At 42.1% G+C, this 72,089-nt stretch overlaps 4 protein-coding genes and 2 long non-coding RNA genes across 6 annotated transcripts in view; 3 read left to right on the top strand and 3 right to left on the bottom strand.

The window, feature by feature from the left end:
* Positions 1 to 3,196, bottom strand: part of LOC138974174 (zinc finger protein 436-like) — a 6,530-nt gene extending 3,334 nt beyond the window's left edge. The window contains exons 1-2 of the mRNA XM_070346880.1: positions 3,128 to 3,196; positions 1 to 424 (exon numbers count right to left, since the gene is read on the bottom strand). The exon at positions 1 to 424 is cut by the window's left edge and continues 29 nt beyond it. Coding sequence (XP_070202981.1) covers positions 1 to 68 — 68 coding nt within the window. The 5' untranslated portion in view covers positions 69 to 424; positions 3,128 to 3,196. The remainder of the gene's footprint in view (positions 425 to 3,127) is intronic.
* A 9,898-nt stretch (positions 3,197 to 13,094) lies between these two features.
* Positions 13,095 to 26,866, top strand: LOC138974173 (zinc finger protein 135-like). The gene is made up of 3 exons (XM_070346879.1): positions 13,095 to 13,172; positions 17,973 to 18,348; positions 21,066 to 26,866. The coding sequence occupies exons 2-3, from the start codon at positions 18,246 to 18,248 to the stop codon at positions 23,777 to 23,779; spliced, it is 2,817 nt and encodes a 938-aa protein (XP_070202980.1). The 5' UTR covers positions 13,095 to 13,172; positions 17,973 to 18,245; the 3' UTR covers positions 23,780 to 26,866.
* Positions 26,867 to 36,899: 10,033 nt separating this feature from the next.
* LOC138974175 (uncharacterized) lies at positions 36,900 to 41,227 on the bottom strand. The gene is made up of 2 exons (XR_011458335.1): positions 38,526 to 41,227; positions 36,900 to 37,200 (listed from the first exon to the last, which is right to left on the bottom strand). It is a non-coding gene; the product is annotated as an uncharacterized lncRNA (long non-coding RNA).
* Positions 41,228 to 41,889: 662 nt separating this feature from the next.
* LOC138974176 (uncharacterized) lies at positions 41,890 to 53,565 on the bottom strand. Its single transcript, XR_011458336.1, has 3 exons — positions 53,519 to 53,565; positions 47,156 to 47,532; positions 41,890 to 44,691 (listed from the first exon to the last, which is right to left on the bottom strand). It is a non-coding gene; the product is annotated as an uncharacterized lncRNA (long non-coding RNA).
* Positions 53,566 to 54,845: 1,280 nt separating this feature from the next.
* On the top strand, positions 54,846 to 64,719 carry LOC138974417 (zinc finger and SCAN domain-containing protein 2-like). Its single transcript, XM_070347132.1, has 3 exons — positions 54,846 to 55,944; positions 60,835 to 61,070; positions 62,696 to 64,719. Exons 2-3 carry the CDS (start codon positions 60,968 to 60,970, stop codon positions 64,717 to 64,719), a joined length of 2,127 nt encoding a protein of 708 aa, XP_070203233.1. The 5' UTR covers positions 54,846 to 55,944; positions 60,835 to 60,967.
* Positions 64,720 to 69,656: 4,937 nt separating this feature from the next.
* The window catches only part of LOC138974179 (uncharacterized), a 14,880-nt gene continuing 12,447 nt past the window's right edge, over positions 69,657 to 72,089 (top strand). The window contains exon 1 of the mRNA XM_070346883.1: positions 69,657 to 69,774. The gene's annotated coding sequence lies outside the window, so the exon portion shown is untranslated. The remainder of the gene's footprint in view (positions 69,775 to 72,089) is intronic.

Genomic DNA, 72,089 nt, shown 5'->3' with positions numbered 1-72,089 from the left:
CACTGCGGTGTCTCTTCAGCGACATCAATCTCTATCTTGACGTCTGACAGAGCTGTTTCTTCCTCCATACTGTAGTGAGAAGCCACGATCCCGAACTGTTCAGTGCCTTGCCGGTCACTGTTCAAAGTGTCCGTAGTACCTGAGTGTTCATTGTTCAAGGTGTTGATGGTCCCTGAGTGTTCACTGTTCAAGGTGTTGATGATCCCTGAGTGTTCACTGTTCAAGGTGTTGATGGTCCCTGAGTGTTCACTGTTCAAGGTGTTGATGGTCCCTGAGTGTTCACTGTTCAAGGTGTTGATGGTCCCTGAGTGTTCACTGTTCAAGGTGTTGATGGTCCCTGAGTGTTCACTGTTCAAGGTTTTGATGGACTCTGACTGTTCACTGTTCCAGTTTGTGATGGTCCTTGACTGCTAATGGTGTTGCTCTGGGAAAAATTTAAAAAAACATTCAGCACACATTGAAAAATAATGTGGGTAAAATGCATAGTGTAACTCACTAACTGTAAGCAGGGGCTCACATCCACGTCGGACATCGGACATACACGGATATTTTTTCCAAATGTCCCATACATTTTTCATGCAAGAGGACATATGTCCTATTGTTTCTGTCACAAAGTGGTCATTGTCCGATTATGCTTTCATTTGATCTGGACATTGTCAGTACTTTCCTATTTACAGTAGTTTGATTTGCTACGATGTGTTTCTCCAAGCAGACAAAACCATACTGTAGTGTACGTTTTGTTGCAAAAAGAAAGGTTCTATTTAATTTTTGGGGGGGACAAATGTCCTATCACTTTTGCATTGTCCAGGACATTTGTCCTATGCAATCTCTCATGGATGTGAGCCCCTGCTGTAAAATGTAAATTTGTAATTCTGATGACCAAAGATAACATTGCCATGGCAGCTAGCTAAGAGAATTTTGCTAAATGAGGGGAATTAAGTGATTTACATTCCCTTTAACAACACAGAACACAACACAAGCATCTTATTAGGCTTTGGTAACCCTCAAAATAGACGCAAAAACCTCTGTTTTCTACTGCTCATGCACACCACACCTGCATCAGTAGAAATGACACAACACAAGAGATATGCAAGATAGCATGACATAATAAATGACATAACCAGGGATGGACAAATCGGCCGCCCGATCTTGAAATGCTACTTCTCAATTATCTGTTGACAACCTGTATCGACCCCCCCCCCACCACCACCACCCCCACCCCCTGTGTGTTGTAATTGTCCCATTGTGTATGTGATGTAATGTAATGCCTATACATGTAAAAAAAATAAAAAATAAAAAAATAAAAACTCCAAAAAAGAGAATAAAAAAAGTTAAAATTAAAAAAAAAAAACTGTATCGATCCGGTACACACTCTGATTGAATAGCTTTTACCATAGAAATTTGAGAATTACTGGTGTCTCATACCTTCCAAGACCACATTGCTCTCCAAAATGACCTGAAGAAGCTGGAGGACTGGGCATCAGGATGGGGCATGCGCTTTAACAAGTGCTACATCCTCTCCACCAGTGACAAGTCTCAGTTTTTCTACACACTAAACAACACTATACTCAAACAAGTCCCCCAAAGCCCCTACTTAGGCATCCTACTGTCCTCAGACTTAAAGTGGAGCAACCACATTGCGAACATTGCCAAATGAGCAAGCTCAACTCTTGAGTTCCTACGTCGCAACCTGCAGAACTGCCCACAGGAAAGTCGCCGCCTTGCCTTGTCATATTCACTATGGAGTACGGAGCAGTGGTGTGGGACCCCTACCTCAAACTTCTTCTTCGTTCATGGGCTTAGACTCCCACGTTCACTCATGTTTTTAGCACGAGTGGATTTTTACGTATATATGACTGTTTTTATCCCGCCATTCAAGCAGCATAATTATATGCCTATGTCGGGGGAGGCATGCTGGGTATTTTTGTGTTTCTATAACCCATGAATTACAGCATCTTTTCCGTGCGCACTTGGTCTTGTGCTTGCGTGTACACACGAAGGGGGTTAAGTCACTAGCAGGTCTGCACATAAGTTGACCTGGGAGATGGGAAAAATCTCCACTCATAACCCACCAGGCAGCAGCGACCGGGATTCAACCAACCAAGTGGTCGACGTCTTACCACCACGCCACTGCGCCCGTCAAGAGTTTTCTGAACTTCCTCCCTACTATCCGTTTTTAAAACCCTGTTTTTAAAGTAGATAGTTAGGTTTTTATTGATAGGGAGCGCCTGGCGAAGGCTGTGGATGCGTCTAGTGTGATTGCAAAGCAATGTGTGCTTGTCACCTCCCGCTTTCAGCTCTCACCGCTGGCTAGCCACGCTGCCTGCAGCACCGGTGAACGGGTGAGCAGAGTGCATCAGCCTCTCCCTGCCAGTACAAAGCCTCTCCACAGTATGTCCGATGCAGTACTCCTCCCCGTGGTGCCAGGTGGGAACTGGGTACCGTAAGGCCCCAGGCTGAACTGCAAGGGCTCGGAGGAGGTTTGGCCCCAAGACGTGCGGCATGCAGGCCCCACCTGCGTGTGGATACGCCCTGGTGCCCACGAACCAAACCCCCAGACTATGGGTCAAATAGCACCCCGGGTAATGCCACATCGAGTCCAGGCTTCCCAGGGGTTTTTCCGGCAGAAGTGGCGGCAGGGCAGATATGTCCACCCCCCGGCACCGAAGGCGGACTCACCAGCTGCCTGGACAGCTCAGGGCGTCTGTATGGATGCGACAGATGCGATGGCCATCCAGGACAAGGCCAGGGGCGAGCCACATCATATTTCCGTGGACTTCGGCTGCTGGTCACTCAACGAAAGCGGAGTGAAGCTGACTATGCTCTCAGAGTATAGTGTGGGGAACCCAAATGGGCAAACGAGCTCACACGTAACCAAAATGAAAAAAAAAATGAAAAAAATGAACTAGGAACGCTGAAGAAGAAGAAGAATTGATGCGCACTCCCACAGTTGCGATGATGTCCCAGACTCACTCAGACTCAGTCAGTCAGTGACTGTCGGTTCCAGAGCCACTACGTACACTTTGTGATTGTCTCACCGCAGGCCAAAAGTGCACGTGCTTTCGTCTTTCATCTGAACGCCTGATACCTTAATCACTCACACTTTACGTACTCTCCATCCACTTACCCATTAATCAGCGAATAACTGTCATTCTGGTGTACAGGTCTATCCTTCTGCTTCTGAAAGTAACATGGCAACCAACCAGTGGCAGTGATTTCCCTTTATGTCTTTTTGACTAAAACTACCGGACACGATCGATACCAGACAAATTAACTTTTTTTTACCAGATAATGTGTACATTCCGCAATGCATAGCTAGTCTTGCTGCACAGTTTATAGTAAATACAGTCGATTCTTTAGCCATTTAGGATTAGTCCCTCCAACTGGCCCCCACAGTGCAGTGGTTAGCGCATCAGATGGTGCTGGAACAGTGCGGAATACGGCGGGGACGGGGTGGTATAGACGGGTAACAAACAGCAAGTAAAAAGATTGTTTGCGTGCAACACATAGGAGCACCAGGAGGCCTTGCATTTCAGACTTGAACTATGTTACGTCACGTCATTTTCACTTTTCTGGATTATGTAAAATCTCATCCAAGACGTTTTGTAAGCCACAATCTAATCAAATACATATCAGAGAAAAGTGCATGAATTGAGCTTTTAGTTGAAAGTACCTCTGATGAGTTAGCTTATAAACACTAAGCCTGTGAGAGTTAATTTTCGAAGTAGGCTACACCCCCTAAGGCCAAAAAAAATAATAGGTGTGGTTACGGTAACATAGCCAAAAAAAATAGGGTAGGTAGGTAGGCAATCACTTTTTTTTTGTTTAACTTTTTTTTCTAATGTGTACAAATTAAACCTACTTGACAGGGAAATAAGTGTGCGACACGGGCGCTTTCGCTTTCATTGCGTTTTTTGCACTCGTTTTTTTTTTTTTTTTTTTTTTGACACATGTAATAAAAAGTTATAGGATCGGCCCCTAAAAATAGGGTAGGTCGGATTACCGTAACCACACCTATTTTTTTTTTTTAGGCCTAATCAGTTTTGTAAGTCAAAGTTATGTTATGAAAGCGCCTTTTAAGAGGCACTAGCTATTACAGCTAAGGGTGGAGGGTAGTGGACTTAACATGCACAATAACACGTAAACAAATGCCTGCTCTAAGCGTAGGTGCGGCAAAATATATAAAGATACCTGCCAGTCAGTGAAGAAATGTATGCACCCACACGGGCCATTCATATAACTTATGTAGAGGTTCGGAAACTCTTGTTTTGCTTTACTGATTGATGTGTTACGGACTCACTTTGGACTAATCTCTCACGGACACAACAGATGACATTGTGACAAACAGCAGTAGGCTATACTGGCATGGCAAACTTTATTTCTGTGTCTCTCGATCTTCCCTCCTCCTCTTCGCCAACCCGACCGAAGCCGGTGGCTACAAGCCACAATACAAAGTTGAACTATATCTTCTCAGTTACCCAGCCAGCAAGACATTAGCGGCCGATAATCGGCCGAACACCCTTCAAAAAGTCGGGCCGGTGACGTCAAAACATACGACGCGGGTGTTGGCCCGACTAACTTTTGCAAAGAGGCAACGAGGCGGCCGACAGGCGGCCGAACACCTGTACTATGGCGGCACGCATCCGGTCCGATGTTAATCGGCCCGATGACTTGTTGGACCTGCGGCCCGACACCTTATGCCGACATCGGGAAGATATCGATTTCAGCGGGAAGACATCGGGACGATGTCGGCCCGCAGGTCCAACAAGTCATCGGGCCGATTAACATCGGACCGGATGCGTGCCGCCATAGTACAGGTGTTCGGCCGCCTGTCGGCCGCCTCGTTGCCTCTTTGCAAAAGTTAGTCGGGCCAACACCCGCGTCGTATCTTTTGACATCACCGGCCCGACTTTTTGAAGGGTGTTCGGCCGATTATCGGCCGCTAATGTCTTGCTGGCTGGGTGCAGCTACAGCAGTATGTACCCCCCCCCCCCCCCGCCCCCCAAGTTTAACAGTGCAAAATTCACTTAAAGCTGCAGCTACAGCAGTACAACCCCCCTCCCCCCAGTGTTACAGTGGAAAACAAACCTACAGATACAGATACAGCAGTATGTACAACCCCTCCCCCCCCCCCCCCAGTGTAACAGTGCAAAACACAACACCAGCTACAGATACAGCAGTATGTAGACCCCCCCCCCCCCCCGCCCTCACTGTAACAGTACAAAACACACCTACAGCTACAGATACAGCCGTATGTACAACCCCCCCCCCCCCTCAGTATTACAGTATAAAACACACCTACAGCAACAGATTCAGCATAGTGCAAAAATTACTTACAGCTACAGCCGTATGTACACCCCCCTCCCCCTTAGTAACAGTACAAAACACACCTACAGCTACAATTACAGCAGTATGTATACCCCCCCCCCCCCCCCAATGTAACAGTGCAAAACACACTTACAGCTACAGATTCAGCAGTATGTACAACCCCCCCTCCCCCAACCCAAGTGTAACAGTGCAAAAAACACCTACAGCTACAGCAGTATGTACCCCCCCCCCCCCCCCAACTGTAACAGCACAAATCGCACCTACTGCTACAGATACAGCAGTGTGTACACCCCCCCCCCCAGTGTAACAGTGCAAAACACACCTACAGCTACAGCATTAATATGTACAACCCCCAACCCCCCCCCCCCCCCGCCCCCACTGTAACAGTACAAAACTCATTTACAGCTACAGATTCAAAATTATGCACAACCCCCTCCCCCCGCTGCCACCACTGTAACAGTACAAAACATACAACACTCCACCCCCTTCCCTCGTGTAGAGTGCAAAACACACCTAGAGCTACAGATACAGCAGTATACAACCCCAATCCCCCCCCCCCCCCCCCCCCCCTGTGTGCAAAACACACCTACAGCAACAAAAACAGCAGTATGTTCAACCCCCCCCCTACTACTGTAACAGTACATAACACACCTACAGCTACAGCTACAGTTACATCTATGCTTGGCGCTGGTGGACAATATTCACTTTTTTGGCAAAAACCGCCAGTTTTGGCCAAAAAAGACAAAGATTTGGCCAAAACAACCCACACATTTGGCCAAATAAAATAGATTTGGCTATAACTTTTTTTTGGCCAAAACTTTCTATGTAAAAGTTTTGGCCAAAACTGTTTATGTTAGCTAAAACGGGAGATTTGGCCAAACTTCTGCCACAAAAAGATTTGGCAAAAAAACATTTGGCCAAACAAAAAAGATTTGGCAAAATCTTCACTTTTTTGGCCAAATCTTTTTTGTTTGGCCAAATCTTTTTTGGGCCAAATCTTTTGTATTTGCTGGCGCTGGTGGACAATATTCACTTTTTTGGCCAAATCTCTTTTTGGCCAAAACTTTGCTTTTTTGGCCAAAACTTTGCTTTTTTGGCCAATACCGCCAGTTTTGGCCAAAAAAGTGTGTTTTTGGCAAAATAAGTGAATATTGTCCACCAGCGCCAAGCAGCTTGGCGCTGGTGAACAATATTCACTTTTTTGGCCAAAAACGCACTTTTTTGGCCAAAACTGGCGGTTTTGGCCAAAACTGGCGTTTTTGGCAAAAACTATACTTTTTTGGCCAAAACTTTGCTTTTTTGGCCAAAACCACCAGTTTTTGGCCAAAAAAGTGTGTTTTTGGCCAAAAAAGTGAATATTGTCCACCAGCGCCAAGCAGCTTGGCGCTGGTGGACAATATTCACTATTTTGGCCAAAAACACACTTTTTTGGCCAAAACTGGTGGTTTTGGCCAAAAAAGCAAAGTTTTGGCCAAAACTGGCGGTTTTGGCCAAAACTGGCGTTTTTGGCCAAAACTGGCGTTTTTGGCCAAAACTATACTTTTTTGGCCAAAACTTTGCTTTTTTGGCCAAAACTGGCGTTTTTGGCCAAAAAAATGAATATTGTCCATCAGCGCCAAGGGGTACTCAAAGATTTGGCCAAAAAATGAAGTTTTGGCCAAAACTATTTTTTGGCCAAAACTTTCAATGCAAAAGTTTTGGCCAAAAAAATATTTGGCCAAATCTAAAACATTTGGCCAAAAAAGTGAAGATTTGGCCAAATGTTTTAGATTTGGCCAAATATTTTTTTGGCCAAAACTTTGCACTTAAAAGTTTTGGCCAAAACATGTTTTTGGCCAAAAACACACTTTTTGGCCAATAATGTACGTTTTTGGCCAAAAAAGTGTGTTTTTGGACAAAAAAGTGAATATTGTCCACCAGCGCCAAGCATATACATCAGTATGCACCCCCCCCCCCCCCCCAAGTGTAACAGTACAAAACACACCTACAGCTACAGATTCAGCAGTATGTACAACCCCCTCCCCCCCCCCCCCCCCAGTGTCACTGTGCAGAACACACATACAGCTACAGATTCAGCAGTTAGTATGTACACCCCCCCCCCCCCAAGTGTGTAACAGTGCAAAACACACTACCAGCTACAGATAGATCAGTATGTACACCCCCCCCCCCAAGTGTTACAATGCAATACACGTCACACCTACAGCTACAGATACATCAGTATGTACACCCCCCCCCAGGTGTAACAGTGCAAACCACACTTACAGCTACAGATTCAGCAGTATGTACACCACCCCCCCCCCCCCCCCAGTGTAACAGTGCAAAAATCACCAACAACTACAGCAGTATGTACCCCCCCTCCCCCTACAGCTACAGAAGTATGTTACCCCCCCCCCCCCCCCTGTAACAGGACAATACACACCTACATCTACAGCAGTATGTACACCCCCCCCCCCCCCACTGTAACAAGACAAAACAGGACAATACACACCTACATCTACAGCAGTATGTACACCCCCCCCCCCCCCCCCCACTGTAACAAGACAAAACACACCTACATCTCTATTTACAGCAGTATGTACAACACCCCCCTCCCCCACTGTAACAGGACAAAACACATCTACATATACAGAATAAGATACAGCAGTATGTACTCCCCCCCCCCCCCCCCCCTCACTGTAACAGCAAAACTAACATTGAGAGCCAAAAAAAACCGAAATCACTTACTCGCTCCATCCGTCGGTTTTCCTCGAGTTGACGTCTGAATCTGATTGTCATTGCCAAGAGCCTGACTCACTGGCTACACAACTATTCTCACCGCCACCACGTGGCACTGGGACCAGCACTCAGATTGAGATCCCGAGGCGACATTCGTCTCGGATAACATATCATCAATGTGCTGTCCAACATTCCCAAGAATGTCTCTTCTTTCGATATTAACTTGAACTAAGAAAACAAATAAAATTCGCTCACGCGGGAAAGCAGCAGCCATTTTCACACTCAATCTTGTTTACCGTAAGGAAAGCTATTTGAATATTTCAAGTAAATGATGGCGTATTTTTAAAATGTAAAACTCATGATTTGAGCTCATGCTGTATTTGATTGCAAATATGCAAATAAAACTTACAATTAATGATCCTACTCCTATGTGAAAAAGTCAACAAATATGAATAATTTAGTTTCGCATTTGCAGGGTCATGTCACGCCGTTCCCGACGCTTGAACAGGGGACGTAACAAATGTTAAAATAATGATAATAAATTCAAGTTGTTATCTCCCGTAACTCTGCATATTTTTATCGACAGCAACATTGCGTCGGGCCGATGTCGGGGTTTATTACGTACATTTGCCGAGTTTTACACACAGTCAAAACGATATCGGCGCGACAACGGACGTCGACACACGACATTTGACGACGTCACCCGACTGAAATCGTCAGTCGGCCGACGAAAGCTTGCTAGCTGGGTAGTGGATCACACAACAAAATACGTCCACACTCTTCCCAAGTTCTCTCCGTTCTCCCCGTCACACCCTAGCATGTACTGTACATACTCAAACTTTAGCTAGAGTCACAAACATCCTATCAAAATCCTACTAACTATTAGTAACACAACATTCTAAGATAATAAGCCATTCCATTGGTCAGTAAAGACACTGAAGAAGAAAAGGGGTAAGGGATTAAGATCTTCCAACCCGGCGGAGCTGACAGGCTTCTTTGATCTCTCACTACTCAGTATCAAAGGAAATCACACCCACTTCACACTTCCCCAAACCTCAGGGGTGTAGAGGCAGTCGGGTGTCAGATTGCATAATACTACCCCTGCAGACAGGGTTGCCTGCCTCAGACACAGGTGGTCTGTCCACTTCAACTAAGTTATAAGGGATTAAGGAAATTGCTTCACCCAAAGCGAGACTGTCTGCAGCTGGACACGGCTGGTGCACACCAGTACTTTTATAGTAATAATATTAATAATAAATAACTTTTTTATAGCGCGAGTCCCATCAACTGGCTTCAGGCGCTTTACAAATTCATTATAGAATAAACTAGCACAAATCAACAAACATACAAAGCATACATTTAACTGAGACATAACACCAAGATCCCAAGCACAAAGCAAAACTTAGCGTAGTTCAAAGAATAATGAAATGAAACAAAACACAAATCGGTTGGCAAGATGAACTACGGTACAAACACTAGACTGGACAATGACAACAGCCGTTTACTCTATAATTGGTGACTGGTCACCCTGTCACACATAGTGGGCATCAAATTTAAACTTTTTTTATGTGTATCAAAAGAAGATCTCATTTCATTTGCATTAGCATCCATCATCTAACCCCACTAGTTAATCATTTCTTGCATTAACATTAAAAAAAAATCTTTTTTAGTGACCAGTTTTACCAACTCTATATAGCAGCAGTTCTCAGCGGAATTCCACAGGGCAGCGTTTTGGGGCCGGTTCTATTTACAGTGTTTATAAATGACTTACCAGATGTGGTTAGTGGTATAGTGAAGATCATGATTTGCGGATGATACAAAGCTGTACAATAAAGCAACACTGAACAGTTCAGTCATGCAAAAAGACATACACTTACTTCAGGATTGGACAAATAAATGGAAATTATTTTTTAATGTTTCAAAGTGCAATGTTCTGCATTCTGGTAAAAAGAATCCCAAATATGACTACGTGATGACTGTCAATGATGCTATTGAAAAAATAAATGAATGTGATGAGGAAAAGGACATCGGTGTTGTGTTTGTAACCGAGTGCCAATTTACTTTACTCTTTCTTACCGAGCTCAAACACTCAAGCAAACGACACAAGTTATATTAACCAGGTTCTTTTATTCCATACGATGAAATGGGGAATGTGTGGGATAACGGGGGTTTACTTTCAAATACAAAACTTTCAATGTATTACTATGGGACTAAACAACTCAAAAAAAACCACAACGCTCTCAACTCTTCACTCTAAAACTACATTCTAAATTCTCCCTCTAAAGCTACCCTTTAAAAACACACCAAATCCCTTCCCCAAACTACACCCTACTCTGAATTCACACTCTCAACTTTAATCCAAAAAACCACAATGAGACTCTAATCTAAAACAAACGAAATCTAAAAAAACAACCTAAAAACAATTCTTCAAAAAAACCAAATCTACAAAAACTCTAACAAAACCTGACCAAAATCCCTCCACTAAAACTAACTGCTCTTCACTAACAAAACCTAGTCTACGAAAACAAATCTACGCCCCACTAAAAAAGAAAAGACCTGAATCCAACCACACCTCTCCAGAAAGAAAAGACCCTCCAGAAAGAAAAGACCCCTCTAGAAAGAAAAGACCTGTCTAAAAAGAAAAGACCTGTCTAAAAAGAACCCCGTCGCACGCTCCACCATCCTGCAAACCACAGAATGCACGCCGTAAGCATACGTAAACAAATCAACAATTTCAACTACCACAAGCTAACTCGTTGAACAACAAAACACATCATTCCTACCAAATAACATACCTACAATACCGTTCTCTCAAACAACGGTTTTCTAAAGCATTCAACAAAAAAAAGTCTTCCCAAACATTCCAACTCACAAAACAATCTACTTGAACATTCAAATAAATCCTTTCCCCAAGCAGCATACTATTCTTCTCACTGCTTACCCATTTACAGAAAGAAAATTGTATTAACCTACCAGCAAAAGAATTCTCACATCCCGAAAAGATTGCAGCCCGTGACAGACATGTCACACAACGGCATCAAAAACACGCCGCACAAAACACACGCTCTCTTCACTCCAAGACCCCAAGCAAAAAGACAGTTTTAGCGGTCACATCCTGCGCGCCGGTGTCACAAGGTTAATACATCTTCGACTCGAGGGGTGTCAGGCAGCCCCACTTTCTTTAGTTAGTGTCTAACGTCACCTTCAACTATTCAAATTTACATCGCGGCGGAGGGAAAAGGGAGATGGAATAAAACCACCTGTCAATTGTTTCCCGTTCACAAAAACATTAATCACAAAATTTACTCCAGAGGCGTGTACCAAAAAAGCGATCGTTTTACCTATGCAAATTTTAGAATCGGCTATTCCGCGAGACCAATTCAATAGAAATGAAACTCAGTCTCGGAAACCTTAATGGATCCCCGATAGTACAGGTTTGAATCCTTAATAGCACAGAGGTACCACGAGTTCACACGGATGCACAAAAGTGCATGTGTACCGTAACTGTCGTTCCCAAGCTCACATCTTCGACAGCAATTTGTCATTCGACCCGCATATTCGAGGAGTTGTGTCAAAAGCTAATCAGAGGATTGGCATTATCAAACGAACGTTCTTATTTCTTGACAAGGACACCTTCTTAAAGCTATACAAAGCCTTTGTGAGACCACTGGTGGAATATGCAAATGTGGTGTGGAGCCCATTCCTCAAGAGACAGTCTCAGACAGCGTCGAGCAACTAAAATTCTAAAGGAGTGCCGGGATAAGTCTTACGCGGACAGACTCAAATACTTAGACCTCCACTCTCTGAAGGGAAGGAGGACAAGGGGTGACCTAATACAAACATATAGAATTATAAATGGGGTGGATGATATTGACATGCACAAAATATTCACATTCAAGCAGACAGACAACACCAGAAACAGCCACGGAAAAATCTTTGTTCAACACTGTAAGACTAACAAGCGCAAGTTTTCGTTTTCTCATAGAGTTGCTAACAATTGGAATGCACTACCCGCTAACATAAAATTCGCACCCACAGTAGACGCCTTCAAAAACTTCTTGGACAATTCTCCAAAATTTCTTAACCTTTTTTACGACTTTGATTGAAAGCATTGAAAGAATAGGGATTTAGGCATGCAAAGTATCTGACAAAGAAGGGGCACCAATAAGGCCTCGCGGCCTTCGGCTAACAAATATAGCCGCCCCTATATACTACTACTACTACTACTACTACTACTACTGATAGCATGCTAACTGGGTATCAATCAATCAATGAGTCTTATATCGCGCATATTCCGTGGGTACAGTTCTAGGCGCTCTGCAGTGATGCCGTGTGAGATGAAATTTTATACGGCCAGTAGATTGCAGCCATTTCGGCGCATATTTACCTTTCACGGCCTATTATTCCAAGTCACACGGGTATAGGTATACAATTATTAACTGTGCCTAAGCAATTTTGCCAGGAAAGACCCTTTTGTCAATCGTGGGATCTTTAACGTGCACACCCAATGTAGTGTACACGGGGGGAGGTTCGGACACCGAAGAGAGTCTGCACACAAAGTTGACTCTGTGAAATAAATTTCCGCCGAACCTGGGATCGAACTCACGCTGACAGCGGCCAACTGAATACAAATCCAGCGCGCTACCAACTGAGCTATATCCCCGCCCCAGCGGCGGTAGGCTGAAATGTGCAGCAAGATAGTTGCTTTCAAGTTAACCCACACAATTGCACCTCTACAATGATTAAGAAAGAGATAATATTTCAAAATTCACAATCTGTGCATTTATATTTGCTTTGAAACACGGTGTGTACGCTTGTTGAGTTTGTGTAAGTGTCACTGAGTTTTCTTACGTTTTTACATGTCACGTCACGTCAGTCATATGAATCAACCGTAACCATACCTTGCTTATCATGTATATTTTCCTTTTATACACCAGTCGTATGTATCAAAAGTTACATTGCAGTGTGTATTTAACATGAATCATCCTTACAATACGTCGTTTTCTCTCTTTTGATAGTTTGAGGCAAAAAGGCGTTGCAGTGAAGGGCGAGCACTCCAAGATTGTGCTTCGACGCCATGTTGGGTCGAATACGTTGAATTGGTCTATGGTTGAAAGCAGACACGAAGGGTATGTAACTTTGTAAGCCAGAATGACTCTTAATGGCTGATCAGAGCAAGTCGTAGCTGAGCGCATGACATAACCGTGCGGTAATCTTGAACTTTAGTGTGTTGAAATTTTATACGGCCAGTAGATTGCAGCCATTTCGGCGCATATTTACCTTTCACGGCCTATTATTCCAAGTCACACGGGTATAGGTAGACAATTATTAACTGTGCCTAAGCAATTTTGCCAGGAAAGACCCTTTAGTGTGTTAAATTCATAGCTCAGAATTTAGTGGCATTCTTAGGCGGGGATGTAGCTCAGTCGGTAGCGCGCTGGATTTGTATCCAGTTGGCCGCTGTCAGCGTGAGTTCGTCCCCACGTTCGGCGAGAGATTTATTTCTCAGAGTCAACTTTGTGGGTAATCTTGAACTTTAGCGTGTTAAATTCATAGCTCATAAAGCTAATCAGTGTCAAAAGCTAATCAGAGGATTGGCATTATCAAACGAACGTTCTCATTTCTTGACAAGGACACCTTCTTAAAGCTATACAAAGCCTTTGTGAGACCACTGGTGGAATATGCTAATGTGGTGTGGAGCCCATTCCTCAAGAGACAGTCTCAGACAATTGAGAATGAGAGGGTGCAGCGTCGAGCAACTAAAATTCTAAAGGACAGACTCAAATACTTAGACCTCCACTCTCTGAAGGGAAGGAGGACAAGGGGTGACCTAATACAAACATATAGAATTATAAATGGGGTGGATGATATTGACATGCACAAAATATTCACATTCAAGCAGACAGACAACACCAGAAACAGCCAGGGAAAAATCTTTGTTCAACACTGTAAAACTAACAAGCGCAAGTTTTCGTTTTCTCATAGAGTTGCTAACAATTGGAATGCACTATACCCGCTAACATAAAATTTGCACCCACAACCTTTTTTACGACTTTGATTGAAAGCATTGAAAGAATAGGGATTTAGGCATGCAAAGTATCTGACAAAGAAGGGGCACCATGAGCTCAATCTGTCAATTAATTTCACAACAAATGTTCTTTGGTTTGCTTAGTTACATGGACTTGTATCAAAAATAAGTCAAGAATGTCACTGGATTCTGAGCTATGAATTTAACACGCTAAAGTTCAAGATTACCACTTTGTGTGCAGACTCTCCTCGGTGTCCGAACACCCCCGTGTGTACACGCAAGCACAAGACCAAGTGCGCACGAAAAAGATCCTGTAATCCATGTCAGAGTTCGGTGGGTTATAGAAACACGAAAATACCCAGCATGCTTCCTCCGAAAGCGGTGGCTGTGGGAGTTTCAGCCCATGAACAAACAAAGTGGCATTCTTTACTTATTTTGGATACAATTGCAAGTCCCTTTACTCAACGAGCCAAAGAACTCTCGTGAAATTAATTGACGGATTGAGCTCCAAACTTAAGCATTATTAATTAATTTGGTTGTTTGATCGACGTCCCCAGTCGCAATTCACGGATAGTTTCGTCTTCGAGTTCGACGCATGTAAACGAAATGCAATCGTACACAATGGTACAGTTCATTCCGTAACTTCAAAGCGGTCCTGCTAATTACCGTCAACTGCCGTTACGGAACTACCGTCAACTTTTTGTGTCTTGAACTTCTTTTTTTCCCCTAAATGCAGGTGGCTGAGTTCGAAACTTGCGAAGGTAGCGGAATCGCCATTTGGGGCGATTAGCACGGGATTTTTGTGATTCACGAAGTAGAAGTGGATGACTAGGCGGGAGCGAGCACGTGATTTTTTCAGGCGAGCCGTGCGATTGGGTCCTGCTAATTACTAATTTAAAAATCCCAGCGTCGCTCACAGTCTTCTTCTTCTTCTTGTCGCTCACACTAGTTGTCAGCCCGGACAGCAAGACAAATGATGCCGCTCCAGTATAAAATCCCAGCGTCGCTCACATTCGTGAGATCAAAATCAGCCTAGTCATCTACTTTTACTTCGTGAATCACAAAAATCCCGTGCTTATCGCCCCAAATGGCGATTCCGCTACCTTCGCAAGTTTCGAACTCAGCCACCTGCATTTAGGGGAAAAAAAGAAGTTCAAGACACACAAAAAGTTGACGGTAGTTGACGGTAATCAGCAGGACCCCTTCAAAGGGATCTAAAATGACTTGTTTCACTTACAAGTGCAGGTCCTGCAAATTTGGAGGCTTACATGCCTCTGAATTCTAAGCTATGAATTTATTACCTTCCTCCTTCTTCTTCGTTCATGGGCTTAGACTCCCACGTACACTCATGGTTTTTAGCACGAGTGGATCTTTACTTGTATTACCGTTTTTACCTTGCCATTCAGGCAGCCATACGCCGATTTCGGGGGAGGCATGCTAGGTATTTTTGTGTTTCTATAACCCACTGAACTCTGACATGGATTACAGGATCTTTTCCATGCGCACTTGGTCTTGTGCTTGCGTGTACACACGAAAGGGGTTAAGACACCAGCAGGTCTGCACATAAGTTGACCTGGGAAATGGGAAAAATCTCCACTCTTAACCCACAAGGCGGCAGCGACCGGGATTCGAACTCACGACCTCCCGATTAGGAGGCCGACGTCTTACCACCACGCCACTGCGCTCGTCTTACACATTAAAGTTCAAGATTACCCACCGCCATAATACTTTTAATATCGTAAACAGCTCAGTTTACTTTATGTTCCGTCATGGTGTCTCCTACTTCAAGCGTCATGGTTTTGGTGCCAAATCTGTAGGATTCGATGGGTCTCAGACTCTGTATACACTCCAACAATCAGAAGCTCTGTTACAAATCTGTAGCCAGTGAAATTCCGCTTAACCAAGTCATTAGGAAGTAGCCAATGAAAAATCAGTCTGACATGGGGACTTTCGCTTTCTCTTTTTTGGAGTGTTGAGGGTTGGCAAAAAAAATGTACATTCACATAGTACACAACCGTTTCTAGATTGATACACACTCCAAGTGTGTCCCAAACACCAACAATAAACTGCCGTGAAGCATCAGTTTCTTGTGTGTGTGTGTGTTTGTTTTTGTCTGTGTTTGTTCCCAGCGTATGAATTAAAAGTGAAGTGTTCCTTCTCAAAATGGTGTCGAATGACGCTCCGAGTGTTGATGCGGTTCAGTGTCTGGTCTTTTAAGTACACCCCGGGAATGTTATCTACGTTACAGCAAAGGCCGTGCAGCATCAGATTGTTTTTGTTTCTTTGTACTCTTATAGTTATAATCAACTGCTCTGATGGCAAATTCGCTTCACAACCGGAAGTTAATGCCGGAGTGTATACAAGATTCTGACCCCTATATACATTCTGAGTGCATATAGCCAGTGAGCATGGTTTATTGTGTCCAATACACGTAAAATATCATCTCTGTAATAATATTGGATACAAATATTGTTTCTTGTACTTGCAGCTGTAGGGATGACGTCAGCGGGCTTTGTTTATCTCACACAAACTTAATACTATTCACCTCCCCCTTAAGTGCTCCTTATCAAACTTTGGCCTTTGACTCTAATTTGTGATGAATAAATTGAATTTAGGGTAAACTCGACTGAATTACATGACAAATCTGCTTCAGTTGCAAGATCTTGACATGCTTTTCTCCCTCGAGATAATTGTACTGTTCGAAATTGGTGGAGATAAATTCAGACTGAAGTTAATTTTGGCTGACGCCCGGGTGACGTCCTCCCGATAGCTGCATGTGTTTGTTCTTTATGATGATATTGATGATCAGAGCTAGGCTATAGCAAAAGTTCACACTCAGCCGCATCAGTAGAACATCAGACAAATATCTATTCTACAGGTTTATTCACAAGAGTGGAGCATAAAGTAAAGCAACATACAGTATCACTCAATAATAGTATCTATCAGAGCTTAGCATAGTCTGGCCAAGGGGCAGATGGAGGACGTTTGTAATTATTTACACACAAAAACTAGGCAACATTTATATAACGCACAATAAGAAAAGTTGTTTAGGACGATTACAGTAGTTAATATCTTCTGTTAAACTGGCTTGTTTCCAGCTGAGTACATCAAGAGTAAAAATCTTAACATTCATACCTGAAAGCCCAACGCTCAGTGTCACATTTTGATATATTGGATGGAATTCTCTTGCATTTTCAAACTGTCAATGTCAGAGGACAGAACCTGACGGAGAAATCCAGTGAACCAGCTTATGACAGATGTGAAATAAACGTGCACCCTGCACAGGTCAGTTTGGTTGTTCATTCAACTTCGTTCAAGGTTAAAATGTACCCTTTTTTGTTCATATCACTCAAAAATGTACTAGGGTAGAGAAAAAATGATAGCACTTAAAGGCATACTAACGCACTCCCGTGTTTACAAAGTGTAGTTTGCCAACAATCGATGTCAAACGCACCATAAGACCATATAATGACGATATGTCACCATGCGCGGACCATAATACATGCATTACAGCTTGTTCTAGCTTCTGAAAAAGTGAGGATGTCAACAAAGCCGCGGTGTTAGCTCCCTTGCATCAACGTTACATGTGTTGCCAAATCTATAAATAGGACCATCTAGATCAAAATAAAAATTCAAATATCTCAACATTTAAGGGCTCCTAGACCACAATATTTTGCAGGGAACTTAATTTAGTCCAGCTCTGGGTAAAGCAATTAGCGTGTATATTCATCAGCTTTCTATGCCTTTAACCCTTTTAACACATTCACAAGATAGTGCTAAAACGAAAAAGAACTCATTTAGAGCCACTCGTTGGTTTTTTTATGGTTCTTTAAGATATGGAGCCCTTATTTTATGCTTCAACCCTATTTTTATACAAATGCTGAATTTCTTGTTTTTCTAGGCCTTGAACTGTCACGGACCATCAACACGTTGAATAGTGAACAGTCCCCCTGTCAGCGCTTTGCACAGGGATCAAATGAGATCGTCAGTGCCATGAACAGTCACGGACCGTCAACACCTTAAACAGCGAACAGTTCCCCTGTCAGCGCTTTGCAGAGTGATCTGATGGGATCGTCAGTGCTATAATCAGTCATGGACTGTCAACGCCTTGACAATTAAACAATCAGGGACCACAAGTAGTGAACGGCCACAGACTGTGCCTGTTAACTTCAACATGGAGGACAGGAACGCAGCAGTTCCATCAGCCGTCAAGGTAGAGATTGATGTGGCAGGAGAGGCACTGCAGTGTTGGCACGTGGCTGAACCGCAGCCAGCAGGTAAGGCTAACAAACACTCAGACACAATAAGGAACAAATGCAACAGCCATGCAACTCATTTACTCTGCTATAATCATGTGCGTTACATGCATATTGCTTGCTATAATCATGTGCATTACATGCATATTGCTTGCTATGATTCTTGTTCAATTATTATCCCAGTGACTTCTTTCTACACCGGCAGGGTTGGCCTAGTGGTAAGGCGTCCGCCCCGTGATCGGGAGGTCGTGGGTTCGAACCCCGGCCGGGTCATACCTAAGACTTTAAAATTGGCAATCTAGTGGCTGCTCCGCCTGGCGTCTGGCATTATGGGGTTAGTGCTGGGACTGGTTGGTCCGGTGTCAGAATAATGTGACTGGGTGAGACATGAAGCCTGTGCTGCGACTTCTGTCTTGTGTGTGGCGCACGTTATATGTCAAAGCAGCACCGCCCTGATATGGCCCTTTGTGGTCGGCTGGGCGTTAAGCAAACAAACAAACAAACAAACTTCTTTCTACAGACCTGTGTGACACTTTCACACTCCGTTTCAAACCAACAAACGTTGAGGGGTTCGAATCCCGGTCGCTGCCGCCTGGTGGGTTAAGAGTGGAGATTTTTCCGATCTCCCAGGTCAACTTATGTGCAGACCTGCTGGTGACTTAACCCCGTTCGTGTGTACACGCAAGCACAAGACCAAGTACGCACGGAAAAGATCCTGTAATCCATGTCAGAGTTCGGTGGGTTATAGAAACACGAAAATACCCAGCATACCTCCCCCGAAATCGGCGTATGCTGCCTGAATGGCGGGGTAAAAACGGTCAAACACGTAAAAATCCACTCGTGCTAAAAACACGAGTGAACGTGGGAGTCTAATCCCATGAACGAAGAAGAAGAAGAAGAATAACCAAACAAACATGCTCCTTGCCTATCAGCATTGTTGGCTCTAAGTCGATAATATGACATAGGTTTAGTCACGGAGACAAGCTTAACACAGGCATGGGAATGGTCCGCGGATCCGCTAATTTCAGCGGTTTTCGTGAGGAGTATCAGCGGGGGACAAAAAATTCAGCGGGAAAAAAAAATCCCTCAAAAATCGTAAATGAGGTTTTTATTCTCAAACAGTCGGGTGTCTTCAAATGGCACAAGCCACTATCCGGAACTGATGGTTGACTTCAGCTTTTGTAGTCTTGGCTGTCCCACGTGATATGAAACAGATGTTCGCGCAACATCCGCTGCATGTGGTTTACTTGTCCGAGACAAAGACGCGTCTCTTGTGTTCGATTTGAAAGAAAACTTCATGTCTTCGGTATCGAATATTGTTCGACGCGGCCAGGATTATGACGAAAAAGGTGTGGTTAACCAGACACGCCCGGTCAAGCAAGATGCACCCTTTGTGACAGAGAAATTGTGTAGAGCAATCGTGGTTTCATTGCCCTCAGCGAGCATCTACTAAGGAAAAGACACAAGGAGAAGAGAGTGAGAGCAGTCAGTGAATGTTTGCAAGAAAGTCATAAAGTATGCACAATCCTTTGTTCACAATTTTTAAAACTTAAAGTTGCAGTTAAAACACCTGCATATTTATGTTAAATTAAATGCTAAACTTTGTCCCAAATACCCCTCAGATTGCGTAGATTTTGATCTTTAAAATTCTTTTTTTCCGGGGGAGGACACTTGGACCCCCCTGTTTTTTGGTCCCTCTCCTGTTTTCAGCTGACTTTTTATTCAGCCATTCCCATGCCTGTTAACAGTCGGGGCCTACAAACATAGACGTTGGGATGTTTGCTATTCTTCCTGTCAGCTGAGGCATTTCATCGAGGGACAATACAAATATGACATTTGCCTATCGAGTCGTTCAGCCCACGGAATAACTGTTACAGAGACCTAAAGCTTTTTATCACCCCTTCTCGTGCCAAGCTCTTCATTCAAGGCATTATTGAACATGGGGCATTGTAAATGCTTGAAATGTTATCCTCCTTTAAGCGGCAAAGAGCTGTGTAACACTAACACCTGCTAACCCATACGATTTCGCCGTATTTTGTACGCATGATTATCTGGAATACGAGCAGTACGGTCAGTGGGAAAAAAAATACGGCAAAAATTCCCAGACTAATAATCTTCGCAAGCCCATCCCAAAGCCAATCCAGTCTTTTGACACACGATTACGGTTTTTGTCAGTAAACATTGAAAGAAACGTTTTTTGTAATTTAAATGCATCTTTGTAGGATCATATTTTCCATGTGAAATTTGGTATAAGGCTGTCATAAAAAAAGGCTTATCAGAAGACATACATTACGTAGTCTAATTTCTAAAATCATTACATTTAGTGATATAATTATAAAGTCTTCTTCCACAACAGTGGCTAGTGCTGAAAGCTATGTTTAACCATTAGGCAAAACTTTTATCAAAAACATAAGAAAAGGAGTTGTATTTAGATTAATATTGGATAGATATGAATGATAAGGCCAAACAAAAATATATGTTGGTTTAGAGTAACGTCACTAAAAACAATAGGGCCGGTAGGTCGGCTTTTTATTTTTTTTATTTGATTTTAAAGGAGGTTAATTACTTCCCTTAGTCTCAGTGTGGTTTGCAAAATGTGCCAAAAATTGTGTTTTTTTGAGAAATGAAAAAAAAGTTTAAGGTTCAGGGGGAAAATATAGGGTTACCTTAACCAACATATATTTCTGATTGGCCTATTCAAGTTTGCTTTTATGGATGTCTCTTGCTTTCTTTTGCAGTGCAGGTCAGGGTGGATGTGGCCACAGAGAACACAGCTAGTATGCCTCTGGTGCTGGCATTGGAGGGACAAGCTGCAGTGAGCACTCAAAGTGATACCTGGCTGAAACAAGAGATGCAGACACCCGAAACACAGACTGCAGTCAGCACTCACACTGATACCTGGCTGAAACAAGAGATGCAGACACCAGAAACACAGACTGCAGTCAGCACTCACAGTGATACCTGGCTGAAACAAGATATGCAGACACCAGAAACACAGACTGCTGTTAGTTTGCGCAGTGAAATGTTGCTAAAACAAGAGATACAGACACCAGAGAAACAGGCTGCACTATATACTTACCATGATACCTGTCTTGTTCAAGATATGCAAACACCAGAAACACAGAGCGAAGAAAACACTGAAAGTGATACATGTATCTGTATATTACAAGGGATACAGGCACCAGAAACACAGCCTGAAGTCAACACTCTCAGTGATACATGTATCTGTATATTACAAGAGATTCAGGCACCAGAAACACAGCCTGAAGTCAAGGCTGACAGTGATACCTGGCTTGTACAAGATATGCAAACACCAGAAACACAGCCTGAAGTCAACACTGACAGTGATACCTGGCTTGTACAAGATATGCAAACACCAGAAACACAGACTGAAGTCAACACTGACAGTGATACCTGGCTTGTACAAGATATGCAAACACCAGAAACACAGACTGAAGTCAGCACTGACAGTGATACCTGGCTTGTACAAGATATGCAAGCACCAGAAACACAGACTGAACTCAACACTGACAGTGATACCTGTCTTGTACAAGATATGCTAACACCAGAAACACAGACTGAACTCAACACTGACAGTGATACCTGTCTTGTACAAGATATGCTAACACCAGAAACACAGACTGAACTTAACACTGACAGTGATACCTGTCTTGTACAAGATATGCAAGCACCAGAAACACAGACTGAACTCAACACTGACAGTGATACCTGTCTTGTACAAGATATGCTAACACCAGAAACACAGACTGAACTTAACACTGACAGTGATACCTGTCTTGTACAAGATATGCAAGCACCAGAAACACAGACTGAACTCAACACTGACAGTGATACCTGTCTTGTACAAGATATGCAAACACCAGAAACACGGACTGAAGTCAACACTCACAGTGATACCTGTCTTGTACAAGATATGCAGACACCAGGAACACGGATTGAAGTCAACACTCAGACTACAGTTGAGACTCACAGTGATACCTGCCTGGAAAAAGAGATGCTGACACCAAATACACAGACAACAGTTAGTGTGCACGATAGTGTAGATATCGATTCAAGTTTCAGAAAGTCTGGTCATATGAACCAACACATGTTAACATATCGTGAACATCCATGCATAGAGTGTGGTGCCAGTTTCACCAGGGCTTGTGCTTTGAAGCAGCACATGTTGACACATGCAGGTGCTGTAGCATGCACAGAGTGTGATGCTAAGTTCATAAGTTCTGGTAAATTGAAGCAACACATGTTTACACATACAGGAGAGGTGGGCAAAAAACTTGCAGACACACATACTGGGAAGAAAAAGCATGCATGCACAATGTGTGGTGCTATGTTTACACTGTATTGTAACTTGCAGCAACACAAGTCAGTACATATAGGGGAGAAAAAGCATGCATGCGCAATGTGTGGTGCTAAGTTCAGACTGAAGGCACAATTGAAGGCACACATGTTAACACATACAGGGGAGAGAATGCATATGTGTGAGGAGTGTGGTGCTATGTTATCATGGTCATCTTCTTTAAAGGATCACATGTTAACACATACAGGGAAGAAAGATCACGCATGTACAGTATGTGGTGCTAGGTTTGCAAGGTGTAGTGATCTAAAGCGACACATGGTTACACATACAGAGGAGAAAAAACATGTTTGTACAGAGTGTAGCGCTAGATTCAAAAGGACGAATGATTTAAAACGTCACATGTTCAAACATTCAGGTGAGAGAAAGTATGTGTGCACAGTGTGTGGTACGAGGTTCATACAAAGTGGTAACTTGAAATACCACATGTTGAATCATTTTGGGAAGAAAGACCATGCATGTGGAGTGTGTGATGCAAGGTTCACAAGGAGCAGTGATATGAAGCGACACATGTTGATCCATACAGGAGAGAAAAAATATGCATGTACATTGTGTGGTGCTAGGTTCGGCTGGTTGAGTTCTCTGGAGAAACACATGTTAACACATACAGAAGAGAAAAGTTATGCATGCACAGAGTGTGGTACAAATTTTGCACTGTCTGCTACATTGAAAAAGCACATGTTGACGCATACAAGAGAGAAAAAATATGCTTGTACAGAGTGTGGCGCTAGATTTAAAAGCACGGATGATTTAAAATGTCACATGTTCAAACATACAGGTGAGAGAAAGTATGTGTGCACAGTGTGTGGTACAAATTTTGCACTGTCTGCTAGATTGAAAAAGCACATGTTGACGCATACAAGAGAGAAAAAACATGCATGCACAAAGTGTGAAGCTAAATTTACACTGTCATCTGCTTTGAAAAGACACATGTTTGAACATACAGGGAAGAAAAGATGTACATGTACGGAGTGTGGTACTTGGTACACATCACCCAGGTCTTTGAGGCGCCACAGGTTAACACATACAGGAGAGAGAGAAAGCATGCTTGTCAAGTGTGTGGTTCCAAGTTTCTAGAGTTTGAAGAAGCATGCATTGACACATTCGAGAAAGAAAAAAAGTGTATATGTATATGTCTGCACAGAGTGTGATGCAGTGTTCACTCATTCGTTTCGATTAAAGCAGCACATGTTAATACATGCAGAGAAGAAATAATATGCATGCACAGAATGTGCTGCCAGGTTCCCGGTGCTGGCCTGGTAATTTAACCTTCGCCGGTCGTCGTGGGTCTGTGTTGACCGAGAAGGCTGTTTAATTGCAAATATCTCTTAAACCAGTTGGAATGTTTTAATGAGCTTTTAAAAATGCCTCAGACAACCCTTATGTCCTAAAAGATCATTAAATTTCAGCGAGAAGTAATTAAAAAAACAAAGGTCAAATTTAGACTACACTCGGAAGACATGGTGGGGCTGTGCAGACCCATGTTTCTTAAACTGAAGGAACTTACATAAAAACTATGGAGAAAAGTCACAAACCTTCAGGTATTGGCTCTAAACATCATTTTCTACAATCTGTTAAATTTTGGAGTTAATAAGCAAGTTGTATGGAGCGAAATGAATACATAATTAATACATAACAGTGTGGGTCCACACGGCCCCACAACGTCTACAGAAGTGTATTCACGTTTTTCTTTTTTTGAGAAACTTTAGTCCGCACACTTATGATTAAATTAATAATATGATTTAATTACTTCTCGTGGAAATTTAACCACGGCGTCTACGGAAGAAGATGCACGTTTTTGCTTCTTTGGAAAGCATGGGTCTATGGAAGGATATGCATATGTTTCCTTCTTTGAGAAGCAATATTGGGGAGATTTAAGTCGGGAAGTCCCCCCCGCGGGTTAGGGGGAAGAATTTACCCGATGCTCCCCAGAATGTCGTAAGAGGCGACTAACGGATTCTGTTTCTCCTTTTACCCTTGTTAAGTGTTTCTTGTATAGAATATAGTCAATTTTTGTAAAGATTTTAGTCAAGCAGTATGTAAGAAATGTTAAGTCCTTTGTACTGGAAACTTGCATTCTCCCAGTAAGGTAATATATTGTACTATGTTGCAAGTCCCTGGAGCAAATTTTTGATTAGTGCTTTTGTGAACAAGAAACAATTGACAAGTGGCTCTATCCCCTCTACCCCCTTTCTTCGTCACGATATAACCTTCGTGGGTGAAAACGACGTTAAACACCAAATAAAGAAAGAAAGTCGGGAAGTGGGTAGACAGGGGGGGGGGTCTGAAATATTGTTGAGGAATTAACAGGGACATTGCTTGATGGCAGACTCAAAAAGTTAGGGGAGAGCAAACTTCACGGTAGTCTGTGTGTAGTCGAAAACCGGGTCGGGCGAAGGTTAAGGTGACACATTTTAACACGCTTGGAATAGGTAAAACCCCATTATTTTAACAGAAAGATACCCTGTATGTTAGTTAGTTAGCTATTGCTTTTCGGGTCTAGCGGACCATAATAGGCCAAATGCTACATGTATGATAATTATGACATGATGTGCAGAAATCGACACTTTTCTAACAGAATCTTGTCATTTGAAATGAACATTAAACTATTAAGTATTTTTTTTAATGGTACATTTGATTGGTTAACCTTCACCTTTCTTTGTGGGTCGTGGACGACCCAGAGCCTCACAAAACATGGTCTCTATCTCTGAAACTATTTTGATGTTTTAATTGAGACTTCATTTAATCTCTAATCACCGTATGACCTTACCACTCCCCAACTTTTGACAGATTATATTTGTAATCAAACAAGTAAACGATGACATAATTTGAACTACACAGTCCGGATGACGTGGGTCATGGACAACCCATATGGAATTACGTAAGGAATTTTACGTTGTTTATCCTTATTCGGATGGTGTGGGTCGTGTACGACCCATACCTTTGCAAAGAGGCGGCAAAACCTGGGTGTATCCCTATTCAGATGGCGTGGGAATACTTTTTACGTTGAATCCTTCTTTGAAAAGTATGGGTCGTACACGACCCACATCATCCGGACTGTGTAGTCCAACGTGTGATCCGGTGAAGGTTAAGGCTATAATTTGTATGTGATGTAAAAGTTGCTATGTCCACTTGTCTTATGGAGAACATATGACATGAACAGAGAAAAGGCTTGTGCGGTATGTATGCATGTATGGGTGTGCTTCGTGGTTGAAAACGACGTAAAACACCAAGTAAAGAAAGATGTATGGGTGTGTATTTGTATACATTTCTGACTGTGGTATGTGTCGATGACTGCTAATGAATACATTTATATGTAGAGTGGAACCCTCTTTTTAAGAACCACATAATGCAAGACTCCCTCTCTTTGAAGATCCTGTTTTCTTAGATTTTATGTTCATAACCTCTGTCATTTTACCTTGATTTTAAGACTCCCTCCCATTTGAGACCGGGCTCCCTAGATGGTTTCGGAACCCCCTAAGTATAATTTTTAGGGGGTGCAAGGACCCCCTCAGCTGATTTTTAGAGGGTCCCAAAACCGGTAGGACTTTTGTCAGTTCGGTGATACCTTCACTAAAGTGTTTTTTGTCACATCAGTTTGATTTACCCCATACATGTACATTTGTGGTGATTGAGATTCGGCAGGACATTTCCTAATCTTCAAAATACAGCCAAGGCAAGCGTATTTGTTTGTCAGTTTGTATCAACTGTGATCAATGAGTCATGTTGCTGGCAAAAAAAGCCAGAATACTGAATACTTTCAATGGGAATTTTTATTTTTTTTTTAAATTTTTTTTTTTTACAGATGTTCACAAAATGATTGTCTTTTTATGAGAATATACACTTAGAATTGCCTTGTTTGCATGCTTTGGGTTTTATTTAGTGTGTGTGTATGCGTACGCGCGCTAGTGTGTGTGTGTGTGTGTGTGTGTGTGTGTGTTTTCACTTACTGTTCCAAGACTGACAAATGTGTGCCTAATTTCATCCTGCGTTTTGATTGCACTTGGCTTACTATACTTTTGGATTTTTTTCCGATCTCCCATGTCAACTTATGTGCAGACCTGCTAGTGACTTAAAGCTGTGGTCTATTTATGACTATCCGGGGCTACGTGGTTGAAAAGATAGGGCTGAAAATCATGTACAGATTTCTGTACAGAGTACCCCTCGCGGGTTAGGGGGAAGAATTTACCCGATGCTCCCCAGCATGTCGTAAGAGGCGACTAACGGATTCTGCAGGGACGTAGCACCCGGTAGGGCATGTAGGGCGACCGCCCGACCACTTTTTCCGTAAAAAAAAAAAAAAGAGAGAGAGAGAGAGAGAGAGAGAGAGAGAGAGAGAGAGAGAGAGAGAGAGAGAGAGAGAAAGAGAGAGAGATCTACCAACAGAACACCCCACGTAGTATTCACGCGATGGCATAAGGTAGGTTTTTTTTTTTTTTTTTTTGTGTGTTAGTCTTGGTCAACTGCTGGAATAGGATGACGTCTTATTTTGACGAGAACGTCACACGTGACGAGTTCCGTCAGGCCATAAAAGTATTGGCGCCAATTTAGTGAAAATTGCTTCTTCGTCCGTCTGCTCCCATGAGAAACAATGGAGGTAAGAAATGTTTTGTATATTCTGTGTGTGAAGCTGGGGTCAGACTGAGGGGTGAGTGATTGTGTGTCAACCGTAAGTACGCCATAACAATTGAGTAACACAGTAACTTGTGGGGTTAACAGTGTCACATGAAACAACATGTAGAGAGAGAATTGAACAATGGACACAAGTGTGCATCCTGGTTGTGATGGATCGAAAACGCGCTAAAAATATTCTGACAAATCCCTCTATTTTTCAGTCATCACTCAGGCTGCCAATGTTGATGGCTGGACGGATCAATAAATTGCTTGTTTAGAAGTAAACCAGTTTGTCAATCCTTGCTTTTTAACACACTAGACAATAATGAAGACGAAAGTCATTTGAAGTAAGTGCTCATCACATTCAACGTATCGGAATTTAGATATAAATGTAAGTCGATTGATAATCACTGATACATTCACCAGCCCGTTGTTTGGTGGAGGATGGAAAGATGATTAGATGGAACTGAGCTCAGAAGGCACGAAATCGCATCATGTTTTCTTTCTTTTTTAGACCATTACAAGGGGACGGGAAGGGGGGGGGGGCGGTAGTGTAAGCCCCATATTTCCTTAGCTGTCTCAGCATTTTGTCTTCCATTTTTTTCCGCCCTACCACTTTTATTAGGTGTGCTACGTCCCTGTAAGAGGCGACTAACGGATTCTGTTTCTCTTTTTACCCTTGTTAAGTGTTTCTTGTATAGAATATAGTCAATTTTTGTAAAGATTTTAGTCAAGCAGTATGTAAGAAATGTTAAGTCCGTTGTACTGGAAACTTGCATTCTCCCAGTAAGGTAATATATTGTACTCTTTGCAAGCCCCTGGAGCAAATTTTTGATTAGTGCTTTTGTGAACTAGAAACAATTGACAAGTGGCTCTATCCCATCTCCCCCCTTTCCCCGTCGCGATATAACCTTCGTGGTTGAAAACGACGTTAAACACCAAATAAAGAAAGAAAGAATTCTGTACAGCAAACGCTACCCGAAACCCCATCACTACGGCGTGTATGACTGACCTTGTGAGCTTCAGTCAACGCTTGAACTGACTTTGCAGTGGTAACATCCGGTTTGCTCTCTCAGAGCTGAGCATACTTGTGAAGAAGGATCGAGCAGAAAAAATAAACGACTTGGCAGGGATTCGAACTCAAGGCCTCGGGGCCTCGCAGTGTCGGGGCCGATGTCTTAACCGCTAGGCCACTCCACCAGTGTTGTCAAAGATAGAAAAAAATGATAATTTTATATCATTCTACGCTTGAATTACCATTCATTCGTTTCAATAATGTAAAAATTGCCATTCAAATTTGCCTTGTTTTTGCAAACATGTTTCACGGAATCGCAGTACATGTTTACGTCTACCCGCGGGTTAGGGGGAAGAATTTACCTGATGCTCCCCAGCATGTCGTAAGAGGCGACTGACGGATTCTGTTTCTCCTTTTACCCTTGTTAAGTGTTTCTTGTATAGAATATAGTCAATTTTTCTAAAGATTTTAGTCAAGCAGTATGTAAGATTTGTACTGGAAACTTGCATTCTCCCAGGACTAGTTGCAAGCCCCTGGAGCAAATTTTTGATTAGTGCTTTTGTGAACAAGAAACAATTGACAAGTGGCCCCTTTCCCCGTCGCGATATAACCTTCGTGGTTGAAAACGACGTTAAGCACCAAATAAAGAAAGAATGTTTACAACGCTCATACTACACGACATTCGCGCCATGCAAATACCTGCGATATCTCTATTTACAACATGCAAGAAAAATGACAAGAACAGTAATTGAATCTCTCCAAAGCTCTGTGCAGTTGAAAACAGACATCTAAGAAATAGTTATACATGTATTCACTTCTGAACAATAGGCGGATAGAGATATAAATCATGCTGCTTCAAGAATAACATAACATGAATTCATATCAATGTTTTCCCTTCTTTTTCTCAATTGGCACAGTAGCCTAGCGGTTAGGACATGAGACACGAAGTCTCGAGGTCGAGAGTTCGTATCTTCGCCGGGGCGTTTATTTTTTCCCCTTCATCTCTCTTGAAGATAAAATATGCTCATCTCTGAGAGAGCAAACCGGATGTTATCCCTGCAAAATTCAAGCGTTGACTGAAGCTCTCAAGGTCATACACGTCGTATAGGTGGGGCCGTTTCGGGTAGCGTTTGCCGCGTATAGAATTCTGTACATGATTGTATCTTTATTTTTCAACCTCGTAGCCCCGGAAAATCATAAATAGACCACAGCTTTTAACCCCCTTCGTGTGTACACGCAAGCACAAGACCAAGTGCGCACGGAAAAGATCCTGTAATCCATGTCGGAGTTCGATGGGTTATGGAAACACGAAAATACCCAGCATGTCTACTCAACGAAAGCGGAGGGAGCTGACTATGCTCTCAGAGTATAGTGTGGGGAACCCAAATGGGCAAACGGGCTCACACGTAACCAGAAAATTCTGGAACGCTGAACTGAGAAGGAATATGGTTGGATGTGGGAGAGAGTAGTAGTTTCTCTGCCTTTCGTTATAAAAAAAATACGTCACTCCCGGAAAAGTCTACCAAAATGTTGCGATGTTTGTCCACTTCCAACAAGTTTTGGAACTCGGCGTGGGCGATGATGTTGATGGTGTGTGCAATGGGTTCTGAGAAATGAATCTGATGATACTGTGATCTGCTCAGAGTCTGAAAAAACCCTACAAGAATGTTTGAACAAAATGCACGAATACTGTTTAAAATGGCGTCTAAATATTAATGTAAACAAAACGAAAGTTATAGTTTTCTCCAGAGGTAAAATTAGAAATAAACCATTGTTTACGTATAATGGCAATTTAATCGAAGTAGTGTTTGATGTAATGTACTTGGGCATTAAGATTAATTATAATAATAAATTTTCAGTCGCACAGAAGAATCTATATGATCGTGCCTCAAGGGCAATGTTTGTTCTTTTGTGTACTTGTAGACAATTGTCACTGCCTGTGGACATACAATTAAGTTGACCTGTTCGATAAAATGATTGCTCCAATTTTACTATACGGATGTGAAGTATGGGGTTTTGGTTCCTGTGAACTTGCTATTAAACTTCAATTGCGTTTTTATAAAATTGTTTTCAAACTAAAAAAATCAACTCCAAATGCTATGATATTTGGTGAACTTGGAAGATATCCACTCTGAGATGTTAATATGAAATGTAGAATGCTTTGCTATTGGTATAAACTGATTAGTCCTATTCATAAAAATAAATTTTCAAGTATTGTGTATTGCTTTACTTATAAATTGTATATCAACAAGATGATTGAATCTAATTATTTATGTTTTATTGAACAAACCTTAAATGAAATTGGTTTCTCTGGCCTTTGGACTTTTCAAGAAAATGTTCAATACTCAAGCGCATGGTTTAAACAGAAAGTAAAAAGAAGCTTGTATGACCAGTATATATCCATAAATGGTTCACAGACATTGGAACCAAAAATATGTTTTGGAATTATCGAATGTTTAAAGATATTTTTGCATGTGAAGACTATGTCACACACCTGCCATATCAGCAATGTGTTTCAATGATGAAGTTTAGAACATTAAACAACAATTTGCCTGTACAGAAAGAACGTTATCTTAACATCCCGAGGTCAGAAAGAACTTGCACCAAATGTGTATCACAAGACATAAGTGATGAATTCCATTATTTATTTGTCTGTGATTTTTTCAAGGAAGAAAGAGCTGAGTTGTTACCACCTTACTATTGGAAAAAACCTAATGCACTTAAATTTAAAAAGTTGTTTGCTACTAAGACTGAAAAGAAATTGCTAAAGAATATTTTGGACTTTATTAATAGAATTTGTAACAGCTTTTCATAACTTTTTTTATTTTTATTTATTTTTATTTTTTATTTATTATATTAGCATATATCATGATTGTATTGATTGTATTTATTGTTCAAAATGCCCCCATGGGTTATGGACCAATAAAAACTTGACATTCTAGCCGCATGTTTCCATGCTTTGAAAAATGTTGATGGATATGTACGCTCGCCTGGGTTTTTATAGGTCTGGGGGGATGGTGGAAACCCCATCACCTAACACTTGACGTTTCGTGTACAGGAACGACAGTCTTCTTCTTCTTCTTCTCTCCGTTGGGACCGGGTTTATTTGGTAAACGTAAGTGGTCCCGCGTTGATGTCATTTGTCGATTCCGGATGCGGTGTGTGCCTCTTGGAATCGGGATGACAATTTAAAAACCAGCACTGAGAAAGGGCAGGAACTGGATAGGTTGGGAGGCGTTTAAAACTATGTACAGGGGTTGAGGGATTAGGGGTTGCCCACTGGCGGCTGCAGGGGGCTGCTACCGCGGAGACGTGAGCGGAACGACTCGAGGGATGGGGCTGATGTCGTCGTCGTGGGAAGATGGTTCCAGTTGGAGATAGTCCGTGGGAAAAAGGTGTTGCATATGGCTTTATGGAAGTCCTGTTGCTGCCTCAGCCCATCTCCTCGCCCGGCGCAAGCTAGCCATACTCAGGAAGCTGGCAGGTACCACCTGGGGAGCGAACGAGAAGATACTGAAGACAGTATACCAGGGAACAATCAGACCCCACCTCGAGTACGGCTCCACAGCGTGGTTAACCTCAGCCAAGACAAACCTGCAGACCCTTGACCGTGTGCAAAACCAGGCCCTCCGACTCATCACCGGTGCAATGAAATCCACGCCCATCAAGGAAATGGAGAAGCTTACCACCATCCAACCCCTCTCTCAGAGAAGAGAAGCCAAGACTATGGTACAGGCCGAGAAGCTCAAGTGCCTACCCGACCACCCCATGAAGCACAGACTGAGCAACCTCACCAAGAACCGGCTTAAACGGAGCAGTTTTGTACACGAGAGCAAGAGACTTTCTCGACAGTACAGGGAAGTCCTTCCACAGAACACTCTACCTCTGACTCAAGAAGAAGAGGAAACCCCCAAGGCAACAGAGAAACCAGGCATCCAGATCTGCACCAGTGTTCCACATGTTACCTCAGGAGAAGATCAGAATGACACAGCTCGACAGGCACTCACCTTAGCCCTGATCGACGAACAGTACCCAAAAGAGGCGTGGATCCATGTATACACCGATGGATCAGCAACTAACGCCGTGCTCAATGGAGGTGCAGGCATTCTCATCCAGTTCCCTGGGGGACATACAGCTACATCCAGCGTTGCCACTGGCAAACACTGCACAAACTATAAAGCAGAAGCAGAAGCTCTCATGCAGGCCGCCTCCTTCGTTCAGGACTCCGCAGACCCTTGCTACCAAGTTGTCTTCCTCTCTGACGCCCTTTCAGTCCTTCAGGCCCTAGAGAACGACAAACTCCCACAGCTGGCCAAAGCATTACAGATGGTCAGACAAACCAGAAGAGTTGTCCTCCAGTGGATACCAGCACACTGTGGGATACCAGGAAATGAAAGGGCAGATGAGCTGGCAAAAGAAGGAGCCGTGGAAGACCAACCTGAAAACAGTGTCAGCTTTAGTGAGCAGAAGACAATCATCAAGGCATTGATGAGGCCAAGGACAAACAGAGATGACTACCACACAATGTCCAGAGAGCAGCAAGTCAACCTCATCAGGCTGCGTACTGGCCACAACAGGCTCAATGCTCACATGAACCGAAAGTTCAAGCTGGCGCCATCACCAACCTGTGCCTGCGGTCAAGAGGACCAAACAGCGGAACACATCTTACAGCGATGTCCCTTACTAGATGAGGAACGAAAAGAAGTGTGGCCGTCACCAACTCCCTTGCAGACCAAACTATACGGCAGTCGACAGGAGTTGGAGAAAACGACAACATTTATCACCAGTGCTGGACTGATTGTGTAACCTCTGCGAACGCCAAGAAGAAGAAGAAGAAGCCCATCTCCTCTTGTTCTCAGTTGCGTCGGAGCTATGGAGATAGTTCTTTTCGTCTATGCCGACCATCTTATGCTTGATTTTGTCAGTACAGCATCATGGGGCGATTGTTTTCTCGTCTATTTTCCAGAGTTTCCCATCCTAGGTTGTTCAGCATGTTGGTAACTACGCCAGGTGTTTTTTCAAAGTAGTTGTTATGGGCGTATCTGGCTGCTCTTCTCTGGACCATTTCTAATGACTGCTTGTCATTTTCCTGATGTGGGTCCCACACTGTTGACGCGTATTCGAGAGAGGGACGAACCATGGTTGTGTAGGTAGCTGACTTCACCTTCGTCGTGCATTCTTTAAATTTTCTTCTTAGAAAGCCCACAGTTCTGTTTCCTTTCTTGGAACAGTACGATCGCATTTGGTTGTTTTTATCCAAACGAAAACCACGATTGACAACAGACTGTTGTTCCTGTGTTTTCAACACCCGTTCAAAGTGTTGAATTGTGAGGGGGTTAATTTTTTTCTGTACCCCTTTGCAAGACCCTTTGTCTGTGTCACCGCAACAGATGTAGCATTTGGGAGCCAGAGCGATGATTCGGTCAGCTTTGGCCTCCAGTTTCCACAGCCCCGGTTCCCGTGTCTGATGTTTGTGGGCAGCGACACAACACGGTGGGGGTGAAGTTAAGGCTATTTCACCAACAAACGGACAATGTTAGTAAGTACGAACTTAAAAGACAATACCCTCGACGTTAATGGGTATTGGGGTGATTTTGTATCAAAGCCCGCTGGCAAACCATAAAAACAAGACGGCTATTGAGTTTGACCACCGCTGGTTTGCGAATGGTCGTTTGTTCATGAGATAGTCGTAGCCTACCTGCGCGCGCGCGCACGCGTGTGTGTGTGTGTGTTTGAGGGAACATCTGTTACAAGGTACTGAAGCATCAGAGACCTTATCAATGTCCCCTGGCAAACAATTAAAAAAATATATATTCGTAGCCTGCGGTTACCGCTGTTTTGCGAACGGTCGTTTGTTCTTGCGTGCGTGAGTGTACCATTGTGTGGTCACTGAGTCACATCTGGATACGGTTTTGTTTCTGCTTTTAACTAAAGTATTGATATCTTTTCAGTTTTGTATGTGTATGTGCGCGCGCGTGTGTGTGTGTGTGTGGTACGGTGTGTGCACGCGTGTGTGTGTGTGTGTTGGTATGCATGCGTGTGCGTGTGTGTTGCTATGCATGCGTGTGTGTGTGTGTTGGTATGCATGCGTGTGCGTGTCAGGGTGCATGCGTGTGCGTGTCAGGGTGCAGTGCATGCGTGTGCGTGTTGGGGTGCACGCGTGTGCGTGTGCGTGCGTATGTATTTTCTGATGTTAGTGTTCAAGACGCCACAAAAGACCCTTACGGTTACCTTTTCTTGGACTTTAAACAAACGACGCCAGACACGTACAGGGTGAAAACGCGTGTGTTGAGTGAGGAGCCCTACGTCTACATTCCCAAAAACAAACTATAAATCCAGACGCGAGATTGTATTTGTTCATTACATTGGGGAATGTTTCATGTGGGATGTTCTGGCCGGATTTCTCTGAGAATGTGGTGGGGCTCCATCCTGTTGGAACCACTGTGTTGTCATTCGGATTTCATTGTCCCTTCTCTTACTCTTAGTTTTTCCATTTCTCGGTACTGATGTTTCAATGTCTTTTTGGGTACTTTTTTTTGTATAGACATGTAACCTAGTGCCAAATGTAGCCGAGTGTCCCTTTCTCTCTCTATAAACTCAAACAGTCAAAACAAATGACACCGGTTATATTACCAGGTTCTTTTATTTCCAAACGGTGTTGTAGGAAAAATGTGGGGAAAATAGAGGGTTTACAACCAACAAAAACTTCTTCCAATCTTCTAAACTCTGAAACCAAAACAAAACAAAACAATACTCTAGATCCCCACTCCAAAACTACACTCTAAAACTATCATACTGTAAATCCACACACTAAAACTATACTCTAGAACTATACTCTAGATCCTCACTCTAGAACTATACTCCAGAATTATACTCTAGCTCTTCACTCTAGAACTATACTCCAGAACTAGGCTCTAGATCCTCACTCCAGAACTATACTCCAGAAAAAACCAAAAAAAACCAATGAAACTCTAATCTAAAAAAACAAAGTCTAAAAAACCCCACCTAAAAACAATCCAAAAAACCCCAATCTAACGAAACTAATCTAACAAAACTAATCTAACGAACCCCGTCTAACGAAACCTAATCTAACGAAACCTAACTAAACCTAACAGAACCCCGTCGCACATTCCGCCCACTCTGTAAAATACAGAATGCATGCCGTAAACATACATAAACAACTCAACAATTTCAACCACCACAAACTAAATCCTCTAACAACAACAACACATCATTCCTTCTAAATAACATGTCTACAATACAGTTCTCTCAAACACCCAAACGGTTTTCTAAAACATTCAATAAACAAAAAAAATTTCCCGAACATTCGACTCACAAAACAATCTACTTGAACATTCAAATAAATCCTCCCAAAGCATGTCACAACCTACATACTTTAATACTGTTTTACCCATTGTACAAAAAAATAGCATATGAATAACATACCCGTCACAGAAAATTCACATTGATGTTCCCTTTCCGCCCGGCGCAGCAGACTTGCCACGCGACCGCTCACCAGACAACACGTCTGTTCTGCTCAACAAGCATCAGCGAAAGTGAAGGCCCCAGCACACAACATCACGCGATCCCACGTCACAAGGTCAAAACAAACTCAACCCAGAGGGGTGTTAGGTACCAAAAAATTGTCATTTTTACCTGTGCAAATTAAAGAATCTTCCGCCAGACCATTTCAACACAGACTTGAAAACACAGTCTCGGAAACCTTAATGGATCCCCGATAGTACAGGTTTGAATCCTCGATAGTACCATGAGTTCTCGAGTTCACGGATGCGCAAAGGTACATGTGTACCGTAACTATCGCTCAGTCACCAGCTCACAGACACCCTATATGTCTCCATTACATGTGTACGTTTTTCTTTCCTGGCCTTTATTCACAACATGTCCCAGAAAAATCCCGGAAGTTTCTTTAAATTAATGGGTTTTATCAAGGAAGCCATTTAGCTACATGCAATGTCATGTATGGGGAGGGGGGGGGGGGGGGGGAGTGACCTAAGCTATCAACTGAAGATAAATGGTCACGGTTACAGACTGGAGTCTTTTCTGTAAATCAGGGTTGAGTTTCTCTCCCAGATCCAACCATATTCCTTCTTCAGCGTTCCAGAATTTTCTGGTTACGTGTGAGCTCGTTTGCCCATTTGGGGTACCCACACTATACTCTGAGAGCATAGTCAGCTCACTCCGCTTTCGTTGAGTAGGCATGCTGGGTATTTTCGTGTTTCCATAACCCATCGAACTCCGACATGGATTACAGGATCTTTTCCGTGCGCACTTGGTTTTGTGCTTGCGTGTACACACGGAAGAGGGTTAAAACTAAGTCACTAGCAGGTCTGCACATAAGTTGACCTGGAAGATCGGAAAAATTCCAAAAGTATAGTAAGCCAAGTGCAATCAAAAAGCAGGATGAAATTAGGCACACATTTGTCAGTCTTGGAACAGTAACTGTAAGTGAAAACACACACACACACACACACACACACACACACACACACACACACACACAAGCGCGCATACGCGTACACACACACTAAATAAAGTCCAAAGCATGCAAACAAGGCAATTCTAAGTGTATATTCTCATAAGAAGACAATCATTTTGTGAACATCTGTAAAAACAAAAACAAATTCCCATTGAAAGTATTCAGTATTCGTGGGGTTTTTGCCAGCAACATGACTCATTGATTCTTTCTTTTCTTTATTTGGTGTTTAACATCGTTTTCAACCGTTCAAGGTTATATCACGATGGGGAAAGGGGGGAGATGGGATAGAGCCACTTGTCAATTGTTTCTTGTTCACAAAAGCACTAATCAAAAATTTGCTCCAGGGGCTTGCAACGTAGTACAATATATTACCTTACTGGGAGAATGCAAGTTTCCAGTACAAAGGACTTAACATTTCTTACATACTGCTTGACTAAAATCTTTACAAAAATTGACTATATTCTATACAAGAAACACTCAACTAGGGTAAAAGGAGAAACAGAATCCGTTAGTCGCCTCTTCAATCAATCAATCAATCAATATGAAGCTTATATCGCGCGTATTCCGTGGGTACAGTTCTAAGCGCAGGGATTTATTTAAAAAAAAAATTTTTTTTATGCAATTTATATCGCGCACATATTCAAGGCGCAGGGATTTATTTATGCCGTGTGAGATGGAATTTTTTACACAATACATCACGCATTCACATCGGCCAGCAGATCGCAGCCATTTCGGCGCATATCCTACTTTTCACGGCCTATTATTCCAAGTCACACGGGTATTTGGTGGACATATTTAGCTATGCCTATACAATTTTGTCAGGAAAGACCCTTTTGTCAATCGTGGGATCTTTAACGTGCACCCCCAGTGTAGTGTACATGAAGGGACCTCGGTTTTTCGTCTCATCCGAAAGACTAGCACTTGAACCCACCACCTAGGTTAGGAAAGGGGGGAGAAAATAGCGGCCTGACCCAGGGTCGAACATGCAACCTCTCGATTCCGAGCGCAAGTGCGTTAGCACTCGGCCACCCAGTCCCCTCTTACGACATGCTGGGGAGCATCGGGTAAATTCTTTCCCCTAACCCGCGGGGGGGATCACGGTTGATACAAACTGACAATAAAATACGCTTGGCTGTATTATGAAGATTCAGAAATGTCCTGCCGAATCTCAATCACCACAAATGTACATGTATGGGGTAAATCAAACTGATGTGACAAAAAACACGTTAGTGAAGGTCTCACCGAACTGCTAAAAGTCTTACCGGTTTTGGGACCCTCTAAAAATCAGCTGAGTGGGTCCTTGCACCCCCTAAAAATTATACTTAGGGGGTTCCGAAACCATCCAGGGAGCCCGGTCTTAAATGGGAGGGAGTCTTAAAATCAAGGTAAAATGACAGAGGTTATGAACATACAATCTGAGAAAACAGGGTCTTAAAAGAGAGGGAGTCTTGCATTATGTGGTTCTTAAAAAGAGGGTTCCACTGGACATATAAATGTATTCATTAGCAGTCATCGACACATACTACAGTTTTTCTTTATTTGGTGTTTAACGTCGTTATCAACCACGAAGGTTATATCGCGACGGGGAAAGGGGGGAGATAGGATAGAGCCACTTGTCAATTGTTTCTTGTTCACAAAAGCACTAATCAAAAATTTGCTCCAGGGGCTTGCAACGTAGTACATGTACAATGTATTACCTTACTGGGAGAATGCAAGTTTCCAGTACAAAGGACTTTCTTTATTTGGTGTTTAACGTTGTTTTCAACCACGAAGGGTATATCGCGACGGGGAAAGGGGGGAGATGGGATAGAGCCACTTGTCAATTGTTTCTTGTTCACAAAAGCACTAATCAAAAATTTGCTTCAGGGGCTTGCAACGTAGTACAAAGTATTACCTTACTGGGAGAATGCAAGTTTCCAGTACAAAGGACTTAACATTTCTTACATTCTTTCTTTCTTTATTTGGTGTTTAACGTCGTTTTCAACCACGAAGGTTATATCACGACAGGGAAAGGGGGGGGGGGGGGGGGGGGGGGGGAGATGGGATAGAGCCACTTGTTAATTGTTTCTTGTTCACAAAAGCACTAATCAAAAAATTGCTCCAGGGGCTTGCAACGTAGTACAATATATTACCTTACTGGTAGAATGCAAGTTTCCAGTACAAAGGACTTAACATTTCTTACATACTGCTTGACTAAAATCTTTACAAACATTGACTATATTCTATACAAGAAACACTTAACAAGGGTAAAAGGAGAAACAGAATCCGTTAGTCGCCTCTTACGACATGCTGGGGAGCATCGGGTAAATTCTTCCCCCTGACCCGCGGGGGGTATTTCTTACATACTGCTTGACTAAAATCTTTACAAAAATTGACTATATTCTATACAAGAAACACTTAACAAGGGTAAAAAGAGAAACAGAATCCGTTAGTCGCCTCTTACGACATGCTGGGGAGCATCGGATAAATTCTTCCTACTAACCCGCGGGGGGTCATACTACAGTCAGAAATGTATACAAATACACACCCATACATATATACATACATACACACATACATACACACATACATACATACCGCACAAGCCTTTTCTCTGTTCATGTCATATGTTCTTCATAGGACAAGTGGACGTAGCAACTTTCACATCACATACAAATTATAGCCTTAACCTTCACCGGATCACACGTTGCACAGTCCGGATGATGTGGGTCGCGTACGACCCATACTTTCCAAAGAAGGATTCAACGTAAAAAGTATGCCCACGCCATCCGAATAGGGATACACGTTTTGCCGCCTCTTTGCCGAGTATGGGTCGTACACGACCCACACCATCCGAATAAGGATAAACAACGTAAAATTCCTTACGTAATTCCATATGGGTTGTCCACGACCCACATCATCCAGTGTGTAGTTCAAATTACATTATCGTTTATTTGTTTGTTTACAAATATAATCTTTCATAAGTTGGGCAATGGTAAGGCCGTATGGTGATTAGAGATTACATGAAGTCTCAATAAAAACATCCAAATAGTTTCAGAGATAAAGACCACGTTTTGTGAGGCTCTGGGTCGTCCACGACCCACGAAGCACGGTGAAGGATCAAATGTGCCATTCAAAATAATACTGTATAATCTAATGTCTTTCTTTCTTTCTTTATTTGGTGTTTAACGTCGTTTTCAACCACGAAGGTTATATCGCGACGGGGAAAGGGGGGGCCCCCGGGGGGGAGATGGGATAGAGCCACTTAATAATTGTTTCTTGTTCACAAAAGCACAAATAAAAAAATTGCTCCAGGGGCTTGCAACGTAGTACAATATATTACCTTACTGGGAGAATGCAAGTTTCCAGTACAAAGGACTTAACATTTCTTACATACTGCTTGACTAAAATCTTAACAAACATTGACTATATTCTATACAAGAAACACTTAACAAGGGTAAAAGGAGAAACAGAATCCGTTAGTCGCCTCTTACGACATGCTGGCTGGAGCATCGGGTAAATTCTTCCCCCTAACCCGCGGGGGGTATAATCTAATGTTCATTTCAAATGACCAGATTCTGTTAGAAAAGAGTGTCGATTTCTGCATATCATGTCATAGTTATCATACATGTAGCATCTCAGACAGGGTATCTTTCTGTAAAAATAATGGGTTTTACCTATTCCAAGCGTGCTAAAATGTGTCACTTTAATCTTCGCCCGACCGGGTTATCGACTACACACGGAAGACATCGTGGGGGAAACATATGCATATCCTTCTGTAGACCCATGCTTTCCCAAGCAAAAACGTGCACCCCCTTCCGTAGACGCCGTGGTTAAATTTCCACGAGAAGTTATTAAATTAAATTATTAATTTAATTATAAGCGTGCGGACTAAAGTTTTTCAAAAAAGGAAAAACGTGAATACCCTTCTGTACACGTTGTGGGGCCGTGTGGACCCACAGTGACAGTGTTATATATTAATTTTGCTCCACGCGACTTGCTTATTAACTCCAAAATTAAACAGATCGTAGAAAATCAGTGATGTTTACAGTCAATACCTGAAGGTTTGTGACTTCTCTCCGTAGTTTTTATGCAAGTTCCTTCAGTTTGAGAAATATGGGTCTGCACAGCCCCACGATGTAAATTTGACCTTTGTTTTTTTAATTACCTTTCGCTGAAATGTAATGATCTTTTAGGACATAAGAGGTGTCTGAGGCATTCTTTAAAGCTCATTCAAAAAATTCCAACGGGTTTAAGAGATTTGCAATTAAACATCCTTCTGGGTCCACACGGACCCACGAAGGTTAAATTACCAGGCCAGCACGGGAACCTGGCAGCACATTCTGTGCATGCATATTATTTCTTCTCTGCATGAATTAACATGTGCCGCTTCAATCCAAAAGACTGAGTGAACCTTGCATCACACTCTCTGCAGACATGCATCTTTTTTCTCTCTCGAATGTGTTAATGCATGCTGCTTCAAATTCCAGGACTCTAGGAACTTGGCACCACACACTTGACAAGCATGCTTTCTCTCTCCTGTATGTGTTAACCTATGGCGCCTCAAAGCCCTGGGTGTTGTGTACCAAGCACTACACTCTGTACATGTACATCTTTTCTTCCCTGTATGTTCAAACATGTGTCTTTTAAAAGCAACAGACTGTGTAAATTTAGCATCACACTTTGTGCATGCATGGTTTTTCTCTCTTGTATGTGTCAACATATGCTTTTTCAATGTAGAAGACAGTGTGAACTTTGCACCACACTCTGGGCATGCATGTCTTTTCTCTTTTGTATGTCTTAACATGTGTCGCTTCATATCACTGCTCATTTGGAACCTTGCATCACACTCTGTACATGCATGGTCTTTCTTCCCCATATGTGTTAACGTGTGTTTCCACAAGTTACCACTTTGTATGAACTTGGCACCACACACTGTGCACACATACTTTCTCTCACCTGTATGTCTCATCATGTGACATGTTAAATCATGAGTCCTTTTGAATCTAGCGCCACACTTTGTACACGCATGTTTCTTCTCCTCTGAATGTATAACCATGTGTCGCTTTAAATCACTACACCTGCCAAACCTAGCACCACATACTGTACATGCGTGATCTTTCTTCCCTGTATGTGTTAACATGTGATCCTTTAAAGAAGATGACCGTGTAAACATAGCGCCACACTCCTCACACATATACGTTTTCTTCCCTGCATGCTTTTTCATTTTTGAATGTGTTAACATGTGTCGCTTTACATTAGCAGCACTTATGAACCTAGCACCACACTCTGTGCATGCATGCTTTTTTGTGATCTCGCCTGTAGGTGTTGATATGGGTTTTGTCAAAGTACCAGACACTTCCGACCTAGCTGCGGTATTTGCACATGCAACCTTTTTAGTTCCTGTGTGTTTTAACATGTGCTGCTTCAAAGTACTAGGGAGTGTGAACGTAGCGCAACACTTTCTGCATGCATGCTTTTTCTCTGCTGAATGTGTAATCATTTGTTTCTTATTAGTAGCAGATCTTGGCAACCTGGCACCGCAATTTGTACGAGCAAGACTGTTCTCTCCTGTTAGCGAATGCTTTTTCTTTCCTCTGTGGATGGACATGTGTTTTTTTAGATGACTAGACTGTGTGAACCTTGCACCACACTCTGAACATGCATGCGTTTTCTCTCGTGTATGTGTCAACGTGTGTCGCTTCAAATTACCAGGCATTGTGAACCTTGCATCACACTCTGTGCATTTATGCTTTTTCTCTACCGTACTTGCATGTGTCAACATGTGCTGCTTCAAAGCACAAGCCCTGGTGAAACTGGCACCACACTCTGTGCATGCATGCTTTTTCTTTTTTGAATGTGTTAAAATGTGTCGCTTTACATTAGCAGCACTTGTGAACCTACCACCACACTCTGTGCATGCATACCTTTTTGGGATCTCACCTGTAAGTGTTGATATGGATTGTGTCAAAGTACCAGACACTTCTGATCTAGCTGTGGTATTTGCACATGCAACCTTTTTAGTTCCTGTGTGTTTTGACATGTGTTGCTTCAAAGTACTAGGGAGTGTGAACGTAGCGCAACACTTTCTGCATGCATGCTTTTTCTCTGCTGAATGTGTAATCATTTGTTTCTTATTACTATTAGTACATGTAGCAGATCTTGGCAACCTGGCATAGCAATCTGTACGAGCAAGACTGTTCTCTCCTGTTAGCGAATGCTTTTTCTTTCTTCTGTGGATGGACATGTGTTTTTTCAAATGACTAGACTGTGTGAACCTTGCACCACACTCTGAACATGCATGCGTTTTCTCTCGTGTATGTGTCAACATGTGTCGCTTCAAATTACCAGGCATTGTGAACCTTGCATCACACTCTGTGCATTCATGCTTTTTCTCTACCGTACTTGCATGTGTCAACATGTGCTGCTTCAAAGCACAAGCCCTGGTGAAACTGGCACCACACTCTGTGCATGCATGCTTTTTCTTTTTTGAATGTGTTAAAATGTGTCGCTTTACATTAGCAGCACTTGTGAACCTACCACCACACTCTGTGCATGCATACCTTTTTGGGATCTCACCTGTAAGTGTTGATATGGATTGTGTCAAAGTACCAGACACTTCTGATCTAGCTGTGGTATTTGCACATGCAACTTTTTTAGTTCCTGTGTGTTTTAACATGTGTTGCTTCAAAGTACTAGGGAGTGTGAACGTAGCGCAACACTTTCTGCATGCATGCTTTTTCTCTGCTGAATGTGTAATCATTTGTTTCTTATTACTATTAGTACATGTAGCAGATCTTGGCAACCTGGCACTGCAATCTGTACGAGCAAGACTGTTCTCTCCTGTTAGCGAATGCTTTTTCTTTCCTCTGTGGATGGACATGTGTTTTTTCAAATGACTAGACTGTGTGAACCTTGCACCACACTCTGAACATGCATGCGTTTTCTCTCGTGTATGTGTCAACATGTGTCGCTTCAAATTACCAGGCATTGTGAACCTTGCATCACACTCGGTGCATTCATGCTTTTTCTCTACCGTACCTGCATGTGTCAACATGTGCCGCTTCAAAGCACAAGCCCTGGTGAAACTGGCACCACACTCTGTGCATGGATGTTCACTATATGTTAGCACATGTTGGTTTATATGACCAGACTTTCTGAACCTAGAATCACAATCTACACTATCGTGCACACTAACTGTTGTCTGTGTGTTTGGTGTCGGCATCTCTTCTTCCAGGCAGGTATCACTGTGAGCCTCAACTGTAGTCTGAATGTTGACTTCAATCCGTGTTCCTGGTGTTTGCATATCTTGTACAAGCCAGGTATCACTGTCAGTGTTGACTTTAATCCGTGTTCCTGGAGTTTGCATATCTTGAGCATCCCAAAAATCACTGTGAGCGTCAACTGCAGCTGGATTGTTGACTTCGGTCTGTGTTCCTGGTGTCTGCATATCTTGTACAAGCCAGGTATCACTGTCAGTGTTGACTTCAGGCTGTGTTTCTGGTGCCTGTATCTCTTGTAATATACAGATACAGGTATCACTGAGAGTGTTGACTTCGGTCTGTGTTTCTGGTGTTTGCATATCTTGTACAAGACAGGTGTCATTGTAAGTATTTAGTGCAGTCTGTTTTTTTTGTGTCTGTATCTCTTGTTTCAGCAACACTTCACTGTGCAAACTAAATGCAGTCTTTGTTTCTGCTGTCTGTATCTCTTGTTTCAGCCAGGAATCAGTGTTAGTGTTGACTGCAGTCTTTGTTTCTGCTGTCTGCATCTCTTGTTTCAGCCAGGTATCACTGTGAGTGTTGACTGCAGCTTGTCCATCCAATGTCAGTACCAGAGGAATACTAGCTGTGTTCTCTGTGGCCACATCCACCCTGACCTGCACTGCAAAAGAAAGCCAAAATTGAGGTCAGTCGGTCAGTCAGTCGTCTCTGGCAAACTGATTCAATGGTCTCTTGTTTCCTGCCTACAACAGATCCAGCCTTCTTGACTAGCTTTTCTAGCCTCTCACTATCCTGTTTACTAAGGTTACCTCCCCCCCCCCAGCACACACATGCATATGTCAACACGCTACCAACAGTGGACAGATAGAACATCTGCAGGATGTCATTACGAACAGAGAACGATCTAAGCTTTCTTAGACAGTACATGCGCGTGTGCGCTTTCTTCAAGATTTGGTCAGTGTTGGCATGCCAAGACAGCTTGTTGTCGATTACTACACCTAGGTAGCGATAGCTTTCAACCTGTTCAACTTCAACACCAGCTATCACGATAGGCTTGTGTGCTACCTTTTTTCTTCTAGTGTCAAAAATCATTTCTTTAGTTTTTCCTGTGTTCAAGTCCAGGTAATTCTCGTCGCACCAGTCCACAAAGCTGCTAACTTCTTGTCTGTAGTGTGTGTCATTGTCGTCAGTAATCTGTCCTGTAAGTCCAGTATCGTCAGCAAATTTGTTAATGAAGCACGACCCGTGAGAACTCCTGCAGTCAGCAGTATACAGGGAGAACAGAAAAGGTGACAATACTGTTCCCTGCGGAGCTCCTGTGTTGGTATTCAGTACACTAGATAGCACGGTCTGCGGAGCACCGGTGTTTGTGATTGGGCCATTAGATGGTACTGTACCAGCCCTAACAAACTGGGGTCGGTTGGTCAGATAGTCTGTGACCCACAATACAGTTGGAACGCTAATTTTCATCTTCAGTAGCTTTTTAGCAAGAAGGTGAGGCTGTATCGTATTGAACGCGCTAGAAAAGTAAAAAATCATCAGTCTAACACATGCTCCAGGTTTATCCAGATGAGAATAGATACTGTGCAACACATGTAAAACGGCATCCTCAACACTTCTACCCTTTCTATAGGCAAACTGCCACGGATCCATAAACTCCGCGGTAAGCACCTGAAGCTTCACTAATACAAGTCGCTCAAGAACCTTCATGACAGCAGAAGTTAATGCTACAGGTCGCAGGTCGTTCATCACTTTGACCGGGGTTTTCGTTGGAACTGGGACGATGCAAGATGTTTTCCAAAGGGATGGGATTTTTGACTGTGACTATTCTATTCTCATATATTTTATGTAAACGTTTTGTGTACCCTAGAAACATTTAAAACAAAAAATAAAAACACACACGCATACAATTGTTTAACTATGGTATACAACTTACAAGACACACAAAAACACCACCTCATTACCCGTCCCAACATAGGCCAATTGGTCCGAAGGGGACGTACAAAAAATCAACTATTAGACCAGCTTATCCCTAAACAGATCTCTCTAACAGTGTATCACACACACACACACACACACACACACACACACACACACACACACACACACACACACACACACACTTTGTCCATCAGTATCGCAGATGTGCAAACCCTTGTGAAGCTTGCAAGTGTAAGAATTTAGAATTTTTTTGAATTTTCAGCGTTGCAAATGGTGTTGAAGTGTAGCATTGTCTAAAATATATTTGCACATCCTTATCTATGCTATCTCGAACAAGAATATAATATTTTTTTAAGTGTATTTATAAAGCAGCAAAATAATAATGCCTTTTGGAGAGTGTCTGCAGTTCTAATCTTCAGTTTGGACAGTGTTTTATGACCCATATCCTGACCGCTACACAGAGTGAGAAGCAGAAAAGAGTACATTTAGCAAGTCTTACAGACAAGAAAGTGAGAACTGTTGCATGCTTGTGATTATTTGTTTGAGCGTAGCAATTTTAAGTTCGGCATAACAGCGTAGCAGTTTTTCTTAAAACATAGCATGCTATGCCGAAAGAGTAACAGTAAGCAGCTCTGCTGTCACTCTTTGACTCTCAAGCTGGTTCCCCTGTAGCTAGACACAGACCTGGGAACCCCTGTTTTGCATTTGGAGTATTCTCATGGAGACTTGGTGTATTTTCAAAAAAACTTAGAACGTACTTCGCACAGCATTTCAACATCCATGATTCAAACATGTTTCACGCGCGTCCGTCACACCGCTAATTAAGTTTACCACTATGTTTAAAGCAAATGCTTCTATCAATGTTAACAGAAAAAAACGGTAATCATGTGTCAAAATACTGGATCGGCTTTGGGATGAGCTTGCGAAGAAAAGTAGCCTGGGAATTTCTCATGTTTTTTTATCTCCACTGACCGTACAGCTCGTATTCCAGATAATCATGCGTACGAAATACGGCAAAATCGTATGGGTTAGCAGGTCTGTAGAAAGAAGTCACTGGAACAATAACTGAACAAGAATCAGAGCAAGCAATCTGCATGTAACGCACATGATTATAGCAAAGTAAATGAGTTGCATGGATGTTGCATTTGTTCCTTATTGTGTCTGAGTGTTTGTGTTAGCCTTACCTGCTGGCTGCGGTTCAGCCACGTACCAACACTGCAGTGCCTCTCCTGCCACATCGATCTCTATCTTGAAGGCTGATGGAACTGCTGCGTTCCTGTCCTCCATGTTGAAGTTAACAGGCACAGTCTGTGGCCGTTCAGTCTTGTGCCCTTGTGGTCCCCGAGTGTTTCAAGTGTTGACGATCCCTGACTTATTACAGCTTGAGACGTTGAGGTTCATAACTGTGTGAAAGAGAAGGTGTTGACAGTTCAAGGCGTTGACAGTCCATGACTGATTATAGCACTGACGATCCCATTTGATCCCTGTGCAAAGCGCTGACAGGGGGACTGTTCACAATTTAACGTGTTGACGGGTCGTGACTGTTCAAGGCGTAATGTTGCTGTAGAAAAACAAGAGATTCAGCACTTGTATAAAAAATAGGGTTGAAGCATAAAATAAGGATTCCATATCTTAATTTAAAGAACCATACAAAACCGAGTGGCTTTAAATGAGTTCTTTTTTGTTTTAGTACTATCTTGTGAATTCGTTAAAAGGGTTAAGTGCTATCATTTTCGCTCTACCCTAGAATGGTTTTGAGTAATATAACAAAAATTGGGTACATTTTAACCTTGAAAGAACAACCAAACTGACCTGTGCAGGGTGCACGTTTATTTAAAACAAGAAGGGCAAAGCCCATACGACTCACATGCTTGACCTAATAACTAAACCTAGCAATGACATCATACACTAAGAACTGCTTTACACATTTTTCCTACCAAAATACATGTGACCTTGACCCAAGGTCAAGGTCATCCAAGGTCATGCAACACAAAGCTGTTAATTCAAGACATAGGAAGTACAATGGTGCTTATTGGCTCTTTCTACCATGAGATATGGTCACTTTTAGTGGTTCACTACCTTATTTTGGTCACATTTCATAAGGGTCAAAGTGACCTTGACCTTGATCATATGTGACCAAATGTGTCTCATGATGAAAGCATAACACGTGCCCCACATAATTTTTAAGTTTGAAACAGTTATCTTCCATAGTTCAGGGTCAAGGTCACTTCAAAATATGTATACAATCCAACTTTGAAGAGCTCCTGTGACCTTGACCTTGAAGCAAGGTAAACCAAACTGGTATCAAAAGATGGGGCTTACTTTGCCCTATATATCATATATAGGTGAGGTATTCAATCTCAAAAACTTCAGAGAAAATGGGAAAAATGGGAAAAATAGCTGTTTTTTAGACAACATTTATGGCCCCTGCGACCTTGACCTTGAAGCAAGGTCAAGATGCTATGTATGTTTTTTGGGGCCTTGTCATCATACACCATCTTGCCAAATTTGGTACTGATAGACTGAATAGTGTCCAAGAAATATCCAACGTTAAAGTTTTCCGGACGGACGGACGACTCGGGTGAGTACATAGACTCACTTTTGCTTCGCATGTGAGTCAAAAAGCAAGAGAATTCCATCCTATATATTAAAATGTGACATTGAGCGTTTGGCTTTCGGGTATTCGAATGTGAAGGTTTTTACTCTTGATTGATGAAAATGTATGTGTACAGGGCTGAAACTGCGTTAGCTGAAAACAAGCCAGTTTAACAGAAGATATAACTACTGTAATCGTTCTGAAAAACTGTTCCTATTGTGCGTTATATATAAAAGTTGCCTATTTCTTTTGTAAATATTTACAAACATCCTCCATCTGCTCCTTGGCCAGACTATGCTAATCTCTGATAGATACTATCACTGAGTGATACTGTATGTTGCTTTTACTTTATGCTCCACTCTTGTGAATAAACCTGTAGAATAGATAATTATATTTGTCTGATGTTCTACAGATGCGGCTGAGAGTGTGAACTTTGCTATAGCCTAGCTCTGATCATCAATATCATTATAAACAAACACATGCAGCTATCGGGAGGACGTCAGCCAAAATCAACTTCAGCCTGAATTTATCTCTGCAAATTTCAAACGGTACAATTATCTTGAGGGAAAAAAGCATGTCAAGATCTTGCAACTGAAGCAGATTTGTCATGTAATTCGATTGAGTTTACCCCAAATTCGATTTATTCATTACAAATTAGAGTCAAAGGCCAAACTTTGATCAGCAGCACTTTGAGGGGAGGTAAATAGTATTAAGTTTGTGTGAGATAAACAAAGCCGGCCGGCTGACGTCATCCCTACAGCTGCAAGTACAAGAGACAATATTAGTATCCGATATTATTACAGAGATGATATTTTATGTGTATTGGACGGAAATAAACCATGCGCACTGGCTACACGCACTCAGAGTGTGTACAGGGGTCAGAATCTTGTATACACTCCGGCGTTAACTTCCGGTCGTGAAGCGAATTCGCCATCAGAGCAGTTGATTATAAGAGTACAAAGAAACGAAAACAATCTGATGCTGCACGGCCTTTGCTGTAACATAGATTACATTCTCGGGGTGTACTTATAAGACCAAAAACTGAACCCTCAGATGTAGATAACATTCTTGGGGTCTACTTAAAAGACCAGACACTGAACCGCATCAACACTCGGAGCGTCATTCGACACCATTTTGCGAAGGAACACTTCACTTTTAATTCATACGCTGGGAACAAACACAGACAAAAACAAACACACACACACACAAGGAACTGATGCTTCACGGCAGTTTACTGTCGGTGTTTGGGACACACTTGGAGTGTGTATCAACCTAAAAACGGTTGTGTACTACTGTATGTGAATGTACATTTTTTTTGCCAACCCTCAACACTCCGAAAAAGAGATAGCGGAAGTCCACACGTCAGACTGATTTTTCATTGTCTACTTCCTAACGACTTGGTTAGGGGGAATTTCATTGGCTACAGATTTGTAACAGAACTTCTGATTGTTGGAGTGTATACAGACCCATCAAGTCATGTATACACTCGGAGTGCATATAGATTTGGCACCTGAACCATGACGCTGGAAGTGGGAGACACCATGACGGAACATAAACTGAGCTGTTTACGATATATTAAAAGTATTATGGCGGTGGGTAATCTTGAACTTTAATGTGTAAGAGGGGCGCAGTGGCGTGGAGGTAAGACGTCGGCCTCCTAATCGAGAGGTCCTGAGTTCGAATCCCGGTCGCTGCCGCCTGGTGGGTTAAGACTAAGAGTGGAGATTTTCCCCATCTCCCAGGTCAACTTATGTACGGACCTGCTAGTGTCTTAACCCCCTTCGTGTGTACACGCAAGCACAAGACCAAGTGCGCACGAAAAGATCCTGTAATCCAAATCAGAGTTTGGTGGCTTATAGAAACACGAAAATACCCAGCATGCCTCCCCCAAAATCGGCGTATGGCTGCCTGAATGGTGGGGTAAAAATGGTCATACACGTAAAGATCCACTCGTGCTGAAAACATGAGTGTACGTGGGAGTCTAAACCCATGAACGAAGAAAAAGGAGGAAGAAGTGTGTTACTGTTAAATTCATAGCTTAGAATTCAGAGGCACGTAACTTTGTAAGCCTCCAAATTTGCAGAACCTACACTTGTAAGTACAGCAGTCCCTGCAATGTACGGCCCCCGGCGTGAGCGGCCACCTGACATGTACGGACACATTTGCTCAGCACGGAGTGTTTTCCTTCTAATTCTATATTTGTCCCCCCCCCCCTTAAACGGCCACCTGCATAACGTGGACCCGGACACTAATTTTCGGTCCCAACAGCAGGTCATACCTCCAATGTACGGACAGACCATCGTCAAATTTTCACAGCAACAAATTCGATAACAGAGCAGTCCGGCTCTTGGTACAAAGGTCACAGCCACAAAGGCGAGATGAAAGTCACTGTAAACTTGAGTGATGGGGGGGGGGGGGGGTAGTTTTGGTCCGAGCAGCATGGCTAATCGACTCCTGGTACACAGGTCAAAGCAAAGGTGTCAGACTCTTTTTTTCCTGAGCCTTGACCATTGAGACGAATAGCCGGTTACCTCATAGATCTTTTCACTCTTCATTTGTTTTGTTTCATTGATCATGCAGTCCCCCCCCCCCCCCCCATACACACACACAATGTCGGTGTCAAAAGTTAGACTCGACCACTTGGCTTTTGTCTCTCACTGAGTGGACAGGACAGCTTAACAAATTAATTAATTATGCTTAAGTTTGGAGCTCAATCCGTCAATCAATTCCACGAGAGTTCTTTGACTTTGGCTTGTTAAAGTTGTTTAGTACAGGGACTTGTATTAAAAACAAGTAAAGAATGCCACTGAATTCTGAGCTATGAATTTAACGAATACCAGACGTTTCGCACCTTTGACGGTTCGCACTTCGGACGATTCGCACTTAATCTACAATTTGGACATGACGTTTCGCACTTTTTTTGTCTTTTCGCACATTTTACTTATGACGTTTCGCACTTTTCAGAATGACGTTTCGTACTTTTTTCCAAGATGTGCGAAACGTCATTGCCAAGAGGTGCGAAACGTCATTGTCATATATATTTGAAAGTGGGAACTTCGGAAGCAAAGTTGCCGATATGTGTGTGTGTTTCTTAGTTTGTAGAGAATAATATAGGTCCCTGGTAGAAAGAGAGAGAGAGAGAGAGAGAGAGAAAGAGAGAGAGAAAGCGGAGAGAGAGAGAGAGTGTGTGTGTGTGTGTGTGTGTGTGTGTGTGTGTGTGTGTGTGCCTCTGTGTGTGTGTGCGTGCGCGCGTGTTACTCTGTATTTAAATACTGGTCTGTTATTTTTCACCCAATACAGATAGCGCACTGAGTCGCCACTCACTGCCTTTACAAAAAATACTGCCGATAGGAGAAACGCTTGAAAAAGGAAGGGTGGCGCGTTCATGAGTGATTGTGCAATTTCTCACTTGAGCCGGCTGAGGGAGTGTTAGTGAGGATAATTGGCTTGATAATTTTAGCTACTTGGCCAGTTGGGGAAATTGCATGTTGTTTTTCAATATCTATTTTTAGTTTTAAATTTGTAAAGAGCTTATATTTATATTCAGTGATCGCGCTAGATATCTTTCAAACCGGTATGACATCATGAGCGGCACAATGCTCTCACGAAAATCAACCTGCCAATGCAACCAGTCAAATGCAAACATTGACTAAATCAATGTTTATCAATGCCATCGACACGCAGACGTTTTCTGTGGAATAAATTCGGGTTATCCTCCCCCCCCCCCCCCCCCCTGGTTGTCAAAAAAAGTGTTGACGCGCAGAGCCGATGTCAAAATCACCGAGTCAGTGACTTGCTATGCCATCGTAGCATCATCAGGCGGTTGACGTAGCCTACTAGGCCGTGAAGCACTTTCAGTTTCAGTGTCTGACAATTAGGGGCTTTTCCGACCTCTTGGAGGCAGAAACGACAGCAATGATCTTTGCTTCATGGTTATGATTATTCAGAAACTAAGGGGGGGGGGGGGGGGGGGAGTTTACGTCCTCTCACTGAGGTAGCTATGACCTGCCTCAAATATTATGTGAGCCGGCAAAGAGCGGATCTGGTGTGCGTAGGTGATTTTCCAGTATGATCGCATGCCGGCTTTAGCAGTTCTGCTATTTTGACGTCATTTTTGACGTTTCGTTAACACGACCTTGCGACACCAAGCCTCATCAATTTGTTTTCCATGAGACATTGGTAGCATTGTATCAACATGACACCTGTCACAACAAGCCATGCAATTCTCTCTCTCTCTCTCTCTAAAGATGATTTCAGCCTGTTGTAACAAACTAACACTCTACTCTGAGAAGAAAAAAAAATCATTGTGTTCAAAATAGATCGAGACAGCAGCAACTAGCTAGCTGCATGCGCTGAGTCACTGAGAGAATTGTTACACAGTGTATTGCCCCCATCCCCCCAAGATTTCCCCTGAAAAAGACCTTGCTTTTTCACATATATATACCTTATTCATGACCTGTGAAAAGGTTTTACTTTTTTGTGCCAGTCGAAGGGTTGCCATTTCAAGAACGAGGCAGCTCGTTTCCGGAAATGCAGCTCGTTTCCGGAAATGCGGCGCTTTTTTGGAAATCAAATGAGGTTTCGGGAAATCCCGATTATTCCAACTCTGTCCCGGATTCTTACTTTGCGCCCAACAACAACACCAAAATCGCTCACCTATGACTATGGCGATTCGCACCTTATTATGCTGACGATTCGAACTTTTTCCTTGTGACGATTCGCACCTATCACTATGACGATTCGCACCTGATGCTGACGGTTCGAACTTTTTCCTTGTGACGATTCGCACAAGTGCGAATCGTCAAAGTGCGAAACGGCGAAAGTGCGAAACGTCTGTATACCGAATTTAACACACTAAAGTTAAGATTAACGCACGGTTATTTCATGGGCTCAGCAAACGACTTGCTCTGATCAGCCAATAAAAGTCATTCTGGCTTACAAAGTTACATACCCTTCGTTTCTGCTTTCGACGTATTCGACGTAACATGACGGCGAAACAGAGTCTTAGAGTGCTCGCCCTTCACTGCAACGCCTTTTTGCCTCAAACTATCAAAAGAAAGAAAACGACGTACAACAAATTATGGAATCCCCACTGCACTGTAACTTTTGCTACATACGACTGATCAGACCCATACTGGAATACGGCAATATCATCTGGTCGCCCTCCCTGAAGAAAGACGCCATGCTCATCGAGAGCATTCAAAGAAGAGCCACAAAAATGGTCCCTGAACTCAAGGAGAAGGAGTACGAAGACCGCCTGAGGGCCCTGAACCTCCCAAGCCTGACGTATAGAAGACTGAGAGGGGACCTCATTGAGGCGTACAAACTGACCCACGGAATGTACAATGTGGACAGTGAAACTCTGCTCCCAAAGTGCAAGAACGACCGAACAAGAGGCCACCAATACAAGCTGGAAAAAAGAGCATCCCGCCTGGATATCAAAAAAAACTTTTTTGGGCTGAGAGTAGTCGGGAACTGGAACAGCTTACCAGAGTATGTAGTCAACGCCCCGTCCGTGAACAGTTTCAAAGGAAGGCTTGATAGAAACCTGAGAGAGCACCAATATAGTATCGAATTCCCGCTGACTACCTCCAGTCAAGACACCCAAGAAGTGGGTGGAACGAATACCCAAGAGCTGCGACACAAAGACCCACTATAGGCCCTTGGCCTCGGATGGAAAAACAAGTGTATGCAAGTGTATGCAAGTGTAAGTGTAAGTGTATACAAATAAAATATACATGATAAGCAATGTATGGTTACGGTTGATTCATATAACTGACGTGACGTGACGTGTAAAAAAGAAAAATTAATTAGAAAAAAACACAGTAAACACCAAGTTCCAAAGACTTTCGGGCCACGCCCTTCTTCAGTGAAATGAATGAGAATGTAAAAAAGAAAACTGACGCATACACAAACTGTGACACAAGCGTACATACCTTACATTGAAAATATATATGTGCATGCACACACATACACACACACTCTCACACACATACACGCAAACACACACACACACACACACACACACACACACACACAAACGTTCTTTAAAAAAAAAAAAAAAATTTTCCCCTTACACCTGTTCCTTGTCCTGGTGTGCTCTCACGCCGCCCCGTCCCTGTACTCACTGCTCCATCCACATCTGAATTTCGTTCCGCTGCCAGACTTGTCGATTTTACAGACGCTCCAGGGAGGGATGTCGCTGCGGTAGGCTACCCTCGGAAGTGCTGAGTCACTTCGACGGTGTTCAGTAGTGGGTCTGTGTGAGGATCCCCTCCAGAGAGCAGACCGCCACCACGTCCCTCCGTCGACCCCCCAGAACGTCACACGTTGAAGACTGACAGCAGAAGTACTATTCAGGGAAGGATGGAACAGGAACACTGAGACCAAGGTCACCATGAGAGCTCCGGGCATGAAGGGCCACAAGAGCAAGGACAATTTATAATTTTGGATGATTAATGAGATGAGGATGATTATAATGATGATGCTATGGATTTCCAATTTTGGTTTGAGACTACGTGACAGGGCAGCACTCTTCGCTTACTGTCATAATATATCCTGGTGTCAACCAGGCCCGAGAACTGCAGCACCTGCGGTGTTGGTCAGGTAAACAGAACCTGAGCACCCTCAAAGTCGCATTCGTTAAGTGAATGACACTCGGCTGTGTGATTCCAGCCTTCCCATAGGAACCACAGCACTTCCACTCTGGGTAGGAGCCGACCGCAGCCCGAAAAACCCACATGACCCTGATGGGATTCGAACCCACGACCTCCCGGCCCACAGCCCGATGCGCTAACCACTGCGCTACGGGGGCCGGTTCTTTTAAATTACAAAACTAATCTAGAGCTCGGTAATTTTTTTTTTTTTTTTTTTTTTTTTACAAGAGAGACTAATTTTTTTTAATTTTTTGTGGTAGCTTTTTCTTTTTTCTTTTTTTCTTTCTCTCTCCTCTTTCTCATCTCTCTCTTTGCTTTCTTCTTCTTCTCTTGCTTTTTATTCTTCTCCTCTTTCTTTTGTATCCCAACCCTTGTTCCTTGCCCGTGACGGTATGCTCCCATGTACCGCCCCGTCAGTCCCAGTCTTCGGCGCTGCTCCATCCTCATCTGATGCACAAACCACTGCGCTATGGGGGCCGGTTGGAGGGACTAATCCTAAATGGCTGAGGAATCGTCTGTATTTACTATTAACTGTGCAGCAAGACTAGCCATCCATTGCGGGATGTACACATTTTCTGGTAAAATAGTTAATTTGGCTGGTATCGATCGTGTCCGGTATATTTAGGCAAAAAGACATAAAGGAAAATCTCTGCCACTGGTTGGCCGCCATGTTACTTTCAGAAGCAGTACACCAGAATGACAGTTATTCGCTGACTAATGGGTAAGTGGATGGAGAGTACGTGGTAATCTTGAACTTTAGCGTGTTAAATTCATAGCTCAGAATCCAGTGACACTTTACGGTAATCTTGAACTTTAGTGTGTTAAATTCATAGCTCTGTACTAAACACACGCCAGTAATACAGCACCCTATACTCACGTGACCTTCCCTTCCCCCGTCGCGATATAACCTTCGTGGTTGAAAACGACGTTAAACACCAAATAAAGAAATTAAAAAAGACTCACGTGACCCCCCGCGGGTAAGGGGGAAGAATCTGGATGACTTGTCCTACAAGTGCAGCGTAACCTCAGGGATGTTGCTACAAATTCATACCTATAGGACAAATGTCCTGAGTTCTACAGCATCAATAGGACATTTGACCGCTTTCAGAAAGTGTAATAGGACATTATGAATTTGCGCCAAACAGCTTATAACACATTCCATGGAATTGTTCCAAAGTCATGCGCCCACACACACACGCACACACACACACACCCACGCGCGCGCGCTGTAGAACACACACATAATATAGTAAATACATCAACACAGTGTGCATATAATGTTGTATTTGTTTAGTTTCAAAGAAACCACAAAAAAGAAACCAACATGAACAACTTCAGAGCTCTTACTTTGATTACAAACTGCATGATTTGGATAAAAGTTGAAAAACAAAATGATCGGTTTGATCTAATGCTGATCTTTTGCAGGCTTTAGTTTTTTTTCAGCGGCATAATTCAGTGCTTCGTCTCGTATCGAAAACAAAAGCAGACGACAAATTTAGTCAGTTGGAGTTGTCTCCCGTACTCCTGTAGCATGCACTGATCTAAAATTAATCCACTATATACCCAAACTGCGCAAACCGACAAAAGAAAAGATCCGCACGCGGCACTGGCAACTTCAGTGTCAGCTGAACACGAGAGCGTTCGGTCTTTTAGAAGATTTGTATCTTGAAATGAAAATTAACGAATATCGCGCTGTCCGAAGGAATGGAGTACATATCGGACAATGACCACGCTCAGGCTAAAACGATAGGACATCTGACCGACATGCGGCAATGTGAATCGGACATTTGGGGATTTTCATCGTTATATGTCCGATGTCCGACGCCTAACGACATCCCTGTAACCTACAGATACAGATACCCGATGCTCCCCAGCATGTCGTAAGAGGCGACTAACGGATTCTGTTTCTCCTTTTAGTTTTACCCTTGTTAAGTGTTTCTTGTATAGAATATAGTCAATTTTTGTAAAGATTTTAGTCAAGCAGTATGTAAGAAATGTTAAGTCCTTTGTACTGGAAAGGGCGGGGATATAGCTCAGTCGGTAGCGAGCTGGATTTCAGTGTATCCAGTTGGCCACTGTCAGCGTGAGTTCGTCCCCACGTTCGGCGAGAGATTTATTTCTCAGAGTCAACTTTGTGTGCAGACTCTCCTCGGTGCGCACGAAAAAGATCCTGTTATCCATGTCAGAGTTTGGTGGGTTATAGAAACACGAAAATACCCAGCATGCTTCCCCGCGTATGGCTGCCTAAATAGCGGGGTAAAAACGGGCATACACGTAAAATTCCACTCGTGCGAAACACGAGTGTACGTGGGAGTTTCATCCCACGAACGCAGAAGAAGAAGAAGAAGTACTGGAAACTTGCATTCTCCCAGTAAGGTAATATATTGTACTACGTTGCAAGCCCCTGGAGCAAATTTTTGATTAGTGCTTTTGTGAACAAGAAACAATTGACAAGTGGCTCTATCCCATCTTTCCCCGTCGCGATATAACCTTGAATGGTTGAAAACGACGTTAAACACCAAATAAAGAAAGATACTCACGTGACATGTAAAATTAACTTCAGACTGACTGTTTTTTCACCAATTTCAAGCGGTACAATTATCTTGAGGGAGAAAATCATGGCAAGATCTTGCAATTGAAGCAGATTTGTTATGTAATTCGATCGATTTTACCCCAAATTCGCACTGAGCGGTTACATCCCTTGAATATGAACAGAAATATTTTGCGTTGAACTTGAAGCTAATTTCAAAGTCAAAATTTTATCATCACAAACTAGAATCCAAGTGGGGGGGGGGGGGGGGGGGGGTCATGAATAAATCGAATTTGGGGGATAGTCACAATACATGTCACTTGAGTATCCAGGTTTTCCAATTGCTTCGTTGCCGGTGGATTTATTTGGAGCACGTGATGCGCACAAAAAATATTGGCGGTTTAGAAGTGTCGTCTGCGCAATGATCGCGGCGGCTTTCTTGACCGCCACGGACGACCACGCACGTTGTGAGACGTCATTCGTTAGACCTCAATAGGGTGCTGTATTTACTGGCGTGTTACTAAACAAGCCAAAGAACTCTCGTGAAAGTAATTGACGGATTGAGCTCCAAACTTAAGCATAATTAATTAATTTAGTTGTTTGATTGACGAAAATGATGCCAAAAAGCTAACGTTTTCAACCAAGGGACATCATTTACACGACAGAGTTGCGTCCCCAGTCGCAATTCACGGATAATTCCGTCTTCGATGCATGTAAACGAAATGCAATCGTACACAAAGGTACAGTTCTTTCCGTGACTTCAAAGGGATCTAAAATAACTTGTTTTACTTACAATTGCAGGTTCTGCAAATTTTGAGGCTTACATGCCTCTAAATTCTAAGCTATGAATTTAACAGTAACACGCTTCTTCCTCCTTTCTCTTCGTTCATGGCCTTAGACGTACACTCATGTTTTGAGCACGAGTGGATCTTTACGTGTATGACCATTTTTACCCCGCCATTCAGGCAGCCATACGCTGATTTTGGGGGAGGCTGTGTATTTTCATGTTTCTATAAGTATAAGCCACCAAACTCTGACATGGATTACAGGGTCTTTTTCGTGCGCACTTCGTCTTGTGATTGCGTGTACACACGAAGGGGGTTAAGACACAAGCAGGTCTGTACATAAGTTGACCTGAGAGATAGGAAAAATCTCCATTCTTAACCCACCAGGCGGCAGCGACCAGGATTCGAACTCACGACCTCCCGATTAGGAGGCCGACGTCTTATACGTTAAAGTTCAAGATTACCCGCCGCCATAATACTTTTAATATATATCATAAACAGCTCAGTTTAGGTTCCTATTGATATTGATGATCAGAGCTAGGCTATAGCAGAGGTTCACACTCTCAGCTGCATCAGTAGAACATCAGACAAATATAATTATCTATTCTACAGGTTTATTCACAAGAGTGGAGCATAAAGTAAAAGCAACATACAGTAACACTCAGTGATAGTATCTATCAGAGCTTAGCAGAGTCTGGCCAAGGAGCAGATGGAGGTCGTTTGTAAATATTTACAAAAGAAATAGGCAACTTTTATATAACGCACAATAAGAAAAGTTGTTCAGGACGATTACAGTTGTTATATCTTCTGTTAAACTGGCTTGTTTTCAGCTAACGCAGTTTCAGCCCTGTACACATACATTTTCATCAATCAAGAGTAAAAACCTTCACATTCGAATACCCGAAAGCCAGACGCTCAATGTCACATTTTAATGTATTGGATGGAATTCTCTTGCTTTTTTGAAATAAACGTGCACCCTGCACAGGTCAGTTTGGTTGTTCATTCAAGGTTGAAATGTAGTATTTTGGTTATATTACTAAAAAATGTTTGAGGGTAGAGCAAAAATGATAGCACTTGACCCTTTTACGCATTCACAAGATAGTGCTAAAACGAAAAAAATATCTCATTTAAAGCCACTCGTTTTTTTTATGGTTCTTTAAATTAAGATATGGAGTCCTTATTTTATGCTTCAACCCTATTTTTGAGTCACTTGAGAAAAAGTGACTCTATGTAATCGGTCAGTGTTAGTCTGTCCGGCCGGCCGTAGACACCACCTTAACGTTGGACTTTTCTCGGAAACTATCAAAGCGATCGGGCTCATATTTTGTTTAGTCGTGACCTCCAATGACCTCTACACTTTAACGATGGTTTCGTTGACCTTTGACCTTTTTCAAGGTCACAGGTCAGCGTCAAAGGAAAAATTAGACATTTTATATCTTTGACAAAGTTCATCGGATGTGATTGAAACTTTGTAGGATTATTCTTTACATCAAAGTATTTACATCTGTAGCCTTTTACGAACGTTATCAGAAAAACAAGGGAGATAACTAGCCTTTTCTGTTCGGCAACACACAACTTAACGTTGGGCTTTTCTCGGAAACTATAAAAGTGACCGGGCTCAAATTTTATGTGAACGTGACTCATTGTGTTGTGAATAGCAATTTCTTCCTGTCCATCTGATGCCTCATATAATATTCAGAACTGCGAAAGTGACTCGATCGAGCGTTTGCTCTTCTTGTTTATACAAGTGCTGAATCTCTTGTAATTCTACAGCGCATTGCACAGGGATCAAACGAGAGCATCAGTGCCATGATCAGTCACGGACCATCAACGCCTTAAACAGTGAACAGTCCCCCTGTCAGCGCTTTGCACAGGGATCAAATGGGATTGTCAGTGCCATAATCAGTCATGGACTGTCAACGCCTTGAACTGTCAACACCTTCTCTTTCACACAGTTATGAACAGGCATGAAAATTCTCCGTATTTTCCGTATTTTTGAAAAAAATAAACCGTTTTTTTTTTTTTTTTTTTTTCTTTCTTTTTTTCCCTAGTCATAGTTATAGTAAAATAGTTTTAGGGCCATGTTTGAATCCAATTTTAAGGCTCAGATAGCCCCAGATTGCACCAATTGCACCCTTGAAAAAAAAATTTCCGGGGGGGGGGGGGGGGGGGGCATGCCCCCGGATCCCCCTAGAAGTCTTGGCGCTTCGCGCCTGCGGAACTTGGCGCTACGCGCCTGCGAAACTTGGTGCTACGCGCCTTCGAATTTTTTTTTCAGTATTTTTTTTTTTTTCAGTTTTCATGCCTGATGAACCTCAACGTCTCAAGCTGTAATAAGTCAGGGATCGTCAACACTTGAAAATTAAACACTCGGGGACCACAAGGGCACAAGCCGTGAACGGCCACAGACTGTGCCTGTTAACTTCAACATGGAGGACGGGAACGCAGCAGTTCCACCAGCCTTCAAGATAGAGATCGATGTGGCAGGAGAGGCACTGCAGTGTTGGCATGTGGCTGAACCGCAGCCAGCAGGTAAGGCTAACACAAACACTCAGACACAATAACTTGAATAAGGAACATGCATGCAACTCATTTAATCATCTGCAATAATCATGTGCGTTTCATGCCGATTGCTTGCTCTGATTCTTGTTCAGTTATTGTTCCACTTCCAGTGACTTCTTTCTACAGACCTGCTAACCCATAGCTTTCGCTGTATTTTGTACGCATGATTATCTGGCATTCGAGCAGTACGGTCGGTGGAGAAAAAAAAACGATGAGAAAAATGTCTAGGCTACTTTTTTTCGCAAGCTCATCCCGAAGCCGATCCAGTATTTTGACACATGATTACAGTTTTTGAGTCACTTGAGAAAAAGTGACTATGTAATCGGTCAGTGTTAGTCTGTCCGGCCGGCCGTCCGTAGACACCACCTTAACGTTGGACTTTTCTCGGAAACTATCAAAGCGATCGGGCTCATATTTTGTTTAGTCGTGACCTCCAATGACCTCTACACTTTAACGATGGTTTCGTTGACCTTTGACCTTTTTCAAGGTCACAGGTCAGCGTCAAAGGAAAAATTAGACATTTTATATCTTTGACAAAGTTCATCGGATGTGATTGAAACTTTGTAGGATTATTCTTTACATCAAAGTATTTACATCTGTAGCCTTTTACGAACGTTATCAGAAAAACAAGGGAGATAACTAGCCTTTTCTGTTCGGCAACACACAACTTAACGTTGGGCTTTTCTCGGAAACTATAAAAGTGACCGGGCTCAAATTTTATGTGAACGTGACTCATTGTGTTGTGAATAGCAATTTCTTCCTGTCCATCTGATGCCTCATATAATATTCAGAACTGCGAAAGTGACTCGATCGAGCGTTTGCTCTTCTTGTTTCAGTAAACATTGATAGAAGCATTTGCTTTAAACATATTGGTAATAGTAGTTATCGTTAGCTGTGGCTGTGATATCCACATTTATCAGTCACAATGTCGAGAAAGGAGAAATCATATGATTAGTTTGTGCCTTTTGACAGTATCTGTGATGGTTTATAGGAGGCTTACTGTGCCTTTAATAAATGGTAACACACAAAAGGGAGGGGGGGGGGGGCATTTTCTGAGTTTTTGTAATTTAAATGCATGTTTCATTGTTTGCAGGATCATGTTTTCTATGTGGAATTTGGTATAAGGCTGTCATAAAAAAGGCTTATCAGAAGACATGATACATTAGGTAGTCTAATTTCTAAAATTATTACATTTAGTGATGTAAAGTCTTCTTCCACAACACTGGCTAGTGCTGAAAGCTATGTTTAATCATTAGACAAAACTTGTATTGTTGGAGATGTATTTAGATTAATATTGTTGGAGTTGTATTTAGATTAATATTGGATATGAAAATAAGGCACACAAAAAATGTTGGTTTAGGGTAACTTGACCAATAACAATAGGGTCGGTATATCAGCTTTTTATTTTTTTGTATGATTTGATTTTGATTATGTTGATTTTAAAGGACGTTACTTCCCTTGGTCTCGGTATGGTTTGCAAAATGTGTCAAAAATTGGGTTCGGCGTGAAAATATAGGGTTACCCTTAACCAACATATATTTATGTTTGGTCTAACCAAGTTTGCTTTTATGGATGTCTCTTGCTTTCTTTTGCAGTGCAGGTCAGGGTGGATGTGGCCACAGAGAACACAGCTAGTATGCCTCTGGTACTGACACTGGAGGGACAAGCTACAGTCAACACTCACAGTGATACCTGGCTGAAACAAGAGATGCAGACAGCAGAAACAACGACTGCAGTCAACACTAACACTGATACCTGGCTGAAACAAGAGATGCAGACAGGAGAAACACAGACTGCAGGCAACACTAACGCTGATACCTGGCTGAAACAAGAGATGCAGACAGGAGAAACAAAGACTGCAGTCAACACTAACGCTGATACCTGGCTGAAACAAGAGATGCAGACAGGAGAAACAAAGACTGCAGTCAACACTAACGCTGATACCTGGCTGAAACAAGAGATGCAGACAGGAGAAACAAAGACTGCAGTCAACACTAACGCTGATACCTGGCTGAAACAAGAGATGCAGACAGGAGAAACAAAGACTGCAGTCAACACTAACACCTGGCTGAAACAAGAGATGCAGACAGGAGAAACACAGACTGTAGTCAACACTAACACTGATACCTGGCTGAAACAAGAGATGCAGACAGGAGAAACACAGACTGCAGTCAACACTAACACTGATACCTGGCTGAAACAAGAGATGCAGACAGGAGAAACAAAGACTGCAGTTAGTTTGCACAGTGAAGTGTTGCTGAAACAAGAGATACAGACACCAGAAAAACAGACTGCACTAATTACTTACAATGACACCTGTCTTGTACAAGATATGCAAACACCAGAAACACAGACCGAAGTCAACACACTCAGTGATACCTGTATCTGTATATTACAAGAGATACAGGCACCAGAAACACAGCCTGAAGTCAACGCTGACAGTGATACCTGGCTTGTACAAGATATGCAGACACCAGGAACACAGACCGAAGTCAACACTCAGACTACAGTTGAGGCTCACAGTGATACCTGCCTGGAAGAAGAGATGCCGACACCAAACACACAGATAACAGTTAGTGTGCACGATAGTGTAGATATTGATTCTAGTATCAGAAAGTCTGGTCATATAAACCTACACATGTTAACATATATTGATCATCCATGCACAGAGTGTGGTGCTAGTTTCACCAGGGCTTGTGCTTTGAAGCAGCACATGTTGACACATGCAGGTGCGGTAGAGAAAAAGCATGAATGCACCGAGTGTGATGCAAGGTTCACAATGCCTGGTAATTTGAAGCGACACATGTTGACACATACAGATACACGAGAGAAAACGCATGCATGTTCAGAGTGTGGTGCAAGGTTCACACAGTCTAGTCATCTAAAAAAACACATGTCCATCCACAGAGGAAAGAAAAAGCATTCGCTAACAGGAGAGAACAGTCTTGCTCGTACAAATTGCGTTGCCAGGTTGTTAAGATCTGCGACTAATAAGAAACAAATGATTACACATTCAGCAGAGAAGAAGCATGCATGCAGAAAGTGTTGCGCTACGTTCACACTCCCTAGTACTTTGAAGCAACACATGTCAAAACACACAGGAACTAAAAAGGTTGCATGTGCAAATACCGCAGCTAGGTCGGAAGTGTCTGGTACTTTGACACAACCCATATCTACACCTACAGGCGAGATCACAAAAAAGCATGCATGCACAGAGTGTGGTGCAAGGTTCATAAGTTCTGGTAAATTGAAGCAACACATTGTAACCCATACAGGAGAGGTGGACAAAAAACTTGCAGGCACACATACAGGGAAGACAAAGCATGCATGCAAAACATGTGGTGTTACCTTCACACTGTCTTGTAACTTGAAGCAACACGTGTTAACACATACAAGGGAGAAAAAACGTATGTGTAAAGAGTGTGGTGCTATGTTTACACGGTCATCTTCTTTAAAGGATCACATGGTAACACATACAGGGAAGAAAGATCACGCATGTACAGTATGTGGTGCTAGGTTTGGCAGGCGTCATGATTTAAAGCGACACATGGTCATACATTCAACCGTGATCAATGTGTCATGTTGCTGGCAACTAAAAATGAATACTGAATACTTTTAATGGTCATTTTTTTTTTACAGATGTTCTCAAAATGATTGTCTTCTTATGAGAATATACACTTAGAATTGCCTTGTTTGCATAATTTTATTAAGTGTGTGTGTGTGTACGCGTGCGTGCGCGCATGTGTGTGTTTGTGTGCGTGTGTTTTCACTTACTGTTCAAGACTGACAAATTTGTGCCTAATTTCATCCTGCTTTTTGATTGCACTTGGCTTACTATACTTTTGGAATATGGTTAGATGTGTGGAAGAAACTCACCCCTGATTTACAAATAAAGACTCGAGACTGTAACCTTGACCATTTATCTTCATTTGATAGCGTAGGTCACTTTCTCCCCCTCCCAAAACATGACAGTGCATGTAGCCAAATGGCTTCCTTGATAAAAACCCACTTAAGGAACTTCAGGGATTTTTCTGGGACATGTTGATTGTTGTGAATAAAGGTTAGGAAAGAATAAAAACGTACACATGTTGTAATGGAGACATCAATCAATCAATCAATCAATGAGTCTTATATCGCGCATATTCCGTGGGTGCAGTTCTAGGCGCTCTGCAGTGATGCCGTGTGAGATGAAATTTTATACGGCCAGTAGATTGCAGCCATTTCGGCGCATATTTACCTTTCACGGCCTATTATTCCAAGTCACACGGGTATAGGTAGACAATTATTAACTGTGCCTAAGCAATTTTGCCAGGAAAGACCCTTTTGTCAATCGTGGGATCTTTAACGTGCACACCCAATGTAGTGTACACGGGGGGAGGTTCGGACACCGAAGAGAGTCTGCACACAAAGTTGACTCTGTGAAATAAATTTCCGCCGAACCTGGGATCGAACTCACGCTGACAGCGGCCAACTGAATACAAATCCAGCGCGCTACCAACTGAGCTATATCCCCGCCCCATATAGGGTGTCTCCAAAAAAAGTACTCAAAAAGACATTGAAACAACAGTACCGAGAAATGAAAAGCTAAGAGTAAGAGAAGGGACAATGAAATCCGAATGACAACACAGTGGTTCCAACAGGATGGAGCCCCACCACATTCTCAGAGAAATCCAGAACATCCCACAGGAAACATTCCCCAATGTAATGAACAATATGGCAATGAGGATGCAGTCTGTCATTGTAAAACGGGCTGAATACATCGATCACGTGGTTCGAAGAAACGGACGATCTCAACTATGGCATTCCATTTGTCAAATAATTATTTGGATACTTTTTCATGTTTTTTCACCAGTTTTAGCTAAATAATCATTATTTAGAAGCTCATGTGCTAAATAAGTAATTGTTTATAAACAATGTAAAACAATTCTAAATAATTTTTTTTTTACGTAAACCATTCATTATTTACCTAAACAATTCATTGTTTACGTAAAATGATTCATTGTTTACGTAAATAATGATTTATTTAGCAACATTGCTGATTGTTTATAAACAATGTAATATAAGTCTAAATAATACATTGTTTAGTAAACAATGAATTTTTTACGTAAACAATGAATGGTTTAGCCAACACATTTTCCATTATTTTAGGGGTTTCTAGGATTCGCTTCTGAACTAAGTTTTATGTCTTTCAGTGATTAGTATAATTGAATACAAGGTCTCTCCACACACTCTTATCTTAAATAGCTGTTGTTTGGAAATAAACAAATTTACGAACATTTTCTGATAAATATAGTTTGGAGATACCTTGTATTGAATTATAGTATATACACAAAGAAAAAAAATGAAGCTTAGAAGTCAATTCTTGATTCCCCTAAATAATGAAAACTGCTTTCCCTAAACGAAAGCAGTTTTCATTATTTAGCGAATCTGCTAAATAATGCAAATTTACAAACATTTTCTGATAAATAATGTTTGGAGATACTTTGTATTGAATGATAGTATATACACAAAGAAAAAAAATGAAGCTTAGAAGTAAATTCTTGATTCCCCTAAATAATGAAAACTGCTTTCCCTAAACAATGAATTGTTTAGGGAAAGCAGTTTTCATTATTTAGCAAATCTGCTAAATAATGCAAATTTACGAACATTTTCTGATAAATAATGTTTGGAGATACCTTGTAATTCATTATTTAGCGAATCTGCTAAATAATGCATTATATAGGTAAACAATGATTTATTTAGCAACTGCTCACTTTATCCACCCAAAAAATATTATTTTGTGAAATAAGTGATTATTTGTGTAAACAATACATTATTTACGTAAACAATGAATTATTTACGTAAACAATGAATTGTTTACCTAAACAATGAATGGTTTACGTAAACAAAAAATTATGTAGAATTTTTTTACATTGTTTATAAACAATTACTTATTTAGCACATGAGCTTCTAAATAATGATTATTTAGCTAAAACTGGTGAAAAAAACATGAAAAAGTATCCAAATAATTATTTGACAAACGGAATACCATATACTCAACAGAAAGCTGTGAACTGGGGACAAAACTTCTATGAACTGACTACAATATCACACAAAAATGATTTCCATAAAGTTACGGACTTGTCTGTAGTATTAAAAGAAAATCGGGTACTTTTTTTAGACACCCAGTATATGGTGGGTGCACTACACATACAGTCAAGAACTACAACCGCACATCCACATGCACACATGTACACTCTGTGTGAGAGAGAGAGAGAGAGAGAGAGAGAGTGTGTGTGTGTGTTCCTTCTCACACTGTGTCATACGAGTATAAAAAAAGTTAATTAATACATTAACCGCAATTAGCGAATCAACAAAACTAGTCCCTAATGGATCAAGTTCCGTGGGATTTCATGAAGAGTCAGCTTCTTCTTTCTTCTTCAGCGTTCCAGAATTGTCAGGTTACGTGTGAGCTCGTTTGCCCATTTGGGTTCCTCACACTATACTCTGAGAACATAGTCAGCTCACTCCGCTTTCGTTGAGTAGGCATGCTGGGTATTTTCGTGTTTCCATAACCCACCAAACTCCGACATGGATTACAGGAGCTTTTCCGTGCGCACTTGGTCTTGTGCTTGCGTCAGTGTACACACGAAGGGGGTTAAGTCACTAGCAGGTCTGCACACAAGTTGACCTGGGAGATAGAACAAATCTTCACCCTTAACCCACCACTGAGGCGGCAGCGACCGGAATTCGAACTCACGACCTCCCGATTAGGAGGCCGACGTCTTACCACCACGCCACTCAGTGCGCCCGTCTGAAGAGTCATCAACACTAACCGCAAAAGCATGCACCCAAAACACCTAAGTTGTGCTCATGCTTAGATGTAAAAGATATTTACAATTTAGACACCACGATGATTCCCTCTTTCCAGATCAGAACCTTGCCGCATTTTAACGGTTAAAATGCGGCAAGGTTCTGATCAATATAATCCATCATTCATTGTCATCTTTGTCAGTCCTTAATTTATCTCTAATTTCCCTCCGTCTCCTTTTACTGACCTTTCTCTAATTATTGCCAGGATCACTTTGAATTTGTAAAATGTGTATGCACTTAAAGAGACTGATTTATCGAAGCTCCAAATCAGTTGACGGTGTCATTTGGGTAGGCCTACCCTCGAACCAACTAAAAGTAAAAGAACCTCGCTAAACACAAAGTTAAGACAAAGAAGGAAACTGGCTAGGTAGGACCCAGTCTGGGGAAAACAAAATGTTGGACACAGCAACAGGAGCCATGCATGTCTTCGGCCTGCTGCGTGCAACACTACTTCTTGGCTGTATACATGTGCTGTATATAACTAAGTGGGCATTAAAAAGTTTATCAAACTAAAATATAATGGTATTCGCATTAGCATCCATCATCAAACCCCACTGGTTAATTACTTCTTGCAAAATTACTTCCCATGAAAAAACATGTTTCTTCCTTGACCAGTTAGTTTCACAGGCTGTAGCCGGGAGGTGGACTAAAATGTGTAGCAACAGATTTTCTATAAAGTCAGTTAACCAAATTAATTGCAGCTCTATGCAGGTAAAGATTAACAAAGAAATAACATTTCAAAGTTCACAATCCGTCTATCCAGGGACCTATATTAATATATATATATCTAATATAGGTCTTTGGTCTATCTATGCCTTAAAACACGTTATGTACGCTTGTGTGTTTGATCTTGTGTATGTGTCTGTTTTCTGTTTTACACGTCAGTCATATGTATTAACAGTCTCCATATACAGTGCTTATCGGCATGGATGTTTTTCTTTTTTACACACCATTGATATGTGTCAAAAGTTACAGTGCTGTCATCATATTTTATTTCCTTGACTTTCAGTAAAAGTTGGTACATAGGCTACTGAGTCCGATAATGTGAATATACTAGATATGAAAACATGATATTACACATGCATCATAACTCAGTCCCCGGCTTCATTTTTATTTCTATGACATACAACTCGGTACAAAGTCTGATAATGTTGTGGAGATTCTAGATCTATACAAATATTACATGAACATACTTCAGTCTATGGGCGTGCCTGCGGTTCTACAAACAATGAAAAAATGGTCGGATGCAGAAATCCGATGTTTGCACTTTCGCCCGCTAGCTCTTCAAAAATGCATCAGACAGAACTAACTTTTTGTGTTACTTCTTTGACTTAAAACTCGGTACAAAGTATGATAATGTTGTGAAGATACTAGATATATAAAAATATTACATGAACATTCTTTAGTTTGAGGTTGAGCCTGCGTTCTTAGATCAATGCGAACATGGTCGGACGCTGAACCACGATGCCTTCACTTTCGCTCGATAGCTCGTAGCAAAATGCATCATAACTCCTTTATTATTTTTATTTCTGTGACTTAAGACTTGGTATAAAGTCAGATAATGTTGTGAAGATACTATATATATATATATAAATATTACATGTACATGCTTAGTTTGAGGCCGCGCAAGGTAGTGCAAGGTCGCGTGCGGTCGCATAGTCTTTAGTCAGACCGGCCATAGCTGATGCTACTTTTAGATTTGATGATGGCTGCAAGTGCAACTTCCGTTTGCGAATCGTAACCACTTCGCGTATGTCAACACTAGTCTTGTTCTGGGCAACGTTGATGGGTCCGCGTCAACACAAATAGTCAGTTGGAGGTGGTATGTATGCTCGATTTACATCCACAACACTACCTCATTTAGGCACAATCACATGAACTTGTTAAATTCATAGCTCATAATTCAGAGGCATTTAAAGGCACAGTAAGCCTCCCGTAAACCATCACAGATACGGTCAGGCTTTTACACACAGTACAAACACCCTTTCATTTAAACACTCACCGATTGAGAACATCCTAGGTGCCCTCCGTAAAGAGCGAACAATTTTCAAAGAATTTATTTTTGCGTGGTTTATCTTACCCCTGAGCCATCGTGAACCCGTGTGATCCAGTTTCCCTTTTTCACAATGTAGTCGTCAGTTAGTTATTTGAATGCGACTATTTACAATAGCACGTTTTTATGCACGAAACAAACGGCTGTGGTTCACAAGAACTCTAGCGATGGCTTTTGACTGTTGAGAGGAACGGCGATATGCACTGATAAACCGGCGTCGTCTGCTACGACCCTTGCGTGACCCTGCTTCCGGGCTTTTCTTTTTTCAAACTTTCACAACTGATGTACTGATCTTGTCTTGATGAAAAAAGAATTCTTTTATGATTAAAGAATGTTTGTGTAACAAGCTGTCAATTTATTATTTAGATTTTAAAAGTTAGGTCTAGCGCAAAAACGCACCACGGTCCAAAAACATTTTGATAATCATCGATTCACGGCTATCGCCAGTTTACATCGATAGAATGAGACCCGAAGGGAAGTAACTCATGTTTGACCTGAGTTCAGGATGGGTCCAAAAAGTGTTCAAGACAATCTGCAAAATTAATTCTTTAAAAATTGCTCGCTCTTTACGTAGGGCACCTAGGATGTTCCCGTTTGGTGAGCGATCAAATGGAAGGGTGTTTGTACTGTGTGTAAAAGCCTGACAGTATCTGTGATGGTTTACGGGAGGCTTACTGTCCGGGCGTGAATTCCGGTATTCATAACAGCCGTCCAGCACCAAAATAAGGCGCCATTGCTGTTGAGGCCAAGTCCACGAAAATGAATTCTTTGAAAATTTCTCACGCTCGACAGAAAGCAGCCAGGATGTTCCCGTTCGGTGAGCGTTCAAATGGAAGTATGCTTGTACTATATGTAGACGCTCGGGGAGCTCTGTGATGGTTTACGGGAGGCTTACTGTGCCTTTAAGTCTCCAAATTTGCAGAACCTGCACTTGTAATCATAACAAGTCATTTTAGATCCCTTTGAAGTTACGGAATGAACTCCGATGAACTGTACGAATGTATTTCATGGTAATCTTGAACTTTAGCGTGTTAATTTCATAGCTCAGAATCCAGTGGTAATCTTGAACTTTAGCGTGTTAAATTCATAGCTCAGTATCCAGTGATACAAGTCCATGTAAGCAAGCCAAAAAAACATTTGTCGTGAAATTAATTGACGGATTGAGTTCCAAACTTAAGCATAATTAATTAATTTGGTTGTTCAATCGACAAAAATGCACTGAAAATGGCGTACGTTGTCAACCATGGGACATCATTTACACGAAAGAGTTGTCTCCCTTTGCCCGCTCATACGGATAATTCCTTCTTTGACCCATGTAAACGAAATGCATTCGTACAGTTCATCGGAGTTCATTCCGTAACTTCAAAGGGATCTAAAATGACTTGTTATGATTACAAGTGCAGGTTCTACAAATTTGGAGACTTAAATGTCTCTGAATTATGAGCTATGAAGTTAACACGCTAAAGTTCAAGATGACCAGTCCATGTAAGCAAGCCAAAGAATATTTGCCGTAAAATTAATTGATGGATTGAGTTCCAAACTTAAGCATAATTAATTAATTTGGTTGTTCAATCGACGAAAATGCACCGAAAATGGCGTACGTTGTCAACCATGGGACATCATTTACACGAAAGAGTTGTCTCCCTTGTCTGATCATACGGATAATTCCTTCTTTGACCCATGTAAACAAAATGCATTCGTACAGTTCATCGGAGTTCATTCCGTAACTTCAAAGGGATCTAAAATGACTTGTTATGATTACAAGTGCAGGTTCTACAAATTTGGAGACTGAAATGCCTCTGGATTCTGAGCTATGAATTTAACACGCTAAAGTTCAAGATTACCAACACGCTAAAGTTCAAGATTACAGATTCAATGTAGTCTATGTCTCTGGTTTTACTTTTAATTATGTTATTTGTTTTGCAGATGAAACAAGTTTATGGTAATAAGTCAAGGGGATGATGCTTCTTCTAGCACTGAAGGGGAACATTGGGCATTTTGATGACATTTTTACACTTCAAAAACATTTCATTTGGGAAAACCCACATTTTGGGGCACAACTATTGATTTTCAAGGGAGCATCT

The sequence above is a fragment of the Littorina saxatilis genome, linkage group LG8 (assembly GCF_037325665.1).
Source record: "Littorina saxatilis isolate snail1 linkage group LG8, US_GU_Lsax_2.0, whole genome shotgun sequence".
Taxonomy (NCBI): domain Eukaryota; kingdom Metazoa; phylum Mollusca; class Gastropoda; order Littorinimorpha; family Littorinidae; genus Littorina; species Littorina saxatilis.
Note: the sequence above shows the minus strand (reverse complement) of the source record. Positions and strands in the feature narration are given on the sequence as shown.

What these genes read in the sequence shown, in the direction of transcription:
- LOC138974173 (XM_070346879.1), top strand. Translation starts at nt 18,246, where the DNA reads ATGGAGGACAGGAACGCAGCAGTTCCATCAGCCGTCAAGGTAGAGATT. An exon ending in GGCTGAACCGCAGCCAGCAG is followed by an intron (nt 18,349 to 21,065) that starts GTAAGGCTAACA and finishes TTTCTTTTGCAG; the next exon opens with TGCAGGTCAGGGTGGATGTG.
- LOC138974417 (XM_070347132.1), top strand. Translation starts at nt 60,968, where the DNA reads ATGGAGGACGGGAACGCAGCAGTTCCACCAGCCTTCAAGATAGAGATC. An exon ending in GGCTGAACCGCAGCCAGCAG is followed by an intron (nt 61,071 to 62,695) that starts GTAAGGCTAACA and finishes TTTCTTTTGCAG; the next exon opens with TGCAGGTCAGGGTGGATGTG.